General features: G+C 46.3%; 6 protein-coding genes across 6 annotated transcripts; 3 read left to right on the forward strand and 3 right to left on the reverse strand.

Annotated features, from left to right (window-relative positions):
- Positions 1 to 18872: 18872 nt before the first annotated feature.
- On the reverse strand, positions 18873 to 19136 carry CCR75_001093 (uncharacterized protein; the record flags this gene model as incomplete). Its single annotated transcript, XM_067959198.1, has 1 exon — positions 18873 to 19136. The coding sequence occupies one exon, from the start codon at positions 19134 to 19136 to the stop codon at positions 18873 to 18875; it is 264 nt and encodes an 87-aa protein (XP_067821252.1).
- Positions 19137 to 24146: 5010 nt separating this feature from the next.
- On the forward strand, positions 24147 to 24890 carry CCR75_001094 (uncharacterized protein; the record flags this gene model as incomplete). The annotated part of the gene is made up of 1 exon (XM_067959199.1): positions 24147 to 24890. One exon carries the CDS (start codon positions 24147 to 24149, stop codon positions 24888 to 24890), a length of 744 nt encoding a protein of 247 aa, XP_067821251.1.
- Positions 24891 to 25431: 541 nt separating this feature from the next.
- Positions 25432 to 25869, reverse strand: CCR75_001095 (uncharacterized protein; the record flags this gene model as incomplete). The annotated part of the gene is made up of 1 exon (XM_067959200.1): positions 25432 to 25869. One exon carries the CDS (start codon positions 25867 to 25869, stop codon positions 25432 to 25434), a length of 438 nt encoding a protein of 145 aa, XP_067821250.1.
- Positions 25870 to 27731: 1862 nt separating this feature from the next.
- Positions 27732 to 28658, forward strand: CCR75_001096 (uncharacterized protein; the record flags this gene model as incomplete). Its single annotated transcript, XM_067959201.1, has 1 exon — positions 27732 to 28658. One exon carries the CDS (start codon positions 27732 to 27734, stop codon positions 28656 to 28658), a length of 927 nt encoding a protein of 308 aa, XP_067821249.1.
- An 826-nt stretch (positions 28659 to 29484) lies between these two features.
- On the forward strand, positions 29485 to 29694 carry CCR75_001097 (uncharacterized protein; the record flags this gene model as incomplete). The annotated part of the gene is made up of 1 exon (XM_067959202.1): positions 29485 to 29694. The coding sequence occupies one exon, from the start codon at positions 29485 to 29487 to the stop codon at positions 29692 to 29694; it is 210 nt and encodes a 69-aa protein (XP_067821248.1).
- A 515-nt stretch (positions 29695 to 30209) lies between these two features.
- Positions 30210 to 30392, reverse strand: CCR75_001098 (uncharacterized protein; the record flags this gene model as incomplete). The annotated part of the gene is made up of 1 exon (XM_067959203.1): positions 30210 to 30392. The coding sequence occupies one exon, from the start codon at positions 30390 to 30392 to the stop codon at positions 30210 to 30212; it is 183 nt and encodes a 60-aa protein (XP_067821247.1).
- Between the last annotated feature and the right edge of the window lie 20372 nt (positions 30393 to 50764).

Here is a 50764-nt window from a genome sequence, read left to right on the forward strand (position 1 = left end):
TCGCTTATTATTGCCACTAAACCATCGATGCTTTAGAAAAGCATCGAGATAGAAATCTTCCTCAGCGCGAAAGTTCTTCGCGCTGGGATCAAGGCCATGTAGCTTTGTCGCAATAAATAAAGGATATTTATTGTGAGGAGTAGTTTCTCCAGACAAGCTATTGATTAGCCTTTCTGGCAAAAGCCACGGCTTCTTTTCAGGGGCGAGATGAGAGATTTTACTGTCTTCACTCCCCTGAGTGGTACCCACTGAAGCAGGAGTACTACAAGAACTTCTCTTACGATGGCTTACGCCATTGTCATCACCTTACACATAAACACGTGCGGATGACCGTACGGGAGACGGAACGGGCCATGAGGGAGCATCCTCATCGTCGCATCCAAATAGACTATTAACTCGTCTATCAGAATGAGCTCTCTCATTCGAAGGCTCATAGTCAGCCGCCTGACGTCTATCAGGCGACTGTTTCATTCTCCCCGAGTCGGCCATTTCGTCCGACTCGCGTTCGTAGTCGACCTCCAAAGAGGTGTCATATTCACGTGGTGAATCACCGCGTGCACTCGCAACATCTCGAGTTGTGCGAGTGGAAGATACTACGGCAGACGTTCCGTCTGCCGCAAGAGATAACAGTGCGTCACCCGCGGCTGCACGAACCGCCGCCGAAGGCGCAGCACTATCGACACCCCGCATGAGTTTTTTCTTCATGCGATGGAATTTTAAATGATGGTTCTGACCAATCAACATCATTTTAAAAATTAAGTAGTCACATAGTGACCACTCCATCTAATGGCAGTCAGAAGTGATTGTCGTTTAAGGGAGGGGATGTAACGGGGTGTATCGTTACACGAAATTAACATTTAAAGGTTTTTAATTAATATATTATCTAAAAGGTAGATAATATTTGGAGGATATTACTTTGAATAGTAATGTTCAGAATTCTTATCCATAAATAGGTATTGACCATTACATCTATTTATTCCGCAGACTAATCCGCTGTAGATGTAAACAAAAGAGAGATACAGATAAGATAAGATAAGATAAGAATTCTATTGCATGTTTAGTATTTGCTTATAATAAAGTTAGCATTTACACGATAGATAGAAGAGATACTTAATTATATTAATACAGGTTTCATTTAACCCTCTTAAGCTAGTTACCTTAAAGAGAAGTCTTCCTCTGCACGTACTAGTGTACGTAAAATAACGTAAGGCACCACTCGCAACTGAGGCAGTGCGAAGTGGACTTGTACTGAAGCAGTACAAGTCGTAGTGCTTCGTTACAAGATATGTAAGTTGAAAGCTTCATAAACATCTAAACGCTTGATGGAAGAAACTTATCCTCAACGTAACGAAGACGGGGCATTTAAATCCAATGAGACCTTAACGTACGAACGGGCATTTGCATTTAAAATATTTCGCATCTTGCCAATACGAAGCAAAAAAAAACAATTTGTATCTAAACGTTCTCAAAAAGTACAGTGTTGCCAGATTAGAGTAGATTTTGCAGTAGAAAACAGCCGCCAGACAATGAAATAGTTGTTTCTTGAATTTGACTGTGTCAATTGTGGCTTGGTTGATTACACAAGTAGCGGATGGGAATGCGCAACAAGGTTTGCAGCTTCACACTGAAGATGTCCCCTCTGATTCAAACCCTGATACTGGATTTCGAAATAAAATTTGCATTTAAACCTGTTTCTGTCAATTCATTTCCAGTTTGGTTAATTTACACTCCGCTGTAAGCTTATCAATCGAGCCCGACTGTTTGAGGTACCTTGTTACTATAATTATTATTAGAGAAATTACTAAAAAAATATTATCTAAAGTAATATTGTGGCAGCTATGGGACAGTTCTGCTTATTAATTAATTGAAGTGTCTGTCTCACCCTGCCAAAAACGGTGCAATACGCTAATTGGCGGTGAGCAATGGATTACCACACATAACTTCATACTAAAAAATAAACTTTGGACAATAAGAAGTATAGCATGTAGGATAGGAGCTTTATTATATTATTACAGTCTTACTTGTCCTATACTGGGCCATCCTTTGTGTAATCCTTCAGTTGCTAAGCCATGCTGAGCAATTTTAAACCTTCCTCTGCTCGTCGTGAACATAAAGTTTCGAACGCACCTTTCCTACGCTAATATTAATGCAAGCTAGATTGTACTTAAACAGTATAAGCGAAATGTTCCACAATATACCTAGAAGCACTTCGTCGTTCGCTCAACAACCAAGTGTGTAACGAGGCACTGCCGACTTGTACTGTAACGGGCTAAAGTTGCCATAATGTTGAACAGTCCCCGTTAAGTACACTTGTTGAATTTAAGGGGATGGTCAATTACTTAATTAAAGTAATTAGACCCAGCACTCGGGTGTGGTTCACATTTGTGAACCAACCCTTGTGTATGTGATGCATATGCGTGCATTCACATTAGGAGGGATGACGGCTAGCGTCATCCGTTACGCGAGGTATCTATAAAGATACGCTCGCAATACATATTAAGTGTTAATTGTAGAGATGACATTTTAATTGGTAAAAATAGGTATTTAAAACTACTTCCTGCTTGATAAGTGCGCACGAGGAGCCAGATTACCGCTCCCGTGACGACACTTAATCAAAGTACTTAGTGAGTTGGGTGAGGTCGCCCCAACGCGCCCACCACACTTACCTCACTGCACGCAAGAGAAGCCGGTTTAACCGCTTCCTCGCTGTGCTAGGGTGTGTGTCTAAGTAGAGCGTGGCCGCATTACGACGTGCCCGCCTACACTTGGTAGCACTTGAAATCCTTCCCACGACCCGCATCTCTGCGTGTGTATGTGAGGATGAGCCTCAATATTGATTGGGCTCATTTTCCCCACCTCTCCGAACATCATCGGGAGGTGGCAGGGCTTATGGCGCAGGGACTTGGTAAACAAGCCCTGGCCAGGCTCTTGGGTAGTCCTCCTGAGCAACATGTTGCTCAGTTGGAGCAGTTTGAGGCATTCGTGCTCGGACAGCGGAGGGCCGCGTCCGAAGCACAGGGCCATGCTGCGGCGGAGTCCGTTATTTAGACTTAAGGCATGAGCAGGCTCGGAGCGAGGCTCTCAACAGGACTGTTGAGATGCTCTCTGCCCGGCCGCATCAGCCGAGGCCCATTCGGATGGACCCGCCCAAGTTCGATGGAACTGCGGCGCACACGATTGTCCACTGGCTTTTAGCCGTGGAGCAATGTGGTGTCGCCCAGCTCATCGAGGACGACAGCCGGATGGTGTCGTACGCTATGTCGCATCTGCGCGGTAAGGCCTCAGAGTGGGCTTACTCGGCGCTTATGGCGGACAGAAAGGCGTTCCCTACATAAGCGATCTTTAAGGAAAAGATTCATGCCATGTACCAGCGCCGAACAACGAAGTGTTGCTTCAGGCGCGCTTCTTTGCAAGCGAAGCGATCTCTGCAAGAGTATGTGCAAGAGATGCGCTCCCTGTCGGCGTCCATAACCGTAGGTTTGATTCCGGAGCACATTAAGGGGCTCTCGTTTATCAGCGGACTACGGCGTGGCCCATCGCGACAGTCCCTTTCAGAAAGGTGCCGTCGACGATGAAAGAGGCAATCCAAATTGCCTTAGTTGAGGAGCAATCCTGCAACAGTGCCTCGGCGACAGCTTGGTAAAAGCCGTCGGCCGAGAGGTCAGATGCCACTCCTATGAAGTTGGGCGATGCAGACGTTGTCTGTTATAAATGCGGCATGTGCGGCCATATGATTGCTCGCTGCTATGCGAGCGTCCCTGCTAAGGCAAAGGTTCCCAGCAAGAGGACTCCCTTTTCAAAGGGCGATGACAACAACCAGCGTGCGAGACGCATGAGTTCTGCATCGACCATTGAGGGGTCGGGAAGTGCAGGAGCGTAGTAGAGCGGGATGTTCTACTGACGTGGACTCTGAAGCTACCCCTAAGTTCAGAGTTGTGGAACAAATGGGTTGCATAGTCCATGAGATCTCAAAATTTCAGACCTCAACCCTGCTGTTCTATAGCGCTCAAGTAATAGGCTATGACCCACCTTGTGGATTTGGGTGCATCACAAAATTTTGTGCAACTCGCGGCTCTAAGAAAGAGACCAGCGATGTTTGAGTCGCTTGCCAGGATGGCAAGCGAGAAGAGGCGACCGTTCATTTAGCGAACGGCGCGCTCGTTAAGTCTAAGGGAGCTCAAGTAGAACTCGCCTTCAGCTTAAGTGACTTCTTTTGTAAATAGAAGTTTACAATGCAAGGTATGGAGAGTCCGTATGACCTCATCCTAAACATACCATGATTGGCAAAACATTAACCATGGATAGACTGGCGTACACGCACAGTTGCGAATTCTACGCAGGACACCGGATAGGATGTGCTCCTGCGAGAGGCGTCTGCAACTGATGTCTTGTCGAACACAGTTGAGGGTGCGTTGGCGGTATGTCAAACGTCACCAACCCAGCTCGTGGAGACTAGGTGGTGAAAAGAACGATGACAAGTAGCCATGCGTCTGAATGTCCTGCACAGAGCCAAAAGCCTGTGGCAGTAGACGGCGATCTGAAAGGAGGTCATGCGTCGCATAAATTGGCACAGTGCCTAGAGCCTGGTGCGATTGGAATAAGTGCTTATCCAGGTGAGCAACGGCACCCGCTTCCCAGTGTACGGTCGTGGTGACTCAAAGATTGAGTACCCGACAGATTAGGACAATCAAAGGAACGTCTAAGAAGTGACCTTTAGATCAGTTTCTATTAGAGAGGACGGGCCTTCGAACGAGGTGTTCGAGGCCGCCAAAGACACACAATTGTTGAGATATCGTCAGTTAAAGTACTCCGGCAAGTCTTTAAATCTGCCGAGGAGATGGCAAATCTCCCGGAGATGTCGTGGGATCTATTCCTTGCCGAGTTTAAATGAGGAAATATCCACGAAATAGTCACACCAATTCCAAGAGAACTTGGTGGACTGTTGCTCGTCATCCACAATGGACTTGAGCGTCCTAGAAACGGACAAATAGAAACGACTCGCTGCTCAAGGCTAGAATATCTTGAGAGACAGTCCGTTCTTTAAAGTTCTGTGGAAAATCGCGATGTGTTCCCAAAAGAAGTGCCGAGTCGCCTACCAGCAGATAGGGGCATCGAACACAAGATAGACCTCGAACCTGGCACCAGTATTGCGTGACCAGGCAATGGCCGCTGCCTAATGAACAAGCCGATTATATCAATGTGTTCTTCGACAAGCGAGCCAAGGCGGGACATGTGCGTGAGAGCAAATCGCCTCACTGCAGCCCGACCTTTTATGTGCGTAAAGCCATAGGTGGATGGCGCGTACTTCATGCTTACAATAAGCTGAACACGGCGACCATACCAACGCAAACGCCAATCCTGCGGAAGATGTCTAGTTGAACTCCATGAGAAAATTAATTATCTTTCCCGCGTGGATGGCTACTATCAGGTACTAATGTCCGATGTAGCCAAAACAGCTGTAAGCACCCCAAGCGGTATGGTTTTGGAGTGGCTTGTGATGCCCCAAGGGTTAAAAACGCACCAGCGACATTCGACGGAGTGGTGGCTCACGTGATACGTCAGCACCGTTCCTTTGCGCCCCGTTACTTTGACGACGTATTCGTGCATTGTAGGGCCGAGGACGGGCTGAGCGCAATAGAGTCGCACAATCGTCATTCAGAGGCTGTTGCAGACTTTGAAGGACGTCAGCTCGCAAAAGTGCGTCATACGGGTCCCCGAGATACCTGTGCAAGGCTGCATCGTAGGTACACAAGGTGCACGAGCAGACCCAGACAAGGTAAAATCGGTAAAGGAATGGCCAATCCCACGGCATGTGAAAGATTTGCGCCAATTCCTAAGGCTCGCTAATTACTTGCACAAGTATAGCAAGAAATATGCTGAGCAAACTAAACCCTTATCTGATCTCCTTGTCAGGACACAGAATACGAGTGTATCGATCCTATAGCGCGCTACTTTCGATGCACATAATTATTATGGCATCTTTAGTTCATGGAAGGCTCAGAAGAAATCACTTGGTCGTGTTTCTCTAACCCCGGTCGTGTTCCATTCAAGTGAATCAACTGACCATTATAACCTTCTTGGTGAAGAGCGCTTTGTGGTCTACACAGATCATGCGTCATTGCGCACTACCAAATTTGGTATTATTGGAACTATTTAAGGCAAATTAATAAAGATAATAATTTTGCACCTTTTTTATTTATTTTCTCTTATAGGAGAAATGATAAATGTTTATTTACTCTTGTAGGACACCCCGTTACAGTTGCGGTTGTTACAATCGTCAATCATTGAGTTGCTAATTGCTCCTTGTGCAGTCGCCGGAGCTTGCCCTAGTGACCCTGCCAGTTTAGCAGTGGCCAATAAAACAAACTAATTAAGTTCTTCTATCTATTTAATACTAACTTAACTATTTTTACTATTACAAAACATATAATAACGTCTTATCTGTCTCTCTCTTCGCGCGCGTTCAGTGCTCACTGGACCGCGAAGCAAGTAGATATAATGACTTTTATCTACCAATGGATAAGCTTGCCCGAATATTACCAAATCACAGATAATTTATTAATCAACAACGTTTCAAGCGTTAATTTCATGTAACGATAAACCCCGTTACAAAGCACGTACTATTTAATTCATTTAAATAAACTGATAAATACATTACAAAGCCACGAAGATGGAATATGTCGAGTGAAGAAGAAGGAATCTTTCGCGCCCCGCGTGAAGTCTTCTACGCTACCCGTGAGAGGATAACTCACTTGAGGGATCTCGAATGAGAAGCGGTCGAGCGGATGAGTTCAAACATAGGTAGAATGCCATTGGGTGATTATGTCCATTATGAAATTGGTATAAAAAACCACCAACGCACTTTTGAAAACGATACTCGCTGTGAAAGCGTTTCTGTTGGTCGACCACTTGAGATTAACGGAAGCTTTTATCCTTGGATTGTGCAGAAAACCCAGGCGAAGATGATTTGTCGATAAACTACGTAGCCTACGTAGCAGGTAATTAGCTACAAAAGATACTTATTATTTTAACTAACATCATTACATTCAAAAGGTTATGAGCCCAATAAATAATGCCGTTCGCGCGGTGGACCCCACCTCGAGGGCCTTAGACAGATGCTGGTCGCGAAAGGGCCGGCAGTCTGCATGGTGAAGACTTAGAAGGCAAGGCAGCGGTGATGCCACGGAACACGGGAGAAAACCTGGTGGATGATGACGGGACAAGCGGAGCGAATGACTAAGCTAGAAGCGTCACAAAAGGCCAAANGTGCTCGGACAGCGGAGGGCCGCGTCCGAGGCACAGAGCCATGCTGCGGCGGAGTCCGTCACTCAGACTCAGGATGAGCTGAGGCATGAGCAGGCTCGGAGCGAGGCTCTCAACAGGACTGTTGAGATGCTCTCTGCCCGGCCGCATCAGCCGAGGCCCATTCGGATGGACCCGCCCAAGTTCGATGGAACTGCGGCGCACACGATTGTCCACTGGCTTTTAGCCGTGGAGCAATGCGGTGTCGCCCAGCTCATCGAAGACGACAGCCGGATGGTGTCGTACGCTATGTCGCATCTGCGCGGTAAGGCCTCAGAGTGGGCTTACTCGGCGCTTATGGCGGACAGAAAGGCGTTCCCTACATAAGCGATCTTTAAGGAAAAGATTCATGCCATGTACCAGCGCCGAACAACGAAGTGTTGCTTCAGGCGCGCTTCTTTGCAAGCGAAGCGATCTCTGCAAGAGTATGTGCAAGAGATGCGCTCCCTGTCGGCGTCCATAACCGTAGGTTTGATTCCGGAGCACATTAAGGGGCTCTCGTTTATCAGCGGACTACGGCGTGGCCCATCGCGACAGTCCCTTTCAGAAAGGTGCCGTCGACGATGAAAGAGGCAATCCAAATTGCCTTAGTTGAGGAGCAATCCTGCAACAGTGCCTCGGCGACAGCTTGGTAAAAGCCGTCGGCCGAGAGGTCAGATGCCACTCCTATGAAGTTGGGCGATGCAGACGTTGTCTGTTATAAATGCGGCATGTGCGGCCATATGATTGCTCGCTGCTATGCGAGCGTCCCTGCTAAGGCAAAGGTTCCCAGCAAGAGGACTCCCTTTTCAAAGGGCGATGACAACAACCAGCGTGCGAGACGCATGAGTTCTGCATCGACCATTGAGGGGTCGGGAAGTGCAGGAGCGTAGTAGAGCGGGATGTTCTACTGACGTGGACTCTGAAGCTACCCCTAAGTTCAGAGTTGTGGAACAAATGGGTTGCATAGTCCATGAGATCTCAAAATTTCAGACCTCAACCCTGCTGTTCTATAGCGCTCAAGTAATAGGCTATGACCCACCTTGTGGATTTGGGTGCATCACAAAATTTTGTGCAACTCGCGGCTCTAAGAAAGAGACCAGCGATGTTTGAGTCGCTTGCCAGGATGGCAAGCGAGAAGAGGCGACCGTTCATTTAGCGAACGGCGCGCTCGTTAAGTCTAAGGGAGCTCAAGTAGAACTCGCCTTCAGCTTAAGTGACTTCTTTTGTAAATAGAAGTTTACAATGCAAGGTATGGAGAGTCCGTATGACCTCATCCTAAACATACCATGATTGGCAAAACATTAACCATGGATAGACTGGCGTACACGCACAGTTGCGAATTCTACGCAGGACACCGGATAGGATGTGCTCCTGCGAGAGGCGTCTGCAACTGATGTCTTGTCGAACACAGTTGAGGGTGCGTTGGCGGTATGTCAAACGTCACCAACCCAGCTCGTGGAGACTAGGTGGTGAAAAGAACGATGACAAGTAGCCATGCGTCTGAATGTCCTGCACAGAGCCAAAAGCCTGTGGCAGTAGACGGCGATCTGAAAGGAGGTCATGCGTCGCATAAATTGGCACAGTGCCTAGAGCCTGGTGCGATTGGAATAAGTGCTTATCCAGGTGAGCAACGGCACCCGCTTCCCAGTGTACGGTCGTGGTGACTCAAAGATTGAGTACCCGACAGATTAGGACAATCAAAGGAACGTCTAAGAAGTGACCTTTAGATCAGTTTCTATTAGAGAGGACGGGCCTTCGAACGAGGTGTTCGAGGCCGCCAAAGACACACAATTGTTGAGATATCGTCAGTTAAAGTACTCCGGCAAGTCTTTAAATCTGCCGAGGAGATGGCAAATCTCCCGGAGATGTCGTGGGATCTATTCCTTGCCGAGTTTAAATGAGGAAATATCCACGAAATAGTCACACCAATTCCAAGAGAACTTGGTGGACTGTTGCTCGTCATCCACAATGGACTTGAGCGTCCTAGAAACGGACAAATAGAAACGACTCGCTGCTCAAGGCTAGAATATCTTGAGAGACAGTCCGTTCTTTAAAGTTCTGTGGAAAATCGCGATGTGTTCCCAAAAGAAGTGCCGAGTCGCCTACCAGCAGATAGGGGCATCGAACACAAGATAGACCTCGAACCTGGCACCAGTATTGCGTGACCAGGCAATGGCCGCTGCCTAATGAACAAGCCGATTATATCAATGTGTTCTTCGACAAGCGAGCCAAGGCGGGACATGTGCGTGAGAGCAAATCGCCTCACTGCAGCCCGACCTTTTATGTGCGTAAAGCCATAGGTGGATGGCGCGTACTTCATGCTTACAATAAGCTGAACACGGCGACCATACCAACGCAAACGCCAATCCTGCGGAAGATGTCTAGTTGAACTCCATGAGAAAATTAATTATCTTTCCCGCGTGGATGGCTACTATCAGGTACTAATGTCCGATGTAGCCAAAACAGCTGTAAGCACCCCAAGCGGTATGGTTTTGGAGTGGCTTGTGATGCCCCAAGGGTTAAAAACGCACCAGCGACATTCGACGGAGTGGTGGCTCACGTGATACGTCAGCACCGTTCCTTTGCGCCCCGTTACTTTGACGACGTATTCGTGCATTGTAGGGCCGAGGACGGGCTGAGCGCAATAGAGTCGCACAATCGTCATTCAGAGGCTGTTGCAGACTTTGAAGGACGTCAGCTCGCAAAAGTGCGTCATACGGGTCCCCGAGATACCTGTGCAAGGCTGCATCGTAGGTACACAAGGTGCACGAGCAGACCCAGACAAGGTAAAATCGGTAAAGGAATGGCCAATCCCACGGCATGTGAAAGATTTGCGCCAATTCCTAAGGCTCGCTAATTACTTGCACAAGTATAGCAAGAAATATGCTGAGCAAACTAAACCCTTATCTGATCTCCTTGTCAGGACACAGAATACGAGTGTATCGATCCTATAGCGCGCTACTTTCGATGCACATAATTATTATGGCATCTTTAGTTCATGGAAGGCTCAGAAGAAATCACTTGGTCGTGTTTCTCTAACCCCGGTCGTGTTCCATTCAAGTGAATCAACTGACCATTATAACCTTCTTGGTGAAGAGCGCTTTGTGGTCTACACAGATCATGCGTCATTGCGCACTACCAAATTTGGTATTATTGGAACTATTTAAGGCAAATTAATAAAGATAATAATTTTGCACCTTTTTTATTTATTTTCTCTTATAGGAGAAATGATAAATGTTTATTTACTCTTGTAGGACACCCCGTTACAGTTGCGGTTGTTACAATCGTCAATCATTGAGTTGCTAATTGCTCCTTGTGCAGTCGCCGGAGCTTGCCCTAGTGACCCTGCCAGTTTAGCAGTGGCCAATAAAACAAACTAATTAAGTTCTTCTATCTATTTAATACTAACTTAACTATTTTTACTATTACAAAACATATAATAACGTCTTATCTGTCTCTCTCTTCGCGCGCGTTCAGTGCTCACTGGACCGCGAAGCAAGTAGATATAATGACTTTTATCTACCAATGGATAAGCTTGCCCGAATATTACCAAATCACAGATAATTTATTAATCAACAACGTTTCAAGCGTTAATTTCATGTAACGATAAACCCCGTTACAAAGCACGTACTATTTAATTCATTTAAATAAACTGATAAATACATTACAAAGCCACGAAGATGGAATATGTCGAGTGAAGAAGAAGGAATCTTTCGCGCCCCGCGTGAAGTCTTCTACGCTACCCGTGAGAGGATAACTCACTTGAGGGATCTCGAATGAGAAGCGGTCGAGCGGATGAGTTCAAACATAGGTAGAATGCCATTGGGTGATTATGTCCATTATGAAATTGGTATAAAAAACCACCAACGCACTTTTGAAAACGATACTCGCTGTGAAAGCGTTTCTGTTGGTCGACCACTTGAGATTAACGGAAGCTTTTATCCTTGGATTGTGCAGAAAACCCAGGCGAAGATGATTTGTCGATAAACTACGTAGCCTACGTAGCAGGTAATTAGCTACAAAAGATACTTATTATTTTAACTAACATCATTACATTCAAAAGGTTATGAGCCCAATAAATAATGCCGTTCGCGCGGTGGACCCCACCTCGAGGGCCTTAGACAGATGCTGGTCGCGAAAGGGCCGGCAGTCTGCATGGTGAAGACTTAGAAGGCAAGGCAGCGGTGATGCCACGGAACACGGGAGAAAACCTGGTGGATGATGACGGGACAAGCGGAGCGAATGACTAAGCTAGAAGCGTCACAAAAGGCCAAAGAACAGACGATGGATAGAGAGTCCCGCGAGTTTGGGTCGGCAATCGGGCAGAGACAGCATATGGAACGGCGTGCTCTTGATGTGACACTGTCAATGGCTAGGTCTCCAGGCTTGTCGCCTGGATTTTTCTGCTCAATCCGAGGACAGAAACGCCCTTAAATCTGAAGTGGTCGGCCGACAGAAACGCTTTCACATCGACTATCGTTGCTAATACTCCTCTTCGGATGTCGCGCTTTGTCCAATTCACCTACAGTAATCAGACAAAGTAAACAGTCCTCGCAGTTTCGCTTCTCTGGGCGCCGGTAGTGTTTTCGTTGCATGGCCGCCTTAATCAGCTTGGACTCCACGTAATAGGTTTTACTGTACCTTTTTGCATAATCTCATATGAATGGGAGGCGCACATCCACGTGTTTTGTGCTACACATGCTTCCTTCACACTCTAATTGCTTAACTGCTGCTTGATTGTCCATCATCATGTTCATTGGCTCATTTACAGATCGACAATTTCTTTTAGCATTTCCCGCAAACCCAGTTGCTCCCGTCCTATATGCGATGCCGAGGTAAATTCTGCCTTAAGGATAGGCAGGGATACTTCAGTTTACTTTTGCAAATCCACTGCACAACAACTCCATTCGCGGTAAGAACCCCGCCAGTAAACGATCTTTCATCCGTCTTGTTTGCTGCAAAATCGAAATCACTCCAGCTTGTAAGCTTGGTTTCATCATTCGGTGTACCAATACTCATGTAAAGTTTCGTATCTTTTGTTGCCTTCAGATGTCGGGCAATGCGTCCGCCAACTTCCAGTCGCTGACGCTGGGCTGGTGCGTCCGCCTTTGTTGCCTTGTGGATAGCAAAACTGATGTCAGGCTCGAACAGCAGAATACAGAGAAGGCTCCCAACTAGTGACTGAAGTTTCGTTTGGAGGATTGGCTCGCTATTTTCGCCCCGCTTTGCTTCCAAAAACACTGGTTTTAATTCGTTCTCGTTAGTTTCTTCACCATTGGCACCTTCACGCCATTTGCTAACATCAGTCCACTTTGGCTCAACATCTCCACTATTGCTGCGGTTTGATCAATCGTGTAGGTCTTTCCAATAATTAACTTAACTCGCAATCCCAAAACTTCTTGACTTCGCCCAAGTCCTTGACAGACAAAACACAATACTTTTTCTAGTTCTCCTACCTTCGTGTGGCTAGTAGCCGTGACCAACAACATATCCACATACACACCGACGATATTCAGATCGCCTTAATCGTAATTAAAGTAGAGACACGCGGCTGACAAGCAGCGAGTGTACCCATTCTTCTTCAATTTCGTGCTCAGTGATTCACTCAAAGACGTCCTGCTTGTTTACCTCGCCAAGCGACGTTTTGACTGTAATGCTAGCTTTTTGCACCTTCAAACACCAAATTGATTCTGCGTAACGCCTGGAATAACCATTCCCTGAGAAATGGCGATAAAATTTTTCAAATGTTCTTCTTTGTCCGCCTCCAGGTTTGCATACAAATATCGTCATTTCTTGCTGGCACCCCTTCACGCAGTGCAAGTACCATTATGATCTTCACCGTACTTATCTTCATCACCGCAGCAAATGTCAAACCATAGTCAACGCCAACGACCTGCTCGTTACCGCAAGCGACGAGCTTAGTTCTAAAACGTTCAATCTCACCGTCTGCATCCCGCTTTGTTTTGAACACCCATTAAATGTGTAGCACGTGACTTGCTGGTGGCGTGGGTTCTAATTCCAACACAGTATTCTCTTCCAAAGCTTGCAGCTCTTCATCCATAGCAATTAATTTATCCTTTTTTGCATTTTTCATGTCTTGACCATAGTGCTTGGGTCTCTCTCGCGGATACTGTTTTCCACATCCGTAACCACCTCCAACATTTGCTCATCATTAATGTCGCGCGTCTTCTTGGCCGCCGATCTTGTCACGTGAGCATCTTGCGTTCAGCCACTTTTTACTCGTGTGTTGTTTGCGCGCTGTAACTTGATCAGTCGCTTTTTTCGTTAATTTTTATGCTGATCCTTCGCGAAAACCTTTAACATTATTTTGCAAGTGTGCTCGACGAATTTGTTTATTCTTCTCCTTATTAAGCGTCTCAGATTTTTTAGTTTATTGAGCGTCTCAACATTCTCTACATGAGTCACCATCACGATCTTGTCACCTGGTATATACACCCGATATCCCTTAATTTTGTCACTTTTATCTATATTTAGGTCTCATTTACTGTGCGCGCCCAAAGACTTGTTCTTAACGTCATTGTGCATGACTAAAAGATCACAATGTCGCTCAAGTATGTACCTTGTCTGTCAACATCTGCAAAGGTGACTGTCCACCAGATTTCGCTGCACTTGGACTTCGATTAAGTATATGGGCCGCATATTCAACCGCATCACCCCAGAATCTCAGTGGCAACCCGCTTGCAAATAACATGCTCTGCACCATATTCATAATAGTGCGATTCGTCCGCACAGCTTAGCCATTACTGGCTCGATTTCTTGGCTCGCTTATCTGCCTGGTGATTTCAGTGTTCTTGCAAAAGAGGTCTAGCGTCTGGTATTATCCTTCGCCATCCGTTCGCAGCACGTGAATGCGACAACTTGACTGCCTTTCGAAAAATGCCATGAAGTGGGGGTGCTTGAATTTTAGAGCTGCCACGTCCTTGCTCTTCGCTAAAAAACGCGACAATAATTCGTCCAATGGCACAAAATTTACCATGTAGCAATTTCCGAGTCTGTCGCGAAGATTCATAGGACCTTTAAGGTCAGAGCAGATAACCCGCCAGCGATAATTTCACTATCAAATTTCTCTCTAATAACATCAACCAGTGAGTTTTCACCAGTATCTCTCTTCGACTGAATGGTTTTGGTTTGCTTGCCTTGAGCGCAAACCAGACAGTTCGCACGCGACAAATCAGTTAGTTGTATGCCACATGCCGTGTCCTTCACCATTCGAATAATCGTGTCGTGATTTAGGTGTGGTAGCCATCTTCGAAAATGTATAAGCGATTCCTTTGCACGTCGGTACTCACTTCCGATTTGACCTGTGACAGCACTGTCATTAGCACATCTTTCGTTCGCCGGCCGCGATTGCAGCCTTAAGACCGTGCACTTTGCACATTACTAATCTTTTCCACGTCAAAAATAGCCACGTCAATGTGCAGTATTTGCGACCACTCTGTGGGAACCGATGAAGGCTTTAAATCGAACCCTTTACCCCCCCAATATGCCGTAAATGTTCTTTCGAGGTTTTCGGCAAATTGAATGTCGAGAAGTTTTTACAGTCGTCGTATGACACCTCCAAGCTTCGTAATGCGCAGGAAACCACCATCAGCTGCAACGCACTCACTTTAAAAATCCTCTGGGTCCTCCAATATCCGCTTGTCGTTCACTAAATGAAAACTACAAATGACACTTCTACTTTTACCTAACACCATTACTTTTAAATCGCACGACCCAGATGCATCTGTTGTGAGAGCGAAAGGACGTAAAAGTTCGGCAAATTAAGCACGTGCGCGGCTTGTAGGGTAGAATTCAGATTCTCGAAGAAATTCTCTTGCCCCACATTCCAGACTTACGGAATATCCTTCTTAACAAGATGGCTCAACCGCAGAACTACATTCGCAAATGGTGAAAAAAACTTCGATAAAATCAGATAAGCTAAGAAAGCTTTGCAATTCTTAGACAGAGGAAGGTGGTGGGCACTTAGGGATTGCTTCCGTCTCTGTATTATCAACGGACAATCCTTTGCTGAAAACACTGTGCCCCAAATAGCTATTTTTTTACGTGCGAACTAGCCCTTGCCGACGTGAACGAAGAGTGTTTCCTTTCGTAAGACGTCGAACACGATAGCAAGATGTTCTAGATGCTCGTCTCAAGAGACGGAAAAGACGCAGATATCATCCAAGTATACCACTTCAAAAGGGAACTTACCAAAAAGAATTTGCATCAAGCGCGACCAAATACCAAGCATGCCAGCAAGGTTCAGCGAAGCAACGGACCAATGGTATGTTTCATTTGATGTTCGAAACGTAATTTACTTTTTGCTGTCCAGTCGGATACGCATCTGATGGTACCCTAGAGCTAAATTAATGACTGTGAAATAGCTCGTACCTTCCATCTTATCGAATAACTCATCGATTCGCGGTTGATATTTAAAAGACGACCGACTTAGAATTGATGGAGCGAAATATATAACCCGACACTGCAGAATGTTTGCGTTACTGGTTCGAATCCATTCCGGACGGGAAACACTCGTATCCATTTTGAGGTTCTTTTTAGAGATGCCAAAGATGTTTGACACCCATGGTGAGTCCGAAAGCTCTATCCATGTGAAGATTCTTATCTACAAACTTCTGTAAAGCGTCTTGTTAAACTTGTAATAGTCGAAAGTGGGGACGATTACTCGGTTGCGCACCGGGTGCGTGTTTATCTCGAGCTCAACCGACCGAGTGAGGTAATGAATCCGGTTTTTATCGGAAAGAAATCTTTGTAGGGATCGAAGAAAGACTGGACCATCTCTTCACGTGGCACTTCCGATTCGAAAGCTTTGGAAATTTAAAAACGGTAAACTTTGCCGTATTAAGAAGTCATTAGTTTCTTGAAAAACTCAGCAGAGGAAATGATAACCGGTTCAACTGTTCATTTTGTGGAATTTCACTACCTCCGAAGGAATCTTTATGCGTACGCGAGTTGGTGATTGGCTCATGCGCAGTGAATCAAGGCTTACCCAGAAATAAGTCATGAGAATTCTTCATTGGCCATTCAAAAACAGGAACTTTAAGGAGCTGATAGCCTTCAAAGGCGACGTTTGATACACCCCTTTTCACCTTCTTTCGCCAACTCTCGCTACATGTGGCTCCAGAATCGAGCATAATAATGCCAGCACGATCATAAAGAGAGCCTGTCTTGACAGTCAATTCTTTACCGGTAAAGGTTGCAAAATCAGCTTCACTGAGTGTTGTGACAACTTCATGCGATGTCGTGACGGCCTTTCTTCTTCTAATTGCTATGGATTTGTGGATATTCAATAAGAGCCCAGATGCAGTTCTAAACGCTTCTACAATTCAAATAAACTCTGTGATAAGACACGGATCTCTTAGTTAAAAAGCCGAGTCGTCCGCAAAAGCACCTGCTTCTAATAAAGTTGTTCTTATATTTGTCTAGATCCGTATACCCTGCAGGTCAGAAGTCCAATCTATGAGCTGATTTAAGAGCTCTAACGCCAAACTGAAGAGTAGTGGAGCAAGGGGCCATCTTTGTCTGATGCCCCGGGTGATAGAAGCCGTGTTGATGTGGGTGTACTCGGCTGACCAATGTCCCTCGTAGCGCCGTCGCAATCGCTCTAGTGAACAGCTTATAATCGGTGCTCACAAGTGACAGGGCCAGTAGTTTAAGCGGATACTGCCGTCATTAGTTATCGGCGTGTAAGTAAAGGGTATCATTAGCCATGCCCGCAATTGTCGCACATAACTCTTGCACACACGCCGAGTAATCGGCATCGTGCAAGATTATATTCGATTATAGCGGGGATAAATAATGACTCCCTGAACTTGGCGTGACATTAGTAGGCATAACTGATGGCAATACTATCACCCGCATTTCTCTGCAATGATAATAGCACTTTGAAGAAGCACCTTTTATGTTGTTGCCACACCTAACGCCAAGTTTTTCTTTGAAAAGCTGCGTCGACTTTTAAAGCATCATCTTATGACCGGAGTACATGGTCAATATCACCTCGCAAAATTCGATGAGGAGGGTTTCATTGACGTCTCATATAAGAATCACATCATACCGTGATGATTGGAACCTCATTTTTAAAGGGGTCAGACTCCATGGCGAGTTGACTATGCAGTCAGAATTCAAATCCTTAGAACTCGTGGAGATCGTCGTCGAATCACAGAGTGCTATAAACGTGACGGAATAAATAGCATTAGGAAGAAAGAAGTGTGCAATATAAATAAAAGGTAGACACTGCACGTGGATGTAACATGCCAAATTTAGCTTTCATGCTGTAAAGCAAATTGCTAGAGCACTAAAACGTTTTGAGTATTACTAAGTATGAAAAATGAGGAGGAGTTTGACGATCGTCTATTTACATGTTAACGTGAGCAAGATGTCGGAAAAGTCCTGAGCCAGGATACAAGCGCAGGGGTGGGTGGGTTGTCGGGGCTGATGTCCCGTTAAGGCGGGTGCCCTTGCGGTCTTGACGAAGTAATTCAATACATGCGAGGAGACGCGCTCCGCTGACTGCAGTGATCGCCGACCGATGTTCGCGTAGAGCAATCACCTTCAGCTGCCTTAATCCGCTTTCTCAAAATGCTGATGCACTCCCGACTGTGGATGAGAGCTGTCCACGGAATACCGCCTCATTGCGCTCTACGCAGAGATGCACTTGGCAGACAGAGCAGAGAACGGACCAGATGCGTCGAAATTCGGCCTCCGCGGCCTTGTGATCGTCCTGAAAATGATGGAACAGAAGCTCACGTAGACGGTGAGGTAGCGATAAACCTTGACGATGGGCACAGTGTCTAAAACGAGCGGTGACCTCGACTTCTCCCGCCCCCGTTTCAGTCCAGTGCCGAATTAATTGTCTCCAGCATGCTTTCGCTGTGGGACAATCGAGAAGATATGTGTAGCGGTCTCTTTGCATCCAATGCAGAGCCGGAGCTTTCTGCAGCTATGATCAACGGAACGGACTGCGTGATATAGATTCATCTTGTTGGTAGCTCTATACGACAGCAAGTCCACATTTGATACTCCGTGAGACTGTTCGCGTGATTTCAAACTTGAGTAGGACTTTAATGCGCTACGACCGCAAGCCATAGGTCTGTCTGCGATTGTCCTTCGAAGCGAGTCAACCATTTCTGTAGTGCTGGATGGAGCAGGCTCTTATGATATTGAAATGCACTCTGTTGAATTGCTGTCCTAATTCGTTCATTATCAATTGTCTCCAACACACTCTAAAAGAATTGATGAAGAGACGGATAAGCAAGAAAAAACAGTCCCTGTGAGATTTTACGTCGCTAGTACGCGTACTCGCTCTCGATAATACATCGTAAGGCCGGCATAACTTCTTGCAGAAACCCGTGGAGTCCGTCATCAGAAACAACTTGATTGGAGGTGCTACTGAAGTAACTCAGTCCTAGCATATACCCATCACCAAGGTGTTCTTAATTCGAGTCCACTGCTATAATCGCCTAAAGGAAAAGGGGGTGCCGTAAGGTCATTTCTGCCCCATCGAACCCCGCCCCAATCGCAATCGTTGGTGATGCGAATAAAATCATGGTAGTCCATATCCGTAGTGTAGGCTACAAATGTCTCGGGGGATCTTCGCAAAGAGATGGAATCGTGAAGGCAAAGTCTCGAGGCCCTGTGCGTTGAATGTTGAGGTTTTGAATCTGGTACGGCGGGACCCTGGCGAATTGTGTATGCTTTAAAGGCTTGTCTTGGGTAGCTAGAGCCCAAGGGTTGTCATTCCAATTAAAACGACTCCAGAAGCTAATAAATGTTCGTGCCTTGGGTTCCTGGTCAGCTTGAGCGTCTGAAAACGAATATAATAAGACAAGACCCATTCTTTCCTTCCCATTAGCTACTGGCCACATTTAAAAGGTTTGCATAGTTCTCCGCCATCCTGGCGCGCAATGATAGAACCTGATCAGGAGAAGGAGCGAGGAGACCTTCCAAGCCTTCACGGTATTATCCCGCATGCACTGCTTCACCAACGCACACTAAGTAGCACCAATCAATTGCAACTCCGGAATAAATACAGATACTAAGCGAATAGCTCAAAACGTCCCCTTTCTAAAAGTCCGGCTTCTGAAAGAACCATTGCAGCGCATGCTTTGTTCTCTGGATTTGATAGCCACGTCAACGAGGCAAGACCCGCGTAACAAGAAGGCCCGGATTTAATCTGTGCCTGCTAACCGCGAAGGCGGAGGCATGCTACCACAGAAACTGCTTATACCGCCTGGTCAGCTCCGTTCGCGTCCAATCTGAAATGTCAAGGACTGCAATTGTGAATAAGACGGACGGTAGGATGATTGCTTTAAGTAGGACCACTTAATGCAATTATTCTACCGTCTGTCTGTGGACCCGACGAAGACGCAGTGCCCAATTCGGATTGACCAGCTCCCCTGTGCCGATGTCGTACCCCAAGTATCGAATTGTCTCATGTGGAGGCAGCACTGAGATGCCATGAAACTGCTTAAGTCGACGTGTTCAGAAAATCAGCTTGCTTTTCGTCGGTTGTGCGTGGAGACCTGATAGTTCCCCAAAGCGAGTGATTAGCCGGAGCTCGCTCTAGTTGTTCCACGCGGTGGAGAAAAAGAGTCGAGTCGTCGACAAAAGCCGATAAATATGCTTGCCGTCGGCATTGCCTGGCTCTGATAGCCCGTGTAGACCAGGCTCCTGACGAATAGCTAACCCAAGTAATTCCACGACGAATAGAAACAGTAGAGGTGCCAAGGGACAACCTTGCCGGATCCCTGACTGGACGTCGAAGTGAAAACCGTCAAAGGGCTTCATACAGAAACTTCTAAACCACGGTGGCATACGCCTTCCGAAAACCCAGCACGAGAATGACGCGGCTAGAGCTTACGATAGGTCTTCGTCCTCGAAAGACGATGAGAGTGGGGATAGCATCATCATTACGAGCTTGTGCATACGCCTGCCGTGAGCAAACGCTTGTTGCGAGTACCCAATTAAAATTGGTAGTACCCACTGTAAGCGCGTCGCCAGAACCTTTGCAAAAGTTTTGTAGCTAGTCTGGAGCAAATATATCGGGCAATAATTCAGACCATCTGCCGAATCGCCCTTCTTACGCTACGGGTTCACCAGAGCCTCCAAGATAACGGCAGCATCGGCGCTCCCCGCAAAATCTCGTTACTCACCGCCACCAGAGCTGGCACCATGAGCGTCGATGTGTCTTATTAAGAATCTTTATTCAGACCATCGGCATTAGCTGATTTATGTCTACTGAGATCGGCAACACCCTGCAGACCCCCCCCCTTCGGTCAACTTCTTTAGTAAGGCCATATTATCTGAATAGGACAGCCGACACTCAGTTGGAATGCGGACAAATGCTCGAATAGCTTGTGGTAAAGCAGCCACATGTTCGGTTCGATGAACAACGCCCAGGATCGGCGATCCTTCCGAGGCAAAGTTCGTGGCTATATTCATGTTTCGTGTGAACACTGAACCATGCAGGACACCGTTTAGTCCCTTTCCCATTCAGCGATACGCTTAAAGGACCACCGAAGGCGGGCTGTGGTTCATTTCAGTCGCTATCCACTCCGAACTAATGACTCCAGACGAACTCCTTCCAAATTGGATTCAATACACTGACAGCAGCTAAAAAGTTGTCGCCTTTCTCGTTGCAAAAGTTGTTTTCTGTTACAATGCCGCCTTTGCCGCGTTCGTTTACGAACTCTTGCTATGCACGTTTTACACGAAATGACAGCCGCAACCAATTGAGAAACTGAAGCAGTCCTGCCAACCGCCAAAGTATCCATCTTGTTGAGGAGCTGGGCCACACCTTTAAAAGGGTGATAATCTAAGATGGAATAAATTATTTGACGTCCACGCGGTGGCTGCGAGGTACGCTGCTGCGCCCGTAGTTGTAGCTCCACTTCTTGATGGTCTGAGAAACAAGGCCGCGTCCGAATTGCTTCCCAGCAAACCTGAGAGAACCAGTTGTGAGGAAAGTAAGAGCAATAAATTTGAATGGCTTTGTCACCTTTCCTGTAAGTGAAATGATCGATAGTGCCGTCCCCTTCCTCGTATTCTGCATGATGTCGCAACACCCGAGCATCAGCCCAATCATTAAGCACTGCCAATGCCGGACTTTCGGGCCTGCTAGTTCATTGAGGACCAACCCGATCCAATAAAATATTTTAGACGCAGTTAAAATCCCTTTGAGCCAAAGAATTGTCACTCGGAAAATTCGATTGGGATAAGGACGAAAAATAGGGGTTCGCGATCTAGGCTGAGCGATGAGGCATACAAGCTCAAAAGAACGAGGCCGTCTATGGAGAAAGCAATAGCCCGCGTACTCCAGAGACTCAAAGTCCAAGATTCTGTGCACTGTGCGGCTATATGTCAAAAGAATCGCCTCTTCTTCTGACCGAGAGGACCCCGTTCTCCAGTACGAGAGAGGTGGGTGGTCAATATGTCTTTGTTCTCCCCATAGTGCTGCCCAATGTAAACTCAACGCCCGTGCCTTGTTCAGAGTCTGATACATGTGTTTCTTAAATACAACACGCCAAAGTTGGTTTCGGACTGGCCGATTTTTGCCACGCCGTTATCCACCTGGCACGCATACTTTGTTTTAATCCTCGCACATTTTGCGTACGAATTTGATTCGGTCTAACCCCATGGATCGGCAAGATGGTACCTCCTCCTCCGGACGGGACTACTCCGACAACAGTGCACAACGGCTGAAAGCGTCCGCTCCCTTAAGGTCATCGCCGCGCAAGTACGCTGCCAGATTATCTCGTAAACTGTCCTAAGTACAATAAAAGCTTCTGATCACCGGCTGAGGTATAGAATGAATAAGAAACAAAAGACGCTTTGATATGCGTGGGATGTATAAGAAACAAAAGCTTCACGTGGCTCCAAACCACGCGAGCTTTGACAATATATGCATTATTGGAGGGGGGGAGGGCACTTTATGTTTCCTAAAAACATTCGTTTGAAATTTGAAATGCTAGTTAAAAAAGGTTTATACACTTCATTTTATTTTTTTGATTAGCGTTCCCGTAATTGTATTTATCAAACCAGAATTCATATAGCTAACACGGAGCTTTGCTATAATGTTGGTTATTTATACACTTCAATAATTTAACCACAGTGACCTGGAGTTATAAGTTTAAATTTCGTACTTGTTCGCAATATTGAATTTTAACTCGAGCTAAATTGATTTATGCGGCCAAAAGTTACACAATGTGAAAATACATGGAAATTCAGACCAAAATTGAAACAACGGTCTTCAGCTGATAAAAAGCAGAATTGAAGATTCATTGTTTCAATTTTGGTCTGAAAAAATATGAATTTCACACCAAAATTGAAAGAATGAATTCAGATGTAAGGGTACGCGAGGGGTACAACTGCAACGGCACACCAAAATGTAGCTTTCTTCATTTAACAATTGCAATTAGTGTTGAAGATGTCTATCTGAGAGACAAAATTGCAGCAAGAGTAAGCGAATAAGGAGTCACATAACTATATCTTGCAAATATGTAGATACTATAAGAGCACAATTGTAGCAGGCAAGAGGAACTAACGCGAAAGCCTCAGCTTTTGTATAGATACAACACGTCGAGCAAGATCAGCAGCGATGTGTAGCTGATTTTCAGAGAGCGGTAATGGAAAGCACCAAATTGAATATGTAATAGCGCCAAAGACGCTGAAGGTTGATGATAGCGGGGTGTAAGTTTTACGAGCAAGACACGATTTCCTACAAAAATATACAATATGACGACGGCGCACTCATCGAATTCTGCCGGAGATCAGGTGTATTTCAAGCCGTGGCGATAGTATCAAGAACACGTGGGCTACAGGATGTTTTATTGATGCTTCTATATTAAGAAAGGAAAGCAAGTGCACCGCTTCAGAATCTTAAACAATTTCTATTTAATGTGGTATTATTGCGATTCTGATTAATATGACCCGTTGGTCTCGTCATAAGACTTCAGGCTTAGGGTACGTCCCTTGACACTGGATGACGGGTAATGTGTGTTTCACAGTCACTTCTGAAAGAGTATTCGCGAAAGTACTACATGTGGTAGGTCCTTTTTTTAATTTAGAAAATCTAGTGGCTCGTTCAGCTATTTGAAGATTATCTATTATTATAGGCTTGATCAGCTCACGTTTGTTCCTATAGTTTATATTTTTAAATTTTGCCGCATGGGGCAAATCTTTGAGCTGCGACTGCTTTCGAACCCTTTCGACGAAAGACCTAGAGAGCATGCCGGCTTGTGATGCCATGCGTAGCGCTTTGAATGCTCTGCAATTAGCACTGTGCCCTTTTTGAACTCCACGCTACTAGCTTACTTTGTTAACGTCGAAAAGTCACACATCATATAGCTGTTGTAATAAATTGTTTGAGCTTATTCAACCTATGCATAGCACTGCACGTTGAAATCAAACGAACAATTGTCACCATATTGCACAGAGTGGTGAACTTTGAAAAGCCGGTCAATCATTGTGTTGCCCGACATGTCCTCCTGTTTCTAATTAAACGTTGATTCCCCTGTTTGACGTCTGCAGTAATGTCAGGCGTGTATTTGTAAAACCTCGATAAACTTAAAATTCCATACTGCATCGTAGGGGCGTCGCCATCAATTAGTCGCTCTGAACAGGCGGGACTTGTCATCCACTAAGAAGCCCCCAAGCCTTGACAAAAGGTCGATTATGCTACGTCATGGAGATCTCTGCCGTTTTCAATTCTGCCACATGCTGTAAAAGCTCGATGAGAGAGCAAATTACTCGCTTGACTGCTGTTTCTTTCGTCTTTCAACAAGTCCATCAGTGCAATTTGGATTCATTATTCATTTAAATCAACAGCAAACACTCCTTTGATAATCATGTCGGTATTCGCAGCAATTCGTGAGCAAGACATACCTTTTGGCGATAAGCCATCTCATTCGGCGCTCGAGCGTCGGGCACTACCTTCGCTGAACGTAGGGCCGTCGCAATTATGTACATCCAAACGCTTTACTCCGAAATTACTGCATGTAACTCCAATGTCTCTACGTCCGACCCACGTCGTTCAGACTCCAAAGATGAAGAGCGTTCGTGCAACACCGAAAGCCTCAAGGTCTATCACTCTTGACATGCTGCGTCCACACTTTGAGAAACCACTGACTGAGGTGGCCGCTCGCTTCGGCGTATGTATGACCCTTATGAAAAAGATTTGCCGCAAGAACGGTGTCCCACGATGGCCACATCGACAAATTCGTGGACTCCGAAAAAGCATTTGGTCGATCCAAAAAGCGCTTCGAAACTGCAATTCGGATACTCAGCGTCGTTCGTACAATGACCATCTGCAAAGGCAACAAGCAAAGCTTGTCATGCTTATCAATAGGCCTGCTGGACCTCCCAGCAAAGTCACTTTTCAACTGGATTGGTGCTCTCCGAGAAGCGAAGGAACTTCTAAAGTCATTGAAACGGCTCCGGTACCGGTGTTTTCGGCTGCTAGACAGGTGCTTCACTTCGAGATACCGACACTGCAAAAATCTCAGATGGCCAACGTCTCGCCTCGGCTGCCATCAATCGCATCACTCCTTGCTAAATATGGTGCAGTCAGCTGTGTACGCGTGGCGATTTAATGTCTTGACCTTCTATGTTGTATCTCTCAGTCAGAGTTCGTTTAAAATATACATGGTTTGTCTTACCATCTAATCTTACATCTTATATGTTTTACATTCACTTACTAGACTCTGTTCTTTACTTCGATAAATCCGCTTTAACCTGCACATCCATGCAAATGAAGCTTTATCTGATGTAGTCAATGCTCAGAAAAATATGCGATGTACTCTTGAAAAGCAAGAGCTTGATAATATACATTGTTTAAATAATGTTAACTCCATAATGTTAATTTGTTAACGTCTTTGCGAACCTGATCTAAAATACTCGTTAACAAACAGGGTTTGATGCAAGAATGTAAGCTCATGGCTAAAGACGGGTATTGTAATATTCTGTATGAAACAAAAGCGATCGACTACAGCCTGAATAACATGTTGACCATCTAAGCCTGGAGCTCTGATTAGATTCGCTAGTCTGACACCCAAAAGAGCCGTTAAATCTTTCAAGGTCTTTTCGCTTCTGTGAAAGCCACAATTCGATGAATACGCGTATGTGCCGTTTGAGCTACAATGACCGCGGAATCGTCTCCACCTTTGCTTTCTGCTTCTGCAAATGATGATTGTAAGAATGACGCTGAAGCTCCGAGTCGCTGCGTTGCGTGAATTTTTGAATAGAAGAACAGCGCTTCCAAGATCCGCAAAATAGACGATGTGGCCAGCGTGGTGTGCTGTTTTTGCGGCAAATCTTCTGCATGAATGTTGCGCAAATGTCAACGCGTGTGGCTGCCGCAGTATGTGATTTCTCGAACGTTTGTCTTTGCGTGTCTAATTTAACAAACGAAGTAACAATGGATGCTACAGGGACGAGTTTCTTCTTTGAAGTCTCAGAAGCGTACGATGCTGGTTCACAGCGTTTCGAAGCATACCTGTGCGACGGCGGCCTGTCAAGCGGTGGCAGAACTTTACGTTCTTGAGCCGGACGGGAAGATACCCCGGATAGCATGAAGTCTTGCTTACTTATCGCTGCGAAAGTTGACATGTGTTTGAAGACGTGGCTTTTACGTGTGATCGAAAATTCCAAATGAATAAATAGAAGAAGCTGCTGGGGGCGAACTCGCGACAGCTGCCGACCAAATGGTTCATTTGTTACTTAACTTTTGCCGCACGCTCTTGCGATTGAATGGCACGACTGGTATTTAACAGTACAACCCAATCTGGTGTCAAGGCTTAAAAGCATCTTTAGGATGACTAGTTCTACATACCCACGATGCTACACAGAACATAACAAAAGTCCTTTTGTCAATTAACTATTGTCGAAACTGATATCTTCTATGCTTTTGACAACTAATAAAGAAAACTGGGTTGATGATCGTCATGTTGACGGAAAAGGTTGTGGTCATCAATTTGTTCCGACACTGCCAAACTGATTGTATTGTTGCCGATACGATAATCTTTTTTTGAAATAGTACTTTGTCTTATGCAGAGCCTCACATTGATTATCCGTACAAGTCGACGGTATCGTCATACTTGTCACATCCTTTGTCATGGAAAAGTTCAGAAACTGACAAGGAGGACGTTCTAGATTTTGTCAAAAGAGACGAATACTAGACAGCTTCATACAAAGGTTGCGTCAAGCTGATGAAACCATATGATGGACAAGACATAGAATCTATGGGCGAGACAGCTTAATAAATCCATCTGATGGACAAGACGTGATTTTTTTCTCTTTCTCTGCTAATACTGACGGAACCTTTTTCTCCATGGGCTCACTTCTTTTTTAACTGTAATCAAATATAAATCTAGTAACTATCCGGCAAAGTAATGAATATTTTGTTTGTCCGGAAACATTTTAAATAAGTACAAAGCCTCCTTAATAATATCTACGGAGCCGCGTGGTTAAAATAATCTGTGGGTAGAGTTTCTCCAATCTCTACCAATGTATGGGAGTTTACGCCGGCACCTTTGGAAAACAATCTTGATGTGGTGTTATGTGGCGAACATTTACGTTGCATGGGGCGCATATGTGGTGGCTTTTCTGCTAATGTATCGACTTTTGATGCAGTTTAGATCCTGACTGCAGGTTCCATGTCACTTACGAGCAGGAACAAGTGTGTATACTTACGCAAGAAAAATGCTTCGGAAGCTAAGCTCACACAGGAATTGATACTACTTGCTTTCGCAAAATAAACCACAAGAATTGCATCATCGATAGCCTCCATTTAAAAAAATTGTAGGTCTTAGCGTTGGTGAAAGGTAGCTTTGCATTCTTATGAAATAATATTTGATGTTGGTCAGATAGAGATGCTGCCTTGAAAGAGGCTGAAAGATGCACGACACCTACATACTTTATGAAGCAATTCTATACTCTAAAGTGGCATTTATGAATCTTTTCATGGCGAAAAAGAAGCAAAACCAATACGCTCACTCACCAATGAGTTGTCTCGTGGCGAGTGAACCTCTGTTTTCTTCTTCACGTATCATATTTTCGATACAAGATATAATATTCATTATTATCCTTTATTGTTCCTCTTATAGGTAATAATGATACTGTAACGAGCTACCCCGTTCCAGCAACTACTTCTATTGTGATGCGGGGGAATTCAACGAAACTAGCTCAACGATTACTTTGATAGGGAATGAAGCTACCATGTTTGTATCGTAAAGGAAGAAGATAATAATACGTAAGTTTTGTTGTTGTGATACCCCAAATGTTGCAATTTGTCACTTCTGATCCATCACTGCATTTTAACAAAAATCCGAGAAACGTAATTAAGACCGAAAACCTCCTGTTCTTGCAACAGTGTCGTGTTGTGTATTTTTCAACATCTTTCTGACTACATCGACAGTAATAAATCATCAGTACGAATGGAGTGCCCTTGCAGAACGAATAGGCAAGACGCGCCGCTCTTGTCGCAGTCTCCGCCGTTAGCCACCGTGCCTCTGCTTGTTGCCAACAACTTTGAAAGCTTCCATCGGCGCCACCTTCCTCAGACTTGCGTCTCCTTCTCCAGCCCCGAGGGCCGTAAACTCTTTACCGAGGCGATCAACTGCCCTCAGAATTACATGCACATTTACTTTCCATTGGCGGAACAATTCATTACGCAAGCCGAACCTGCTTACTGTGGCCTCGCAACGTTAGCCATGTGTCTAAATGCGCTGCAAATCGACCCTGGACGCCTCTGGAAAGGGCCGTGGCGCTGGTTTAGTGAAGAGCTCTTTGAATGCTGCACGTCTTTGAGTGTGGCGAAAGAAAAGGGCATTAGCCTCTCTGAATTCCTTTACTTGGCACGCTGCAATGGCGTAATTACAGAAGACTACCGCGCTACTAAAGACTTTACACTCGAGCACTTTCGAGACATTGTCAAGCGTAGCTGTGCCACGAGCTCGGAAATCGTAGTGCTTAACTATAGCCGTAAGGTGCTCGGCCAGACAGGAGACGGCCACTTTTCACCCATTGGAGGGTACCATGCGCAAGAGGACATGGTGTTATTAATGGATGTGGCGCGATTCAAGTACCCGCCGCACTGGGTGAAGCTTTCACGGATGTTTGAATCCATGCAACTCGTGGACCCCGCGATGAATTTGCCGCGAGGATTGGTGGTGTTGAAAGAAGGAGCAGAGGTGACGTGTACGAAGAACAATGTGCGACAATTAATGCAGTGTAATGACAACACAGCTCCTATCTTCTCGCAGCCGTGCTGCTCCAGCTCCCCCTCGTCGGTTACGGACGGGCGTCGGATGCCAAACCTCGCTGCTCCGGCAAAACTCAAGAATTGGCGATGTATCTGTTAAGTGTGACAATTGTCGTCAGAATTGAGCTACATAGAGACTTTTCAGAATGCACGTTAAGTTTTAGCAGAATTTGAAGAAATTGCGAGTTGGGTTGACATTTCGCGATCCTACAACTATTGCAAAGATTATGTTAAATTCAAACATAACATTTATAACAGCGTGACAATTTCTATTTCTGTTTCTTTCCAAGCGGTTGTTAAATTGGAAAAAGAGTCGAATACTCCACTTAACGCTTTAAGATCAAAAGGGGGGACTGCACTTTATTTAATTATTTGATCTAAAAACCTAACCCTACCTAATTTGAAAATAGATTTCGGCCGCCAGATTTATATCTGGCGGCGACCACAATTGTTACCCATGATAAATAGGATTTTAGCACTAAGTATTTGAATAAGATAAAAGGGCATTTTGCCCATAAAGTAAATGTACCACAACAACGGTTCTCCAACCGATGGGGCGCCCATTACACAAAATCTCTAATAGGTAGTTAACCACACTAGCAACGTTGGAGGGCCCCATTACACAAAATCTCTAATAGGTAGTTAACCTCACTAGGAACGCTGGAGGGCCCCATCGGCTCTGATATAATTATGTCGTAACATGCAAAAAATTGGGCGCCACGCACGGCCGTGTCTGCCCTGCAATGGAGACGTTTGATAAGCGCCCGCAATGGAGCTGAACCTTTCTCCAAATTAAGGCTTTACTGGCTTGCATCGGAATATTCGCATTGTTTAACACGCTGTCCACGTGGTGTTGCCAGAGCATTGTGATTATGACGGTCCCTGCAGCGCGCTGTAGGGACCGGCTGTGAGCTGCGGTGATAAGCATGGTACGCTACGATTTGCACAGTGTTCGAGTCAATTCATTAGGTGACACGGCTTACGAGGTGTGCTCTCCCAATGATTCATGTGCCGGGCCCAGACTGCCTGAGCACAGGGACCCCCCCAAAAAAAATGCTCCTGGGTCTCCTTCTGTCCCACGCATTCTCGACACATGCAAGTCCCGTCCGGAGGCCGGGACTGATACCAATCGTTAAGCTGACCGGTAGCGTGGTGGTACCGGGTCCATAGCTGATATTTCGTCACCTCGTGTCCGTAATCCCATATATGATCCGGCGAGACATCGAGAGCTGCGCGTTGCCGCCGCGTTTGCTGGCTCTTGGTGCCCAGTTTAGCAATCGCCAGCTTCAGCGGTGTTGCAAGACACTGCTTAGACGACTAGAAAGCTTCTTGTTTAAGGAACGAGAAGACGTGGCAATTAAGAACCATGGGCGGAGCGAACCATGGATAGTAGTGGACCTGTGTGTTAAAAAAGTATGACCCCATTACGGATGAGCTTGCGCTCCGCGAGTTGGGTAAGCTCCTGCGTTTTCTTCTGGACCGGCGGCGGTTCCCCGTCGAAAACCCGAGTAATGTCATTGTGGCATTGAGTGAGCATCCAACTCTGACAATGAGCAGAATAGGCAGAGAGAGAAGTGCCCCGAACTTTGCCTTGCACCCATGCGATCGCTTGTGTGAAAGAGACGCCGTAGCCGGAGTGGGGCCGGACACCCTACCGGATTTCCGACGTCAATTGATAGCGATTCAAGTAAGACGATGACCGCCCATTCCCGAAGTTTAGCATTTGAATGGCGGCGGGAGAGGAGGCCCGTGTAAATGCCGCTGAAGACATATTCCCGGGGTCCTGTTCGCTCGATGTAGAGTTGTTCAAAGGAGACAGCGCCAATTCTGTCATACTTAGATCGGGCAGCGCCGACGCCTGTGGTGTGAGAAATCAAGAGTTTCCACTCCACTGAAAAGTCTGCCAGAAGTCTTCGATCTCCTGAGGCCAAAACTCGACTGAGTGAGACCGATAGGGAAGGGGTACAGAGAGATGCAGCACCCAGTCGTTTTTTTCCTACCAGCTGGTCGATGATGACCGAAGGGTCGGTAGGTGGTCCTGAACCCGTGCGGGGATGTCCTCTTTGCGCGGGTGCTGGCGTCAACGCGCATCCGAGCTCATGCATAGCATCCGAATACCGCTCGGAAGACGGCGATACAATGTGTTTTACGCTCGGTCGGTGCGGAACGATGGCCGTGATGTGTGCACCATGCGTAATCCAGGACACCCACACTGAGTAATAAAAATCCTTCGGCCAAGTCATTGCCAGTGCGCATGTTTCACTCGCTGGTTTTTGATGGCGAGAGTGACCGAAACGAGGTCAATACCGCCTGCCTTATGGGGAGTGAGAAGGAGGTCTGGAGCAACTTTGTTTCTCCCGGGTTCGATCCTGTGGGACGTCTTCCAAATGAATTGTGTCTTATGATAATTAAGCTGTTTAAGCGCCCAGCTGGGGGCTCGAACACTGCAGCCGTATTCAAAATCCCGGGTGGAACTATCGCATTGAGTATAAGAATGCGATGCTCGAGGGTCGTCGATACTCGCGTTGCAGTGAGGAGGCGGCGGTGTGCATGTTTGATACGGAGAGCCCAATTAATGTTAATTAATTTTCCTGCACCCATTTGATAGCCGTTTCACCTCGTTGTTGTCGATGGAGCAACCACTGCGATACCCTGATACATGAGTTGACGGATAGCCGTGTTCAAAAATGTGATTTGGCTTTTAGTCGGTCGCATCTGCAACCCTGAAAGCCGTCCGAAAAAAAACTCCATAACGATGTTCATAGCCGGTCGTAGTAGGCTTGCATTTTATAGATTCAGTGTAGATTCGTCGACATACCCAAAAAATATATGTGTCTGGATGTGTACTCCTGAAAGTGTGAACCCGAAAAGTTGGGGCGACGTTTGTATTGCAACGGCCAGCACCTCGACTACCACCAGGAAAGAAGAGGAGCGATGGGACGGCCCTGCCGAATGCCATACCGCACTGGACGAAGTGACGAAATCTCACCGTTGTCCGAAATCGTACCGTTGGCGCGGCTGGCGTTGGCTTAAAATGTACCCTCCTCATGTGCTCTTTGGAGGTGAGCGAGCATCATTGATACCGTATTTTGCATTTGGCGTCCGTGTACAAAGCCTTGTTGAGAAGAACCGATAACATGTGGCAGACACTTCTGCATACGCGTCACCAAGACCTTAGCAATTACCGTTTACCCCGTTTGCAACAGAAAAAGCGGTCGTTAGTCCGTGCATTCGACGAAATTACCTTTCTTACGTAGCGAAATTACGAGCGCCTCCATAAACAACTTGGGTGGGCGTGCACTTTGGATGATCTTGTTGGCTATTTCCACTAATGGCGGTATTAAAAGCTATTGAAGATCCTTGCGAAACTCATTCCCTTAGCCGTCGGTGCCGGAGGCTTTACGCCTACTGAGAGTTCGCATTGCGAGTACCACCTCTGCTTTCATTATATCTGCCGTCAAGGCACGATTTTCGGCGGTGGTGACGATGCGGTCAGAGGATATAGTGACAAGTTGCTGCAGAGCTGTCTGTACTGTGGCTCTTTCTTAGCACAGATTCCATTCAGAGCTTAACTTGTCGGCGACGCTACAACCGACTGGGAACGGGTTACCGGTCCCGTTTCCAGAAGAGATATGCAAAGTGACTTGCAGGTGATCCGAAGCTGAAGGGGGATGAATTGACTAATTATTGCACTCGGTTTCCCATGTGTAAAATACGTAGAAACAATCGATTCTACTGGCTGCTGACTCCGCCCAACAATTAAAGTAAGTTTTCCTCCCATTCCAGGTCGTCGTCGGGGTGAAATTTTAATCCAGCGCGTCGACTTGCTGGCACATGTTACGAGGGAATCTAATGCTGAACTTTCAGTGCGACTAGCCGAGCGTATCCCCAGGAGGTCGAGCGAAGGGGGTTGGACGCAGTCAATACATCCGGTTAGAATGACGGGGGCGTGGGATCGCTGCAACCCTTCCAGCCCCTCGAAAAACAATTCCCTTTCTGCCCGTTCGTTAGATGCATAAATGTTAACGAGTCAAAAAATGTCCTGAACAGATAACGCAATTTGCCTCGGCATGGTCAGGAGGCCAGGTCATGGTTGTGCCGACCGGGCCATGTCCGGTATTAGAAAAAGAGCCATCCCGCCTGCTCAATGCGTCCCCAGTCTCTAGTAAGAAAGAGGTGACGCTGGCTCTACCGTGTATAGTCATCAAAGCCGTCTACACTCACGATCTAATGCCTCCGCTTCATCCTAAGAGGTGACGTGGGTTTCTTGAAGACACCAAATATCTGGTCGCGTTTTCGTGGCACATTCCGCCATGCTGTCATTCATATTGGACGATTTTCGCAAGAAAATTCGCCTAAATTCTGCGGAAATATCCTTCGAGTCGTAGCTGTTAAAAACTCCTACCGAGAACGCGATTGAGGTCGGTGGAACATCATTCTATCTTGCATGTTTAGACCGTACGCATCAGCTTGAACCTCGCCCAAAGTTGAAAGCGATGACCGAGCCGTGATGTGTGGACTGCTCTTTGTAGTCAGCGCCTTCGTTTATTTATGGCTTCTCGAAAGCGAATTAAAATAGAGCGCAATACTGGCCCACTCCGCCTGTGTCCCGCCCCCATTGTAACTGGATTTGTATTGCGCATCTCGTTTTAGGAGCTGGACATGGACCTCCATGACTGGCCGGGAGCTAGCTCCCGGATCAGTCATAGATAAAGCTCTCTAATTTCGACATGATACAGATGAGCGCACAAAATGTGATGACTAAATTTCACCCGCCAAACATAATTACAAAGCCGGAAAAGGTCGTCATTCCCATATTTCTTGACACGGATGCGTTTCTAAAAGTCGGCGCTATCACCGAGATTATCGGCGACCTTTCGGCCTTTCAGAATTAGGATCTGTTGCATCCACTGATCCAGCTAGGCCCGCGTCGCTTTTGACGTACTATTTGTCTGAAAAAGTGCTAGGTAGTCCGGCAGATAATCCCTTTGCCATTTCTCTGTCCACTAAACGATGACTGAGTCTGCGAGAGAGTTGATGAGTTTACAGGGACACCTAAATAATTGGACTTGATTGAGTAACACGTGCGGTTTCGCCGCGGCCGCCGCTGCCCAGATAGCGGCTCCGCATTCCACTAATGGACACTGTCGCTTGCCGTCGTCGGTTAACAGACACTTCTACGATTTTATACGACGTTCCAATGCGTATTAAAGTCGCCCATGGGTTCGTCCTCCAAGTTTAGATATTGAAGAAGAGCGTACTCCTCCGGTTCTCCTTTTTTAGCAAAGCCCCCGTATGGATGCTTTTCACGGCCACCCCATTCTCAACGCGAACGTCAGGAGCGGGTATAAGGGTACGTTATTGCCTCTCGTTGGCGCAAAGTCTGGAAATTAGCGTCTCGTAGTCTGTCTGCGCGAGAGACATTTTAAAATATTTGCCTTCAGTGGTAACGAATGCGTTGGCCGCATCATTCCCCAGCAGAGCTAGCTGCTGTGGCCCATCACAAAAAAGGGCGAGGTTTTCAGTCTGGGAAGCGGAGTCCATCAGGTCATCTGCATCATGCGGAGACGATCTTCCGACAATGAGGGCATCGTGACGGGGTGCTAACTCCTCCTTCGATTATATACTCGATTAAGGATATGTTGGCGGCAAAAAATTATCGAGGTATATAATTGTGACTGAAAAAGGCAGGCAGCGGATATGCAGATGTTCAATGGATTGTACGTTATTTACCCTCTTAAATCTTTCAAGTCGCCAGCAGTGCCTAAACAGCAAATTCTAAAGATGGGCAACGAGTACATGATTCCAACTTGAAAAAGGGTTCAGGTTCACACAAAGAAATATTTAACGATATAGCACGACTTGGTTGATCAAACTTTAAGTCAACCCACCAATTGTTTCTAGACACTATTGTGCGGTACGCAAGGAGGCGCCATACTTAGTTATATATTAATATAATAAATTCAGTAGTAGATAGAAGAACGTTACGTAGGAAACTATTTATCAACACAGTTTTACTTTTCCCTATTTAAAAATTATGAAATTACCTTTGGTAGCTTAAGACCCTTAGCTACTCAGAAGCCTTCCTCTGTATACTTGTGTACGTGAAACTTTGAGGCACCCGGTATAAGGCTAACTAGTATTAATTAGTACTAGTGACAGGTGACTTGTTACACTTCTCATCGAAGACACTTTCGTCATCGATGAGCTGCTGAAAACCCGTTAGCTCTCAGGAAATACTTTGTCGACCAAACATCAGCCTCTTATTTGTAATCTGTGACAAGCATTATGATCTGCTTGGCTTTGCTACTACGCAGATCATGCAAGAACCGAATCGGTTCTAGCATTGACAATTGGGTTATGTCCAAAATTGACTTTGGGTACGCATTCAGATAAAGTGTATAAGCGCCTACACTTGATCCGCTGTTTCTTACGACATTTAATGTCTTATTTTCTTTAGAACTGATTTACAAAGGTTCCGCAGATTCTTAGGGACTTATTCCCTCAAGTTTTATTTGGGGGTATTCTCCTCAACTGCCCCTAACTTTGGTTGTGCAGCCACGGCGAGATCCTCTACGTTTGGCTCTCCAGTGGATCTAGAATTTTTGCACCGTCTCTTATAAATAGGCTATTCAAATATTCTTGTCCAAGCAAACTCCTTGTTTTGTACCACTCAACTTATTCGCGTGGTCGAACTTTGACGCTGCCTGTACTTCTGCACAGCCGTCGGTATCTAACTCCGGTTCGTCACACTGAGTTCTTGAGCAGTCGTGCAAATGACTGAACCACAAGTGAGACCGTCGCACTCACTTGTAGGACATATATACGCTTGTGGACACTCTAAGACGTTCATCAGATAACTTTCTGATGAACAGGAGACAGGGATCTTCACGGCTTGATGCTGCCAGTTATTAAATGGCCCGTACTTTCTGAGCCATGATAATCCAAGGATGACACCAAGTTTGTCATTCAAATCTAACAGGATGAAATCATTATCGTACTGATCACCCTTTAACGTGTGTTGGGTACCAACTTCAAATTTCTTTACTGTTACAGATGTGTCTGTTGCAAGGCGCACTGACATCCTCCTTATAAAGAGATCGCGCTCAACAAAATTGAGTCTGCGATTTTCTTAGCGATTGGTGTCAAATAAAATTGTTCGACTCCCCACAATCGACTAAGGACTTTAGCGGCAGTGTATTTTACACTTTGGCTATCAAGATGATGAGGTTGACCTCATCATCTGCACACAGTGTTTGCGTGCGAGGAGTAGCTTTCGTCAAAAGGCCTACAATTTTTTTTGACAATGCTGGATCATTAGGGAGCTACGTCCCTGCTGAGCCCGACCGAATTTTGACGAGCCTTCTCGTTGTTGCGATTCCACACCAATATCGAATCCGTGTCCTCCGCAGATCCTAGCGGGAGGTGGATCTTTTCCCTCAGTGTTTCTAGGCACTGGCCATGTAGCACTACACTCATAGGCGTAGTGGCCCCTCTTTTGACAACGATTCATTTTTGAAACTGTTTGTGGATCGAAGAGCGAGATTTCTTGCTCTCTACATGCAAGAGGTCCATAAATTTTAAACCTTCGGTTTCTTGTCATCTCGCCGGGACGACAATGTGGACGAAAGCCCGTTTTGAGACTGATCTCCTCCTGTTCCGCTACAAGGGTCACTTGATCGTGCGTTTCTAGTTTAAGCCGGAACAGGTGGCTCTTTAAAGGACCGCCTGCAAGACTCTTTACAAACAAATTAATTTGTGTTTGTTTATTAATTGGATGATTCACGATACAACTGACCAGGTATCGTTTATGCTGGGCAAAAGCGTGTAGATCACGCTTGCCCTGCTTCAAATTTAGGAGCTTGGCTCGAGCCCTAAACTCGGCACGTGGCGGCTCAAATGTTTGCCTGGGGCGGGTCCTAAAGACCTGATACGACCTTAAACTTAATACGTTGTGAATCTTGAGAACTAAAGTCTAAGATTTGGCACGTCCAGCTAAGATGAACATGCCAAATTTCACGCTCGTCGCATCATTATAAATTCGTCAAGCTCGAATGGCGTCGTCTAATTCGACGAATTATCTTGGAAGAGACTCGCCTTCGAATGTCTTTATATTAAAAATTTCTATCTTTTAAGCTTTCGGGTCGACGCGGAAGCGTCGGCCCGCTAACAGTATCGAAATGCTGCTATCGCAACAGCTCTAATTGTTGGGCATCCTGTTCTCTCAACACCTCCGCGTGTTGAAAGGCTTCCTGATGAAGCAAGGTTACTTTTTCTGGGGCCCCGTCGAGTTCATCTACTATGGTCGCATCTTTGTCATCTGTATTCTGATTGGACAGCATGGCGCATACGACTGGCCCACCTGCAACTGAACGCATGCGTTCGATCGCCCTCCATTTAAGGTCACCCAAATGGCTGAACCTTTTCTTGAGGCCCTCCTTTTTCATCTAGCATGTCCATACAAAATGGAACGTGCGTAGGTCATCAAGTGGACTACGAAGTGGTACCAGGTGTTACGGAGCACCTTTTGCTAGTACTGATTACAGCACTAGTCAACCTATTCTTATTTTAGGGAATGCGGGTGGCTCGACTACGTAACGTTCCCGACGTGAAGAGGAAGTGTAACTGTTACCCTATTGTTCACAAACCCGTTAAGAAAATGAAGTCTGCTTTACAGGATGGTCTATTACTTCATGTGAAGACTTAGACCTGCCACTTGGTGTGGTCCACAAAGTGACCCTCCGTTGTGTACGTGATGCACATAGGTATACTCACATTGAAAATAATGACGGCTAGCGTCATCTTTGATCCGAGGTATCTAGAATGATTCGCTCACAATGTGGGATGCGCATTAAAAGAGGTGGACTCGATTGATGGGATAAATGATTTGTATTCAACTATATTAAATTTGAATCAGTCTGAAAACTACTTTCTAGTTGACAAGTGCGCGCGTGGAGCCGGATAATCACTTCTGTGACGACACCTATACATGGAAAATTTAGTTCGTTGGTGAGGTCGCTAAGACGCCCACCAACTACCTCAATGCGAGTGAGAGAAACGGTCGAATCGCTTCCTCACTTTGCCGGAAGATGTGTGTGTAAGTAGTGCGTGGCTGCTATAGCATACCCAACAACACTTATTAGTCCTCCCAACGACCCGTCTCTCTAGGCGCGTCAGTGAGAATGAGTCTCAATTGCGATTGGGCTATTTCCCCCACCTCTTCGTACATCATCGGGAGGTGTCAGAGCACTTTTGGCGCAAGGACTTGGTGAGCAAGCCCTAGCTAGGCTCCTGGGCAGTCCTCCTTGGCAACATGTTGCTCAGTTGAAGCAGTTTAAGGCATTTGTGCTCGGACAGCAGAGAGCCGCGTCCGAGGCACAGAGCCATGCTGCGGTAGAGTCTGTCACTCAGACTCAAAATGAGCTTAGGCATGAGCAGGCTCGGGGCGAGGCTCTTAACATGACTGTTGAGATGCTCTCTGTCCAGCCGCATCAGCCGAGGCCCAAGTTCGATGGAACTGAAGCGCACACGATTGTCTACTTGCTGTTAGGCGGGGAGCAATGCGGTGTCGCGCAGCTCATTGAGGACGACAGCCGGATGGTGTCGTACGCCATGTCGCACCTGCACAGTAAGGCCTCAAAGTGGGCTTAATCGGCGCTTATGGCGGACAATATGGCGTTCATTACATTAACGATCTTTAAGACAAAGATTCGCGCCATGTACCAGCTGCCGAATAACGAAGTGTTCCTTCAGGCCCGGTTCTTAGGAGTGCGATCGACGAAGCGATTCCTGCAAGAGTATGTGCAGGATGTGCGCGCGTTGTCGGCGTCCACAACTGTAGATTCGATACCAGATAACACTAGAAAGCCCTCGTTCATGATAATACTGCGGCGGGGCCCTCGGTGACAGGCCCGTTTTAAAAAGAAGTCGTCGTCGATGGAAGAGGCAACCCAAATTGAATAAGTTGAGGAGGAATTCTTCAACAGTGCCTCGGCGACGTCTTTGTAATGGCCGTCGGCCGAGAGGACGGATGCCACTCCTATGGAGTTGGGCAATGCAGACCTTGCCTGATTCAAGAGTAACAAGCGCGGCCACATGATGACTCGCTAGTATGCCAGAATTCCTGCCAGGGCTGAGAGTGGACAAGGAAGATGGCAAAAACCAGCGTGCAAGACGCTTGAGTTCTGCATCAACCACTGAGGTTCGGGAAATGCAGGGGCGCAGTAGGAGTGGTAAGCCCTACTGAATTCGGACTCTAAAGCTACTCCTGAGTTCCAAGTTATCGAGCGATAAAGAAGCATTGTCCCGAGGTCCCCAAATTTTCCGATCTCAACCCGTCTGATCAAATGACCATGTGATGAGTTTCTATTGATGCCATTTGCGAGCAGAAATGACCCATTCCGTGTATTAAGCTGCATCACAGAACTTTGTGGAGCTCGCGTTTCTAAAACAGAAACCGGTGGTGTTTGAGACACCTTGCCAGGATAGCAAGTGAAAAGAGGCGACCGTTCGTTTTGCGAACGGTGGGCATGTATAATCTAAAGGAATTTATTTCGAACTCGCCTACAGTTTTAGTGACTTGCCCTGTAGAGTGAATCTCCCAGTGCTAGGTATGAAGAGTCCGTATAACCTCATCCTAGGCATGACATGTTTGGCATGACATCAATCATGGATAGTCTGGCGGCGTTCACGCACAATTGCTGACTTGTCGCAAGACTCCGAAAGGGATTGCTTTTTCGAGAGGCTTTTGCAACTTATGTCGTGGACAACACAGTTATAGGTGCGTTGAGGGGATGTCAAATACACACAGTCTTACCCATCTTGGAGATACTTAGTGTTGTGGAAAGGACGATGACAAGTAGTGTTGCGTGCACAGAACCGAGAGCCTTTGGCAGTAGACAGCGAGGTGACAAGAAGTCAAGCGTTGCATGAACCGGGACAGTGCCTGACGCCTGGTACGTTTGGAAGCGGTACGTCAGCCAAGAGAGCAACGGCACCCGCTTTACAGTCAGAGCTCGTGTTTACTCGGAGAACGAGTATTCGACAAATAAGAAGTATCAAAGGCACGCTAAAACGAGTGTCCTTTCGATCAGTCCCGGCAAAAAGGGATGGGCTTTTAAACGAGGTTTTCAAGGTCGTTTATGACGAAATGGCGGAGACATTCTCAGTTGCAGTGCTCCAGCACGTCTTGAAATCTGCTAAGGAGAGAGTAAAAATCCCGGAAATGTCGTGGAATATGTTCCTGTCTGAACTTGAGAAAGGAAATAGTCGCAAAATAGTCACACCAATTCCAGAAGAGAACTTGGTGGACTGTTTCTCGTCGTTCACAATGGACGAAAGCGTCCTAGATACGGACGAACCGATTAATTTCGCTGCTCAAGGCTGGGTTGCCTTGAGTGACAGCCCTTTCGATATTCTGTGGAAACATCGTAATGTGTTCCCAGAAGAAGTGCCGAGCCGCCTACCTGCCAATAGGGGAATCGGGCACGAAGTCTATTTAGCACCTGACCCAAGTATTGTATGACCAGACAATGGCTGTTGCCGAAAAAAACAAGTCGATTATAACGATGAGATTTTTGATAAGCGAGTCAAGGTGTGGCATGTACGTGAGGGCAAGTCGCCTCACTGCAGCCCGACCTTCTGTGTGCGTGAAGCCATAGATGGATGGCGCTTGGTTCACGCTGGCATTAACTCGAACACGGCCACCGTTCTGGCGCAAACGGAAAGTCCGCGAAAACATTATTTATTGAACTCCATAAGAAAGTCAACTATCTTTTTTTGCGTTCGATTTCTAAGACGGCTATTATCCGGTTCTCATGCGAGAGTCCGACGTAGCCAAAAGCAGCAGATATTCTACAGAGTATTGGTTCACATAATTATTAAGCACTGTTCCTATGCGCTCCATTACTTAAACGTTATATTCGTTCATAGTAGGGCTGAGGACAGGCTAAGCGAAATAGAGTCGCACACGCGTCATTTGAGCGCTATTCCGCACACTCTGAGTGATGCCCAGTTGTATATAAACTTGCAACATTGCATCATAGGAGGTACCGAGATACCTGTCCTGGGCTCCATCGTAGGTACACATGGTGTATGAGCAGTGCCAGACATGGCTAAGGCTGTGATGGAATGACCAATCCCACGGCAGGTGAAGAATTTGCGCCAATTCCTGAGGCTCACTAATTACTTGCGTAAATACAGAAGGAATTGTGCTAAGAAAACTTGGCCGTTATCTGACCTCCCTAAAAAGGACGCAGAACGGGTTTGGCGAATATAACAAGATGATGCGTTCACATCAGTAAAGCAATATCTTGATGATGCACCGGTCGTGGCATTCACAGACGCGGATAAGCCCTTTAGCGTCGTCTGCGATGCAAGTAATTTTGCAATTGGCAGCGCGCTCATGCAGAAGGATGACGACGGAGTTGACCGTGTCAACTCTTATCTATCCTAAATTCAAAAAGTCGCGAAGCTGAATTACATTGTGCATGACAAAGAGCTACTTTTAATAAAGTATGCTCTTGTCAAGTTTCGTGTGCACCTATTGGGCACCGAACCATTTGTGGTTTATACGAATCACGCATCACTGCGGACTGCAATAAACTCCCCGTACCTCTTGCCTAGAATGGCAATCGCTCACATTCTTCTCTGAATTTAATTTAAAAGTTGAATATAAGCAGGGTAATTCGAATATCATGGCTGACGCTTTATCGCGCAGACTAGACTTCGAGATCAGACACCATGGAAGTGTGTCTAGTGATAAAGCACAATTTCAGCCGTCAACGTTGGCACTCATGCAGGCATACAACGTAACGAGCTCATTAGCCTCTATTATAAAAGAGAGCCACAGTCAGGGCGATTATTGTCACCTGCTGTTGGATCACTCTGGTGGACGAAAATTAACACTTCCGTCGCACCTGAAAGCTAAGCTTAATCGTTTTAGCTACACGATGGCCTGTTATGACATCAGCTGTCACCTTGTGATCTCTCAAGAATCTTTGTGCCTCATGACACAGCTCTAAAGCTGGAATGGTGCATCATGCAGCTCGTGAAAAGACATTTATACGAGTGCTTGAAGAATTTTGGTGGCCATACCTATATTGATGGGTGGCCGACAATATTTGCTTTTGCGTACAGTGTCAGAGCATTAAGACTGCACCGTCCAGCAAAGCGCCGTTGAAGGTGCAGCCGATTCCATGGATTGCTGTGAGTCGGTCAGTCTGGACTTCATGTTTGGCATGCCGCCTAACCACAAGGTCCGGAGGCGGCTCGTCATCTTTGTAGATAGACTGAGCAAAATGGTGCATTTGGTACCATGTAGCACCACGGTCATAGGCAAGGAGGCAGCTCTGTTGCTCCTGGATCCTGTTTTGACTTCATGGGATGCCCGAAATTCATAGTATCAGATCGGAATGCACGTTTTACGTCTGGTTTTTGACGTCATGTGTTTGAGCTACCAGGTAGCAAGCTCCACATGTCAACAGCCGATCATCCCCATACCGACAGCCAAACGGAACGTGCCAATCGGGTCGTGGTGGATGCATTGCGTATGGACGCGACTCATAAGTAATAGAGCAAACACTTGCCCTTCGTGAAGTTCGCTAAGATAACAATGTCCACGGCAACACGTGCGAGACACCGTTTAAAATAGGGAGTGCGCCATCCTCGAACGCCAGTCTCGTTTGTGCGCAGCCCGAGTCTAAGTGGAGGAGGGCCCTCCACTACGCTCGGCGCGATTAAGAGACACAGTCTCGTCAATATGACGATGACCCGCGAGGGTATCCCGTCAATGACCGACACTTGTCCTATTGACCCTGCTCGTTTAGCAGTGGTCAGTATGAAGTCACGGCAAGGAATTTCGGTGCTTCTAAACGATAACGATGTTTTGTTATTGACAATTACGTCTTATGAAACGACGCTTGGTGATGTCATCGGCGATTTAAAGCTAAAAGTGTGAGCGAGACGCAACACTATGTGGTAGAGCGATTAGCCATCGCACGAAAAGTCTGCGACGCGACGGCAAGCGCACATGATAAGCAAAACCAATAGGCGGACCAACATGGTCCCAAAAAATGAACGCTTAAGAGTAGGTAGAAAAGTACTATTAGGTACTACTACCCTGCCTAAAAAGGCAGTTTATGTACTACCGGGGCTACCTTAAAATTATAGCCGCGATTCATAGAGCCGTTTATCGTGGTCGAGGAGGTTGGAGACCATAAGTATAGGCTCACACTCCCGCCGTAAATAAAGACGCACCCCGTCATTAACGTGATTCGTCAGAAATGGTATGTTGATCTAGAAAAAGCACATACCCTATCCGACTAAGGAGAGCAATGGTGACGCCGACTGTGAGCTGAGCGACGATCTAGGACTGGAAAGTAGCGAGCACGCTTGAAACGCGTGCAGCATTAATGAGGGCGTACAGCCGAAATCGAGAAAAGCGCCCAGACGGCGCCATTGCATATGCTAATGCTGTCAGCTCTGACCTTCCAGCTCTCCAGTTTATGGCTAGAAACCCGAGGTGTAGCGGAGCTGCCTCGCTCCAAAAGTCAGAGGAAGCCTTTCTGACACAGAGAGTCATCTAGCTCTATTGAACTAATGGTAACAACTCAGGGAGTCGTACAAACTATAAAAGCTTAAGGAATCCAAGTTCAAGGGATTCAGGGGTTCGTAGAACCAAGTGGCAACTCGTGCCCAAGAGATTACACTTTAGAAAGGCTTCTACTTTTACAGATCAATGCGCAAGCCTTTGGAAGGACCTTAACGCTTTAAGATCAAAAGTGGAACTGCACTTTATTTAATTATTTAAATTTACAACCCTACCTTAGCTAATTTAAGATAAATTTTGGCCGCCAGATTTATATCTGGCGGCGACCACATTTGTTACCCATGATAAATGGGATTTAAGTAACTAACTATTTTAAAATTAGATAAAAGGGTATTTTACTAATAAAGTAAATGCATCACAACAACGGTTCTTCAACCGATGTGTGCCCCATTACACGAAGGATAATTATGCCTTTCACGCAATGCAGGTGCCGTTTGAGTAGATGGGCGAGCTCGACTAAGAAGTAGCGAAAAAAAGATTGGCTAAGTGAAAATTTACTTGATCATTTGGCTTGCAGTGATTCCTCGTTGAAGCATGCGCAGCTGGTGAAGTTTCTCCGAGAGGAAGCTTCGCAGACAAAATTTTCAGTCGGTGTGAATATAACTACTAGGAACGTACAAGTGTAGTGAAGTTGGACCACTGGGAGTGCTTTCCTTGGCGTGGCAAACTAACGATTCGCTTGATTATGACATGTACTTCATGTACGCATTCAAGATTTACTCACGTAGTCACTGCACTGCCATAGAAGTGAGAGGAGGAGAAAATGTTCGTGCGTGAAAACGCGTCGCGCAAGTCAAATTGCACAGATGTGAAGCCGAAGGATTGGCTTAATAAGTCGAATTATACTTGTCTACTGCGCCGATTGGCTTCCACACAGATGAGAGCGATGCAGGTATATGAGCGTAATGATTGAACTTCACCGACAGCAGTTGTTGTAAATTCATGACGCTTTCCTTCGATCCTTTGTTTACAGGCCGTGCTGGAGGACGCGTAGCGCCGTCGGGTTTTGCCTGATGAAGTTGTGAATAAGGTGATTATGGCCTATGAAGACTTTTTAGCAAGAAGAGTTTCTTAAAGCTACTACTCAGGATCATATAGCCGGCAAAGACGGCTTCGAGAATGTGCACTAGCAGCTGCCAAGATTACCTGCAGCGCGGGAAGGGGGTAAGCCTCCCTCGAAAACGGCAGAAAATGGAGCGTCACAACGAGAAGCGTGTGTCAGGCGTCACAGACCACAGACCACAGTTTCGCTGTCTTTCCACTCGGCATGAACTCTCGGCTAGATGGCCGGCACAGTGTTCAATCATGTCACGAAGGGCCGTAGGAAAGGCGACAAACGTTGATGAGTATACATCCAGCTGATTTTCGCGTGCAGTCAGAGAACAATTTTCCCGGCTTCAATTCGCGCCGCACCGAGCACAAATGCAGATACGAATGCGTTGGTGGGATCCGTTCAAGAACCAGGAAGGTGAGCAGACACAATGCAAGTCGGAACTACATATCCCCAAGCAACAGGAATATACGCCTGAATCTAGCTGGACGGTACGTTAAAAAGAAACACATGCTGTCTTCACTGTTGTATATTACATAGAGAAGAAGTTTGCGTCGACTCGTTCGCGCATGTCAACAAGACGCATTGTATTGTAATGATCTTATGAACTTTTTTGCACCAATCTGAGTAATGATCTGTGTTGGTCCCATGTGCAGCACTCTCAGCCATTGTGCCTGTCGTTTAGCAAGCACTACAAGTATGAAGTCGACGTGACGGTGCAGAAAGTCTTATTGCGACAAATAAAGGCTCCTGTGCCCATAATGTCAGCGAATGAATGCGCAGCAAAAACTCGCGGCAAGTGGAGTCTAAAGCTATGTTGTTCCAACCACCACGACAGCGCATCGTCGACACGATGTGCGTGTGGTAGCATGCCGCCTTCGCTCAAAGGGAATTATCGCGTCTGAGTGAAATCAGATTGGTTGGCAAAGGCCTTACCAGGCATGAAAATCGATTTACGGGATGTCTTATCGAACCTTGTACCATGCTGTCAATTATATTTCTACCAAACTGACATCAGTTGCCATCGGATCAAGTTGCTATGACGAAGCGGATTGTACCTGCTCTTGCAAGCACGAACTAGCCTCAGAAGTTTCGTAGCTTGTTATAATCCAGGTTTGAGCATAAGTGTAGGCGGGCACGTCGTGCGGCCACGCTCTACTTAGACACACACCCTAGCACAGCGAGGAAGTGTTTAACCTGGTTCTCTTGCGTGCAGTGAGGTAGTTGTGGTGGGTGCGTTAGCGACCTCACCCAACAAAACTGCAAAAGTAATAGTAGACGGTGTTGCTTGAGATTGGCTTCTAGGCTAGGTAAATTCATACCACCATCGCCACACCGTTGATACGAAAAGTCACTCGGAATTGAATTTAACGTGAGAAGCACGACGATCGTGCTTTCAACTGAATGCAAACTTGTTCAGCATAGATTGTCATCGATTTGCAATAGACACCGGAAGATGCACGTGCTAAGTTTATGCCATAGGCGGAAGAGCATCACCGTTAAACGACCAAGAGGAGGTCAAAAATCGTCCTTGTCCGCCGAAAATATTGCTTGAATTCGTTCAAGCGTTCCTTCAGGAAAATTATGAGAGCGTGACAGTTAGAGACGGTTCGAAGGATACTGAGATATTTCATGGTCTCCGTATGTCCCAATACTTGTTCACCAGGGAGAAATGAGAAAGTCTAGTTCCTGCACAGCTCGAGCGTGTGAACTTGCATAGGTAAGCTTTGCACCGAGACCGTCGCTAAACTCCGCCACAATCTCAAGCTAGGCGGGCAAGTTCACGATGGAGCTACCCAGAAATGTCGATTCGTTGGCAAGAAATGTTTTTTGTGGTGGTGTGGTCTGCAGTGAGATGCAGGCCCAATTCCTCGTGAGTTCTCAGTAGGTTGCCAAGAGGCTCGATGGTCAGTATAGATAGGAGCGCAGATAGCAAATCGCATCGAATCCCGGCTCGGCTCGGATACATTGCAGACTAAGTGTTCTGGGATAATGACTAAATGCGCTTGAGGAGCCTTGAGAGAAGCCGGATCTATCGCATAAGTGCGTACCGAAGCCCAACTACTCAAGTAAGCGAATCATACAATTTCTGATGACTCGAACAAAAAATCCAGAACAGCGCGTATGCTTCTTCTTTCGAACCAGTTACAAGGTCGTGCATATTTAAAAGTGAATATAGTGATAAATGACCGCGTTTGGCGAAGCCTTTCTGGTCGAATGGATCACGTCAGCTACACCGTGCTGCAGTCGGTGCGTCAGCTCTTTTGACAGGATCTACATATCGAGTTGCACAATCTGTCGTTACCAGGTGCTACACGCCAAACTTGCTTGTTTAGCACCACTATGGATGATTTGTGCTGCGGTGGATGCAAAGTCCTGCGGTGGTGCTAGTCGCTGAACACGATACGTAAGCATTTGTCAAATAGGGTGGGAGCTATCTGAAAAAGTTCAGCCGTCAAATCGCCCATGCCAGGCGCTGAAGGCGCTTTCATGTGTCGAATCGCGCTCGCCAGGTCAGCTGCAGATACTGGTGCGTTCAAGATGCTACAGTCAACCTCCAAGTGCAAGTTACATAGGCAAGAAATTTGCGTTGCATGACACATTCAGAGGAAAGAGATCCCTCCCAGTCGGAATGGTGGGACCTCTCATCTCTGACCTTCAGTGTTCCAGAAAATCGATAAAGATCTCGTGATAATTCAATGAGAAAGTTCCTTTAACGGGGCACTACGACTTGTACTGCTTCAGTACAAGTCCACTTCGCACTGCTTCAGTTGCGAGTGGTGCCTTACGTCACTTCACGTACACTAGTACGTGCAGAGGAAGACTTCTCTTTAAGACAACTAACTTAAAGAGGGTTAAATGAAAACTGTATTAATTTAATTAAGTATCTATTCTTTCTATCTGTTACTGCTAACTTAATTATAAACTAATACTAAACATGCAATTGAAATCTTATCTTTCTCTTTGTTAACGTTTACAGCTGATTAGTCTGCGGGATAAATAGATATAATGGCCTGTATCTATTTATGAATAAGTTTTCTGAACATTACTATTTAAGTATTATCCTCCAAATATTATCTACCTTTTAGATAATATATTAATTAACAACCTTTTAGTGTTAATTTATGTAGCGATACACCGCGTTACATCACACCTCCCTTAAACGACAATCACTCTGAATGTCATTGGATGGAGTGGTCACTATGGGACCACCTAAATTTAAATTGCGTTGATTGGTTTGAACCATCATTTTAAATTCCATCGCATGAAGAACAAATTCATGCGGGGTGCTGATAGTGCGGCGCCTTCGGCTGCGGTTCGTGCTGCCGCGGGTGACGCATTTTTGTCTCTTGCGGCAGACGGAATGTCTGCCGTAGTATCTTCTACCCGCGCAACACTAGATGTTGCGATTGCACGTGGTGATTCACCACGTGAATACGACCCCTCTCTGGAGGCGGACTACGAATGCGAGTCGGACGAAATGGCCGACTCGGTGAGAATAGAACAGTCGCCTGATAGACGTCAGGTGGCTGACTTTGAGCCTTCGAATGAGAGGGCTCATTTTAATAGACGAGTTAATAGTCTATTTGGTCGACGATGAGGATGATCCCTCATTGCCCGTACGATCTCCCATACGGTCACCTGCACGTGTCTATGTGCAAGGTGACGACGATGGCGTAAGCCATCGTAAGAAAAGTTCTTGAGGTACCCCTGCTTCAGTGGGTATCACTCAGGGAAGTGAAGACAGTAGAATGTCTCATCTCGCCCCTGAAAAGAAGCCGTGGCTTTTGCCAGAACGGCTAATCGATAGCTTGTCTGGAAATACTACTGCTCACAATAATATCCCTAATATATTGCGACAAAGCTACATGGTCTTGATCCCAGCGCGAAGAATTTTCGCGCTGAGGAAGATTTTTATCTCGATGCATTTCTTAAGCACGGTTTAGTGGCAACAATATGCGAGATAAAGTCTCGCTTATGCAACCCTGGATCGCAGTGTCAAAGACATTGACCGCAAAACCTGGCTTAAAAAACTTAGCGCGAATCGCGTATAGTTCCTGAAACACTTTTTCAATGATATTGTTAGAGAAACGAACTCCAACCGGTGCAAAGTATAAATTGCATCGGTTGTCACGCGAGGCTGGGCTTCCATGCCTCACGTGGGGTGATCCCTGTCCGTGTTGTGTTGACAACTCGAAGAGGGTAAAAAGGGATGTCTATTCCCTTTCTTCGCCCTGGAGAAGGGCTCGCATCTCTATTGAGATGCGTGACGCGATTGACGTTTTGCAATCGATTTACATGCGCCAAGGGCGCGTGTTTTCCGATGGGCCTTCTGAACCATCGGGTGGGTCTCGTCATACTGACGGACGAGGCCCTCAACGTCAACAATCAGCTGGGAACCTCGTTCCCAGCTGTCATGCGAAGGTGGATAACCTCACCAGCGATCAAGATAACTCGTTCGCTGCCTCTTCACATCACGGTGGCTATGGATACGTTCTACAAGGAAACGTTGACCACCGGGGGAATCCACCAAAGGTTGTGGTGGAGGAGGGAAAATTAGATCCGAACCGTATGTCGGATCTAATGTCGAAGATCGACAAAATCGATCACTTCCTCCATGATTTGGAGGAGGGTCTTGAACACGAGCGCGGCAAGCGTCGCTCGTTGGAGCATGCGGTGCAGATTCACCATACTTAACGGTTGGAAGACCGTTCGAAGAGTGTGTATTCCATGTTGGAGTACGAGTGGAATTATCATGCTGTTCGCGATGAGCTGTCGTCAGCTCATCGTAGTTTCGAGGATCTTCGGAACCGGCATGAGAAACTTCAGGTTCAACATGAGAACCTGGTTCGCGATCACAAGAATCTTTTGGGGATTCTTGAAAAGGGCGGTCACATCCGTCCTCGGAAGAAGCCGCGTACTGATGGTACGGGCGGAGCCGACCAATACAATTGCCTTTGCGATGCAGTACACGGAAAGGACCAATGAAGTTGGGTAGTAGTTTACTGCTATCCACATTAGAAATTACACGCTTAGGTAATTTTACGTAGAGAGTAGCACTAGATCATTGATTTTAAATGAATGAATATTTGCTCTTCCATGTTTGTCCGCATTCGGTTTCTAACGGTCCACTGCGTTAGCAATGGAATCCTGAACGAAACGGATTATTGATTCTCGAGTTAGCAGAAACTCTTCTGCTAACTCATTTATTTTGTCTTTTTCAGTACGCTTAGTGCGTACTGCCATGAGATCATTCTCATTTTCGATTTCGTTTTCCTCGACATCGACATCACTCGCGTCGTTGATATCTTCGACGCGTGATGAGCATGAGCCAGAACTGGATTTGCTCGTTCGAGTCCACCCACCCCCCGCTTAAACTAGAGGATCCCTCTAATTGGGTGGGTATGCGAGGATGGCGTAAGTCATTCACAAAGAACGGTGTATGCGTTGTAGACTTATGCACAGAATTATTGATGGCGAATTCGACCATCGGTAAGAACTCGCTCCAATTCGGGTACGAATGGACGAAACCTCGAAGTATCTCTTCGAGGACGCGATTTACGCGTTCTGTTTGACCATCCGTTTCCGGGTGATCAGATGTTGACATAGTCAGCCGTGTTCCGAGAGATCGGAACACGGATTGCCAGAACGCCGCCGTGAATCTCGGATCTCTATCCGAGACTAATTCACGGGGTAACCCATGGAGTTTGAATACCGTGTCGATAAAGACACGGGCACAACCCGGAGCCGTAATCGACTCTGGTACCGCAGCAAGGTGTACCATCTTGCTGAATCTGTCTACAAAAACAAGGATTCCATTGTTTTTGTGTTCGTCTTCGGGAAATCCGAAGACGAAGTCCATAGATACGGACTGCCAACACTCTGCCGGAAGTGGTAGAGGTTGAAGAGGTGCACGGGATGAAGGGCTAGGCTTCACCCGTTGACAAACTTCGCAAGCACGAATGTACTTGCGCACAAACTGATACTGGCGGGGCCAGTAAAAGTATCGACTTACCGTGAGGTAAGTCTTCTCACGTCCACGATGTCCACTTGTTGGAGCATCGTGACACTCATACATGATGCGCAAGCGCAAATCATTGTGAGTCGGGACGACGACACGTGGGGTGTCGCCGGTAACGGCTGTGTAATACAATAAGCCGTTACGTGTTGTGTATCGATCGGATGACGATCGATATAAAGCCGGTAGATCTTTAAAAGATTTATCGGATGGATTCATTAAATGATCCATCAGACAAAGAAGGTCCTTATCTTCTTTATAGGCTTTCTTTATTTCATCAACTAAGGTTGATGATGGAACACTCGTAGTGAGTGTTGCAACAGTAAGATCACTTTTACTGTTGGGGTGCACTGCTGACTCGAAATCGGGTCGGCGTGATAACGCATCAGCGACGACATTAAGTCGTCCTGGTTTATATTCGACGGAGAAGTTATACTCCGCGAAGAAGGATAGCCACCTCGCCATTCTTTGCGAGAGGTGTGGGCTATTGACGGCCGTGCGTAATGACGCATGGTCCGTATATACGAT

The sequence above is a fragment of the Bremia lactucae genome, linkage group LG5 (genome assembly GCF_004359215.1).
Source record: "Bremia lactucae strain SF5 linkage group LG5, whole genome shotgun sequence".
Lineage (NCBI taxonomy): Eukaryota > Oomycota > Peronosporomycetes > Peronosporales > Peronosporaceae > Bremia > Bremia lactucae.